Genomic DNA, 72,089 nt, shown 5'->3' with positions numbered 1-72,089 from the left:
TAGAGAGACCAAAGGAGCTTACAGAATTTTACGGTTGGTAATGCGAGAGAGTTGCATAGAATACCCACCCGAGATCCCTGTGGTGAGGTCGTTTGATGGAGAATGGAGTAAGTTGTCATGAATATATAGCTGTGGGGTTCCAAGTTGGGGAAGTAGCTTCAGCAATGTGAAACAAAGGGGAAGTCTAGCAGCGGTTTGAGTCTTAATTCTCATTCAACCAACGGATGTAATTTATATTATGTCTGCTGTAACTGCAGCATTTGACAGCATTTGACTTGAATGGATGGAAATAAGCGAACGAGTTGAATTGACTTTAATTTATATTATGTCTGCTGTAACTACAGGATTTGACTTGAATGGATGGAAATAAGCAAACGAATTGAATTGAATTTTGAAGGAATGTGTAATTGTTCAAGTAAAGCTTGAATTCGTAAAGTCATCTCTAGCGGCTTTGTAAATAACGAATCCAATTACAATTTCAAATGGCACATACATCATTTCGTGGTTTTGTCTTTGATTAATTTTTGTATAACTCCTCTTGCAAACCCATACATAAGCTCAGTGATCAGCGTTGACCGTTGACCGTCAAGAGGAGAAGGAAATGACTGGATGGTTAAAAGTGGTAAAAATTTTTTGTCTTATTAGTGTTTGAATCATGTTTTCGATGGTACAAATGGATTCAGCGCTTCTGCGGCACCCAAAATCTTGAAGTTTGACAATTGTAACCTAACCTAACATGTATTTACAAAAATCCCTACCAGATTTTATCAAAATCTTACTTACATAATATTTAAGTGTAAATAAATTTTCAAAATAATGTTATATCCGTTTGCAAATAAGTAAATCTTAAAAATTATATATATTTATTATCTTTTAATATTAATGGTTAAGAGTGGGCTTAATGGTTAAGAGTATGCGTTTCCTCCTAAGAGGTTATAAGCTCAAAACCAGAGGGTGTAGAGTATGTATACCTTCATAGACTTAGTAGTCAAATAGGTGTGGGGAGGTGGATCCTTTATCCCATAAGCAAGGGGGTCTCATACACAAATTTGGTGTCTGGCTTGGTGGTGACCTTAAAATTGGATAATAATAATAATAATTAATTTATATCATTATTATAAATAATATTTTTTCCAAATGAAAAAATCTTAATTTTATCTCAACTTTAAAAAAAAAAATTAAGTTTTATAGATGTTAATGGCATTCTTTAAGAGCAAACTTTTGACTTATGTGCTTAATAAAACTTAAAAATATAAAAGAAAATATGATAAATTAAGTGTTGTAGTAATCACTTCTCTTTCTTTCCTTTCTTCCTTTGAGCCTTCTGCCACCCCCCTTACTCCGCGTTGGTTGAAATCATTGCCTTTTTTGGGTGTTTTTTTTGCTTTGGGGCATGTGTCCTACAAATGTCTTGTTTAGTAGCATGAGAAACACCTAAATGTCATATTTTATGTTTCTTCTAAATGCAGTCAAGTAGACTTTTACTTAGATCCATTTCCACACATATTATAGCAAAATTAAATAACCATTTCTCCATTCTTTAAGATTCCATCATTCTAAATGGTCCCAAAGTGTTTCCAATATCCTCAAAAACCTTGTGTTTCCAAAAGGGAAGGGGAATATTTGGTAACCTCAACCATACTGACATTGTTGAGACCACTATTGTTGTGGAATCAAAATTTCGGAACGAATGGGTGATGAAAATCCCTGCACTTTGCCAAAACCAGGGCCCTTCCTTCAAAACTCTCTCCAAGTCATCTCGTGTATTGAACTCAAAAATGAAAAAAACTTTTGAGGATAGGTATATGTCACAATGGTTGGTCCAGGTTGAAAAAACCCATTGATGCAAAGCATCGGACTTGGGCCAAAACCTATTGAATATACAAATCACTACTCTGGATTGAAGAATAGAAAAAAGTTGATTTACTTCCATTAGGTTTACCTCCATGGTGGGCGCTTGTTATTGTTGTTATACAATGTACTGTCTAGGAGTGTATTGTGGTAGATCTGATTGATTAGAACCCTTAACTCATGTCACATCCTTGTAGGAGACTGAACCTCTTAGGTTCTTGTATCCCAAAGCACCCCCTTATAGCCTTAAATTCAACATAATGGTGGAATTTCTTGAAATGTTGTAATCCTATAACTGAAATAGATCTGGAAGTTGCTTCCCTTCATGAAGAAGACTTTATATATCTATAGGAAAACCCAACTAATTTTCTATATCCTACTTGAGATTCACCACATGATCCATACCTAAGACCCAAAAAAGGAATGACTTCCCATTAAGGGTCTTAACAAAAATTAAAAAATCCTCTTATTCCAATTCTTCCAACCCTCCACACAACCAAGATTAATAAGCATAGGGGGTTTTTTAAGTGGACCTGCACTATTCTAAGAGATGTTAGGGTTATGTAAGCATTGATCTAAACTTGCAACCCAAAAGGACCAGAGGAAGGCTTGATCCAATTTGATAACAATAATGTTCTAAAAAAAGGTGTACATAACATATCATGTGATATGCTCAACTAGACATCTTCATCGAAAGTCACCCCCTATAGAGCAAAATAAATCCCTTTAGGAAAGAAGTTGAGAGTTTAATAAATGAACCAAGTAATCCCCTTTGACCAACACTTCATATCCCACCACTTTACCATCTGAAGGTGTTGAAGAGTTGTGGGAGCTTTAGGACGATGGTAACCATACCACTCCTGGGATCACATAGACCAGTCGTCGACCTTTACCTTGAATGATATGGTGATTTCCTTCTATGTTCGGTAATAGTCATCAATTGCCTGACTCAATTATGTGGCTGCAGGCCACAAATGAAAATAACCCACAAGATCTTCCTATGCTTAAAACCCTAATACTCAGAGCTACCACCATTTTTCCTAGCATATACATGTGTGTGTGTGTGTATTCTCGGGACTTGGGCTTACTAATGAGGATTATGGACTGCTCAATTCCCATGAGGGTATTTAATCTATGAAATTTCCAAGGAGGAAACAGATTTAGTGCTCTTGTTACTGATCATATTAACAAGGTTCGAAAGGTCTATTATATCTATTGGATGACACACATAAGGCAAGCACCATGACCCAAACCTTCACCCTTTAGACTGAACTTCCTCCTAAAAAGTCAAGGGAAGAGTCCCATTTGATACCCCAATCAAATCCAAATAAGAGTAGTGCCTTAAATGGGGTCAAAAAGAGGTGGAAGAGTTAAATCCTCGGGTTGTCTTATTATTTTTGTGTATGATAATGCAATAGAAAACTAAAACAACAAATAAAACTACACAAAATAATGTGAAATATAACATGTAACCATCTAAATCTGATGTAGAGAAAAAATGCTTAACTGATTATGGTGCCATTTCTTGGTTTAGAAAGTTGGTTATGGATTTATGAACCAAATTAGGTTATTGTATTGTTACAATAGACTACAAAAATTGTACTAGATAGTAATGACCACGACCTATTTTTCTCTAAACAACCACCTAATGAGTGCGAAAACACTCCTTGATTATATAGCTAGGGATATGGGGGTTAGGAGATGAAATATAGACCCTTTAAGACCAAATTCAACCTATAACAACAAAAATGGTAACTTTCAAGTTGTGTTTTCTGTGGATTTGGCATCACATCCATTTAGATCAAGTGTCTAGAAAATTCCAATTATGAAATATACTTTAAATAAGACTAGAAATTAAATGTTTGACTCTAAAATAGTAAAATTAGCAACTAAAAGTAATGTATAGTGAGTAGACAATACTTTTAAATGATAACTTACTTGTGTGGGGATAGAAATCTTGATCTTTAATGAAAATGTTGTATGGTGAAACGAATAAATGGTTTAGATTTGCATTCAATTCACTAGATACAAAGTGAAAAATATGCCCAATGATAAATAAAAACCAATCTATCTAACCTTGATTTATATCTATTTTATTTATCAATTTTTTGAAGGTACAAACTTGCTATTATGATAAGGCAATGTGAAAAAAACAAGCTATAATAGTTATTCTAATGTGAAAAATAAAGGCTTTGATTTTTTTTTTAAATAGAGTAGTTGTTGCCGATTATACATTGCACCAAACCATGCATACTTCACTTATTGGGATGTGAAACATGTGCCCCCTTAAGTTGACGTTGTAATTGGTTAAAGATGTGGGTTTGGTCTGCTAGAGTCACCCCCACATGTGGCTTAACAAGCCTTTCTTGAACTTAGGCTTATACCATAGGTGAATGAATCAATATAAGATCATTTTTATATTTAAATGATCATTCATCAATCATTCATTAACTTCAAAATATTAAATGAATGTAAGCTCAAATCAGAGTATGCAAAGTTTAATGTGAAAACCCTTGTGGGAGAAAAGCACAAAAACTTATCTTTATAAGTGTCTATAGGTACCAACCTATTGTTACAAATCTAGTAGGCACTAACCTACTAGAGACAATAACCTCCTTAGCTGACCACCAAATCAACAAGATATTGTGTAGGCACCAACCTACTAGTCACCAATCTCCTTCGCTATGCTCAAACTTAGTGTGACAACCCCAATTGTATTTTTCTTATGAACTCCATGAAAAAACAATGTATGTATTTTGATGTTCAAATTAAAAAAAGGGTTGAGTGAGGGACACAGATTATAGAGACTAGGTGGTTTCTCTCTTGAGATATTCAATTACTCATTGCAAGAGAAATTGGATTGTTTTGGGATTGTTGACCAGATCACCCTCCAACATCTGGGCCCGACAATGACCTTGCGAACACACACTCAACACAAATCGATGACAAGACACCTCAAACCAACAAGACAACATGGTTAGCGTGATTGACCAACAGGTGCAGGCGATAAGTGCGACAATTGAGATAGATCGGTTAGAGACCACGACGACACTTGGACGACATGCATACAACTTCGTGTGTGAGTGCGACAGAGGCTTACATAGTGAATACAACTCCAACACAACCTTCAACATCACTAGAATGAGGTCGCAAGCATGACATAACAATCAGCATGTTGAAGACGACACTTGTTCAAACGAGTGTAAAGGAAGCAAGACATGTAGAGGAAACACATGAGATGACTTGTTGTGTTTGCGCACATGCATGTTACTAAGGATAGGATGATATGACAATGATAAGTAGTCCTGCAAACTCAACTAAGAGGTGTACTTCGGAAGGTTTTCTTTACTTACCATACTTACTCTCAAGATGATCATGCATCTGATGGAGTTTGCATGTGGTCCTGGATACTCTCAAGATGATCATGCATCCAATGGAGTTTGCATGTGGTCCTGATATTTTCCATTACTTGGTCTCTTGGTCCTTCTCCCGAACTCCTTGGGAGTGATCTCAGCATGTCACATTTTCTTGTAGTCACTAGGTGATGGATCAACGCTATTTCAGCGGGGAGTGATTGCTGCAGGAATGAGGCATTGGGAGGCCCATATGCACAGTTTCTGCATACAACTTGGACAACACTGTGCACTTTTGATGCTCAGGACACTGCTGTGGGATGGGGGTAGTGGGAGGACACCTCTGCGCAGTTTCTAAATGGAGGGCAGCTGGATTGCGCTACATATTTCTGGAGAGCAGTGTTGGCTACCTCACTGCTTTGTGCATTTCTAGAGAGCAGTGTTGGCTGAGGTCTCTGCGTGTTGTGGGGTTTCAACAGGCAAGGGAGGAAGTTTGATGGTTGCATAAGAAAAGTACAAAGTTCCGAGAAGCTAAATGAGGCTAGGTTTCTTGGGAAATGGCTAAGTGTGAGATTAGTGACACAAATGTAAATAGTGATAGGACTCGACTGTGATTACACACGAACACTTAGTGACACAACGTAGACCATCTAGAATGCATAAGACATACTTCGCTTGATGCAACAACCTTCGTGACAAGAGTGTGTGAAGTGAGTGTGAAACATGTCTATGTGATGACAACCACTCATGCACACATGCTTTCCCTTGAAGCAAAACAACATTCCCTTTGCACGACAAACAACAACCCCTATGCCCAAAGATGACACATGTTGCATAAATAAGAGAGCATGGACAACTCTTAATATCAAGGAGGAGAGATTGAAATCATTAGCTTACCAACGAGTCACCAAGGATGGTCAATCCCAGGATCCAACGTAGGCTCTGAAATTTGCATGCGAGCCATTTTGGAGGGTGGTTGTAGCCACTACAACATGACCCTCAAGAACCTTGGCAACATCTCAAATTATTGAACTCTACAACTGTAATATCAAAACAAAATTGCCAAATTTCTTCAAAATCATGCCGAAATTTCAGAAAAAATGTGGTTATTAAAATTAAATATTAAATTTGAATATATATTTACACTAAATTAAATATTGTACAATATTTTTTAAGATTATTAAACACATTATTAATATGTAAATCGTTTACATTTTAACTAAAAATGTGAGGATTTAATGTGTTGGTCCAATGTCACAATGTTCTGGTCCAATATGGTCAACAATGGTCCAATGTCACATTGTGCCAAAGATTGTCTCAATATGAAAATCAACCATGATAAACCATAGTCCAACGTCACATTGTGACAAAGATTGTCTGAGTATGAAAATCAACGATAGCAAACCTTGGTCAACCATATTTCTTTTAGGGTTTATAATATTTATCTTAGGGTTTTTATACCTTGGGTTTATAATATTTATCCCTTGGGTGTAATATTATTCCCTTAGGGTTATAATCCCTTGGGTTTTTAGTATTAATCCCTTGGATTTATTAATCTAAGGGTTCATATTCCTAGGGTATAATATTATTCATAGGGTTATAGTATTAATATTTGAGTGTGCTACAAATCCATTAGGTTTATAATCATTGTCAACCATGATCCAACGTCACTTTGGGACAAATATTCTCTCAATACGAAAACCAACCAATGTCGCATTGTGACAAGGATTATCTCAATATGTAAATCAACCATGGTTAACCATGGTCGCATTTGCGACAAAGTTTGTCTCGTATTCTGACATCACATTGTGACAACCATGGTCTTCCATTGCCAACCATGGTCCAACGTTACATTGTGACAAAAAATATCTCAATATAAAAATCAACCATTATCCAACATCGCATTATGCCAAAATTTATCTCAATATAAGATTATCTCACTTAAAAAAAGAAAAGAAAAAGACGTATTTCTTCTCTCACTTAATATAATATTCGCCATACTTTTTAGCGATTTATTGAAAGTTTAAGGAATCTTAGTTAATATAATATTTGCTTACTTTTAAGCGGTTCATTGAAAGTTTAAGAAATTCTACGAAGGAAAGAGTTAAAAACCACATAATACATGCTTCGGAACCTTATAAAACCTACTGCCACAGGCAGCCGAGGCACTCCATGTACCATACATTTCATTTCATGTTATGTTGCTTTTCTATTTGATAATAAAGAACACCTCCTCTTCCCCTAAACTAATTTTGAAGCTGACTTATTTGGTTGTGTGTGACATTGGGTATTTTGTATTCAAAATTTCACAATATTTATCGATACGAATTTACTATGATCCAACGTTATTGTAGCTCTATGAATCTGACCCGGCTTTATTGCTACTAACTCAGACTTTTACCAGGAGAGCATTGAAGGGATGAGTATAGTCACTTAAGTTGAATTGAATTTTGGTGGCGGTTAGACACAACACTTTGACAACCAAACTCCAAAGCTGCTTGGGATTCAAAAGGGGCATGCTCGCGGACCATAGACTCTGAGTTGCAAACTCTAATTGCCATAATTTCCCCGAGTTTTTTCCATGACGCTTGAAAAACAAAAAAAAAATACTTTTATCACTTTGGACTCGTTATGTTTTCTGTCTGCAAAGTGCCGTACTTGACTTTGATGACTTCAGTTTTGTGAAAAACAAAAGTGAAAAAGATGCCCACTGAGTTTACAAATTATATAATGTTTCTTTAGCTTTTTGTCAAAATACATAAACAATAAATTCAACTAAGAATATTCTACTTCATCTTCATTCATCTATTTTTCTATTCTACTTCATCTTCATTCATCTATTTTTTTTATTCAAGGTGAATAAAAAATTATTATTTTTAAGTGATATATATGTTTGCTGAGAAATAAGTTTTTAAAATTTTAATTTTATTATTAATAATTATTAGATAATAATAGAGATTTAACCCATAAAACATTTTAAAATATTTTTATTAATTATCATAAATTAAAGTTTTAAATTTATCTTAAAAATACTTATGTTTTTTTAGTTATTAATTAATGTGATTAAATAAAAAAAGTTATATGAACATGTGTCTTAAGTCATGTGTTTTTGGACCTGTGGTATTAGTAAACCATAGTATTGTAACAAAATCTATTTACAAATTAATAATTTCCATACCAAAATAGACATAAATCTCCATAACTAAAAAAATTGTTACACATTTTTTAAAACATATAATAATATAATATTAGTCTTTTTTATAATAATAATAATATAATTTAGATAATTTTTATGTTATTTTAATTTTGACAATGTGAGATATATTATAAGGTAAGTCATTTGATACCTATTATTGAATGTATAAATTTAATCCACATTAAAATTTAATATTAATGATCATTTTAAATAAAATTTGTTTTCGCCCAAAAAATTAACTCTCTTTTTTCTCTCATTTGTAGCAAATTTATTCCTCTTGGAGATTTGATCTACGAGGGAGAAATTCCACTTTATCCATAGATGCAATGATCATTTAAGTTTAGGCTTTGTTACTTGCCAAGCTAATTCATAATCCAATTTCTTGGAGATATAGGAAACATTTTTTTACTTCTATAATTGAATGATTCACTCAATAAAGCAAATTGATTTGGATATTTAACTCCTACTTGTCTTATACACATTGGATGAGATTCATCATCATAAATGTAATTGTTATGTGATTTAATTAATTGTTAATTAGTTGGATTTGAGAGATTTAATCCAACTAAAAATAGTTCCTATTTTAGTGTTCCATGCACATTGGATGAGATTTATCATCATAAATTAAATGTAATTGTTATGTGAGTTAATTAATTATTAATTAGTTGGATTTGAGAAATTTAATCCAACCAAAATAGCTCCTACTTTAATATTTAGTTGAGATATTTTCTCAAATAACTCATTGTATGATTAAGATAAAATTTCTATACTTCTTATATTTATATCTGATGTTTAATATAAAGCAAGTAAATTTTGGTGTGAAATTGTTTTTTCAAATTGATAATCGATGGATATCCTGTTGGAGATGTAGATTTAATTGGTGTGAGTCGCGCGTTTCGCGAAGCATATTGTGGTGTGTGATGTTAGCCCTCTCAAAGAAAAATGTGACTGAAGTGGCGCCCTGCGTGCATCATATTGTTCCGCCATTTCTGTTGAGCGGCCAGTTCGAGATTTTTTTGGGCCACGTGGAGGAATGAACCAGCCCACTGACTTATATCAAAGCATGTAATGCAAACTTCTTTGTGGTCCTACACAAAACCACGAGTTGCTAAGAGTGAGAGTCGTGTTCGTGATCTGTCTCGCTATGATCGCAGCTCTGGATTCCTCAAAGGTTAATCTGGAGGTTTCATTGGACAAGAGTTATTTGCTTGGATGTGAAATGCCAGCAGGATTGAGAATCAGAATATTTTGACTTGCATGCTCTTGATGGAAATCCCCTGCGTCTATTATGGGGCGACACCACGACCTTTTGGAGCTGCCTCGTCAACCATTCAAAGAAGCCATGGCAGATGCCTTGCAGACTCAAAGAAGCCATGGCAGTTGCAGACTCAAAGAAGCCATGGCAGATGCCTTGCAGACTCACATGTTTTGACGATATTTCACTGGTTTCTACGTTTGTCTCTTCGCAGCAAGTAAACACAACGTAATTCAAATGCAATCTAATATTCAACCGGGCTTGTGCAAATGAGATCTTTGTTCCGATGACCCACTCAAAAGGATTCGACTTCATCCCTCAAGTTTCATACTCGCTTCCACCTCGGGAATTATTGTTGGCATTGTGGCTCTATTGATGACTTCCATCTGATTGGATTAAAGACTGGTTCACTGCCAAGCTGGATGGTAGGTCGAATGAGAAGAGCAGGAGCGTTGGTCGAATTACATGGATGTTCTATTCTACATTATGCTATGTTGTTGTCAATGTGTTTTGTAAGGGGCAACCATATTAATTAGTAATAGATTTTGTATAAACCATGAGAAGTTTGTTTTGTAAAAATTTGTTTGTAAAAATTAATTATTGTGAATTTTAAATTTATATAAAGAGGTTATTTTGTAATAAGCTATTCCATATGCATTTTGTATTTAGATGATTTTTTTTTATACAACTAGCAAGTATAATGGTTGACATTTATGTATCTCCGTAAATGGGAGTTTGTTCATAGTAAATCAATTTTTATTCTAAATAAATGATTGATTGTGTCTGAAGCAACTATTTTAAGAGATCAAGTGGTGTAAAACTCAATATGGATGGTTGTCCAGCGAATTTGGTAGTGGTGGATCTAGGGAATGATCCCTCATTTGTTGAAGACATGGGAGTGATCTTCTCTTGAGGTTATGTTGAAATTTAGGACGATGTTCAATAATTGACTTCAAGATATCGGTAATTCAGGTGTCCCAGAGTGGAACTTGGCAATCGAGTTTTCCAACCACACCTTCATGAGGGTTATGAGACAACTTGATGGAGTTTGATCTATGCTATTTCGAAGATGTTTAAAGAAGCTAATGTAAACTTTGCAAACATGAATATCAAAGACAAACACTGGTTAAGGGAGAGATATGGAGATTTAACTCCTACTTGTCTTGTGCACATTGAATGAGATTCATCATCATAAATGTAATTGTTATGCCAGTTGATTAATTGTTAATTAGTTGGATTTGAGAGATTTAGTCCAACTAAAATATCTCTTACTTTGGTGTTTGGTTGAGATATTTTCGCAACTAGTTGATTGTATGATTAAGATAGAATTTATATCTTAAACTAACACTTGTTATATTTATATATGATGTTTATTAGAATTCAAGTAAGTTTTGGTGTGAAATTGTTTTTTTCAAATTAATATGCTTAATGAATTAATTTTAGGATTAGAATTTGTTTAACGGATATCCAATCAACCGAGCTGATGATCCAAGGAGATTGAAATTTGAGGGTTGATGTTGGAGGGGGAGACCCGGTTCTAGGGTTCAACAAAGGAAGTGATAGAGGTAAACAGGCAACCATGGAAGTGTAGGGAGGAGGGAGCTCCACTCCCTCCTACAGTAATGTAGTTTCAAACAGAGGAAGTGTAGGGAGAAAGAACAAGCCTCCACACTCCTTGGAGGACAAGACAAAAAATACTGAAACCCAAACGGCAGAAGGCAGCAATACCCATGCAGAGTAAGGGACCCACGAGGAAGACCGACAGGAGAAGATAGCAGAAGACAGAGGTCAGGGAACAGAGAATAGAACCAATATGGGGCCCTATAAACCCAAGACCAATACTAAACCACGAGTAATATTGAATGATCCAGCTCTGCAAGAGCATAGGGATCATGTGGCAAACTATGCTATAATATGCAAGTTTATGGGAATCTGGCCGACAGAGAAAGCGTTATACACTTGGATAAAATACAACTGGAAATCAAAAGGGGAGTTAAATATACATCTTGGATCCAAAGGTATTTTTACAGTGTTGTTTACGAATATGGAGGACAGAGATAGGATTTTTGAAGGAGGACCATACTTTTATGCAGTAGCTGGTCTATATATGCGGCCATGGATGATGAACTTTGTGCCGGAGCGAGAAACATTCACATCAATACCGGTATGGATAAGACTCTACTCCTTACCTTTAGATTATTGGATGCCAAAGTCTTTAAAAGATATAAGCAATAAATTAGGTCATTTTTAAAAGATTTCAGAGGCAACACTATGAGGTAAGTATACCTCCTATGCCCGTATATTTGTGGAGATGGTGTTGTTGGGAAAAGTATCTATTCAGAATGCCCCTATCCCACTCTAAGGTGTGATAGTGCCTTAGCAACAAACAAGGAAAACTACTTGAGTATTCTTCTTTATGAAATGTAAATGAAGAGGAAGGATGCAACTAACCTGTGTCTTTCGCTAGTTTGTTGATCCAATCACTCCTCTCTTCAATGGCTCCCAGCTCCTTGCTCCCTTACCGGCCCAGCTTTACCGAATTCCCGCAAGATCACAAGAGAGAGAAACTACACGAAGATATAGATATACATTCATGAAAAGCTCAGGATCAGATTAAGCTAAACATGCAAATATAACAAAACATCATTGATACACAGCATGTAGGAGAAACTCAAATAATTTTATTGATATGATAAGAAAGTCCAAGAGGAGATACAACCAAGTGAGTCCCGATCCGGCATCTACCTCCCAGCAAAGGAATCCCTTCCTCTCCTCCAACAAAGCATAAATCACCCAATGTACTAATCTCAATCTCAAACCAACAGCAATTCTCTGCAAAGTACAAAATTCCAGCCCCCTTGGATCTCTGGGATGAGGGATCCATATATAGATGTAAGCAGAGAGGATGAGTCAGCTTATGTTTTGACTTGTGGCTTCTCTCTGTCAGTTCTTGCTTCCACTTGGAGACTGAGAGCCTCTTACTCATCACTGGTCGAATTCAGTGAGGCAACTGTCATTGGAGAAGATTCTGGAAGCTTCCATTGTCTCTCCACCTCGTTGAATGACTCTGCCACTTGTCATTTTCTGCTCAGCGCACCTGGGTAGTGCATTTAGGTGCGTTGCAACGCACCTAGCTAGTGTACTGGGATGCTTTGCAACGCAGGCAGCTAGTAGAGCTTCTGAATTGATCCTGATTTGACTAGTTTTGAGCAGTTTCAGGTGGAGAACTTCTGGGAGAAGCTGTCATTGGTTGACCTTGTTCCTTTAGGGGCAGGAACAACACTTTTAGGGACTTTGGATCCCTTGGATTATGGATATTTCATGATCAAAGCTGTAAGGCACAAAAATATCTATAACAGTTGCCCCCTAAAGTATGAGGCCGTTTATCGGGTGAAATGCTTTATTAGGAGGATCCGAAGTTCATTCAATGTTGGGAGGAGACCTGTAATAAGATACAATACAATACATTATTTTCATACTGTTTTCATGATCTAGCTGAGGCGGGCATTCCCATGCTCAGCTTTATAAATTCATTTTTATGTACATAGGACAGACAATTGTCTGATGGTAGACTGATGATCCTGCTGAAATCATCATCCTTTTGGTAGGATGATTGTCTGTGCTGCAATGCTGTACATGTCAATGTCTTTATTTTTCTTGAATATATATAGTAGCCCAGATGGATGAAACTAGATCCGGGGTCTTCAATCTCGTCCGATCTTCACTCTAAGTACAAGTCGATCCATGTGAGAAATGTTTTGAAGTCGAACATGGAAAGACATCGCTTGATTACCAGTCAATGATGTAAAATGTTAACAAGCGCGAGAGGAATCACCGATAATGATGATGACCCTCAAGGTACTGCAGTACAATTCACGTGGTGTGAATAAAGGACTTGGCGTTGAACACCATGCAAAATCTTTCGGTCGAAGGTCATTAATGTATACCTGTCGCCGGAAGTGAGAAACTTGCCATTGAGGCATGCAAGCTTCAAAGTACTGAAGGGGGGTGTTCCTAGATCAACTTCTTGGATAATGAGCTGATGTCGACAAGAAGCGATCCGTCAAAGGAGGGCCTTAATGTATCCCACATCAGTGACACGGAACGGAGCAAATGATTTTGATGGAGGTGAAAACGATCTGATGATATATGGTTCAGGGTGGCGGTCATGAAAGAATGAAGTATAATGTATGGTAGTGGATGGGACACGGTTGACTTCTCTAGATGACTTCTCTTGAACATATCGACGACACTTATATGATGGATTGGTAGCATTTACCCCAAAGATGGATGGTATGGAGAGACCATGGTGATGTGACCGGTGAATGAAACAACCCAACCCGACTCAGGCACGGAGTGGAAGTGTCATGTTCAAGAGCGACTTGCTACCAATAAAGGTTCTTTGAGTTTCTTCCCAATTTTTCCCCAGTCATTGCTGACCAGTACCTCTTTATTTTTGTCAAGCTTGAGGAGGATAACATATGCTTGTTCTATAATTTGCCCTTCGGGCAAACCCATCGCTATGTTTTAACGAGCCTAACGATAGTGAAACTCGTTCTCGTCTAAAGACAAGTTTGTCGCTATTAATGTTTTTAACGAGTCTAACAACAAAGATAACTCGGTCCTTTTCATTTTTAGAGAGTCTGAAAAGGTACGTAAAGTTAACTCCGAAATTCCTTTTTCGTCATCTAATTCCTTAAGTCTGAAAAAGTATAAAACAATACAGAAGGGATGAAATTTCGATAGTTTTAACAAGCCGAACAAAACAAGCGCTCGATCTTTTTGTGCAATAATCCCTCAGGTCCAAAAAGATTAAAATCTAGAGGAGGGATAGCTCTTCCGGTCGCTTTAACGAGCTGGAAGGTCAAAACTCGGCAATCTTTTCATATTTTACGAGTCAGATGAAAAGAGCTTAAAGAAGACTCGTCTTTTGAGGAACAAGTGATAAAATGGGTAGCAGCTGATTCCAGGTAAGGGTTGGAATTTTCTAATCACGGTAGTGTCACAAGGATGGCTAGTGAAATCACTCTTCGCAGCTGTTCCTCAAAATGGGTAAACAATCATATGGGGGTGAATGATCGGCCAATGGAAAAGTGGAGGTGATGGTGCAAACACGACCAAGGCTTTAATGGCTGATAATGTTACATTCACGGTGGTTATTTACCGGAGGATAGTTCATTTTTTAACGAGCTTAAACGCGGGTTGAAACACTTGCTCGATCTTATGTTTATTTTTTAACGAGCATGAACTATGTGCTAAAACTGCTCGATAAGATGGTCTTGTTTTGATTTTTACCATAAATAGCTTTGCTTTTCAAAGATAGTACTGTATCTTCAATTGCTACATCAAACTAGTTAGAAATGGACAACATTTGCTTGGAAATGAGATTAAAATGCTAATATTTTACTTTGAACTACGTAAAAAGCAATTTAAAAAGTGTTTTTACCTCTCATTTTACCATTTCATTTGAACTTGGTTTGTTGGAGCTTTGGAGGTGCCTCTTCCCCCTTGATTTTCATCAGCTGATTTCGGGAGATTCTGTGGACGATTCTCGGCACCGTCTGGACCAGGTAGGAGCTAAACCTGAGCTCTTTCATTTCATGGTTTCTTTTCTGCATTTTGTGCTTCAGTTCCTGCTTTTCTAAGCCCCTGGGGTTTGATGGGTGCGTTCTGCCATCAACGCACCCTAGGCCTATCGAAACCTGCGCTGATTGTGGGTCATCATGAAGGTGACTTGACATTCAACGCACCCATAACACATGTGTAGGTGCGTTGGGCGCAGAAAGGAAAGATGTAGCACAGTTTTTAATGAAAATTTTCCCTGTTTCTCATCAAAATTAGGATTTAATCTCCTCTCTTGTTTGTTTTTGCAGAGATATTGGAGCAAAATGACCCTTACATGGCGAGAACGAGAACATGAAGAAGAGGACATGATTGCCCTACATGATCCTGTTACAGTGAACGCGCTGCGGAACTGTGGTTTGCTGAAGTTCTTCTGCATCTCTAGCATGAGACAGCAGATCAACCTACTGCAGTATTTGCTCGATGCTTGGGATCCTATCAACCAAGTTTTCCAGATTAGGGGAAAATCCATCCCCTTGACTGCAATAGACATTTACTTCTTGACTGGCTTGTCGCGGCGGGGTGCCCCCATTTCTTTGTCAGGTTTGGCCCGAGGGAGTGACTCTGTGAGAGATTATGTCCGCCAGTATTGCAGGGAAGGATCTCAGCCGAGTAAAGACGGCAAGATCATCATCTGAGATGTCACTGACAGGTCCCTTAGGTCTATTCTGTTTACTTTTGGTAGGATGGCCGGGAGTGCGTCTCTTCATGTAGTCAACAGATCCTATATGCAGCATGCCTTGGAATGCCTCCAACCGAAAATATTCAACTGGTGTGATGCAGTACTTCTTGTGATGAAGAGTCAGTTGACCAAGATAAAGGACGGGAGGCTGAAGAACTTTGGGTTCGGTTCTATTTTGACTGCCTTTGCCTTGGAGAAGATACCACTGATGCAGCCGCAGTATATTGCACTCGACATACCTCCTCCTACTGAACCACGTATGCAGAGATGGGTTGACCATATGTCTAGGCATGCTGGTCAGTCTCAGATTTCGTTTTCCGATACCTTCTTCAGGTGGTTTGATCGGCAGGAGATGGCTTATGCCGAGTATCCATATGCTGGCATGGACTTCCGGGGTGATCCAGATTTAGTACTACCGGATGGCGAGCAGTGGGGCGCTATTGGTAAAATCTTTGACCATATCACTGTTTACTGTTTTTATTTATAATGTCCTTGTGCTTTATTCTATCAAGACTTTAATCAAACTCATGTGTGCATGCAGATGTTGGTCCTGTTCGTCCAATAGTTCGCCTGAGAGTGCCGGCAGCTGCCCCAGCAGGAGAGGCCGCTGGGAGGGTTATCCTTCGTGACCTTGATGTGGCCGAGACTCTCACAGCTATGCAGGAGCAGGTTGAGAGCCTTACTCTCGGTATTCTAGATGTGAGGATCGATGAGCTACCTTTGCAGTTATAGCGGCATACTATTAGTGTGCCCAGACGATGGACTCGTCCCTTACGCATGATCGCACAGGCCGTGACTTGCTATCACGAGCATCATTAGACTAGGGTGCCCCCTAGCATTTTGAGTTTTTGGGTCATGTGACCGATTTTGTCTTCGTTACAGAACATTATATGTAAACCATAAATAGCTATATATATATTTTGATTTTCGGGTTTTATTCTGGTTGAGCTATATGATCCACATGTAAAACATTGATGATGTGTTTCTTTTTACAAATGTTGCAAATGTCTATCTAACACATAGTTTGCTAATGATTCAGTTAATGTGTTTAAGTTTCTGGAAATATGTTGGTATTGAATGAAATCAAATTGTCTTTCCAAAATCTTAACCCTTAGGAACATGCGATAAATAGCTGGGTTTCGGATGGAATATATACCATTGAGTTGTAGTATTACGAGTTGTGAGTCTAGCCTGACGATTAGTTGGCATATACCATGGGTGATGGCATCAGAGAGAAGTTCTATCAACGCGCTATACTCAACGATATTATTCGTTGATTGACCAATACATACACCTCTGAAACTTACTAACTCGCCGCTTGGATCAAAAATGGCCCAGCCTGCGGAGGACAGGTTCCGCGAACTACGACTCGCTCCGTCGGCATACCCAACACATGTCTCCAAAAGGTTTGACATCTGCAATGAATGCAAAAAGGTGGATTAGTCGACCAAAACGAACACTTTAGCGAAAACAAAATACAACAAAAGCATACTAGTCACTATTTAAGCATAGTAACGCTTGAGGTACAACCCATTACGAGGTTGCGCCAGTGGAATTCCGTCATAATCCATTAACTCGTAGGTTCCTTTTGCTAACACTCGTTTAACAATATAGAGGCCCATCCATAAAGAATTAAATTTACCTGCTCCCAATTTATCGGATTCTTGGTCGTAAAGCAAGACCAAGTCACCTTCTGAGAAGACACGGGGTTTGACATTTTTGTCGAACTGCACCTTGACTCATTTCTTATGGGCTTCGTTAGCCAAAGCGGCATCACGACGGGTTTCATCCAATTGGATTAATTCCAAGAAACGAGCCTCTTCTTCTGAAGTTCCGGGGAGAAGATCGATTGCGAGTTTAAGAGACGAGATTTCGCACTGGACTGGTAAGACTGCTTCCAGGCCATATACCAGTTGGAAGGGTGTGAACCCGGTCGCATTCCTTACCGATGTTCGGTAAGCCCACAAAGCTGAGTACAGGATTAGGTGCCACCTTCTTTTGTGAACTCCGATCATCCTTTGCAACATACGCTTCAAGACCTTGTTGATCGCTTCAACTTGTCCGTTGGCTTGCGGATAATACAGAGTAGAGCTGTTGTGAGACAATCCTAGCTTGGCAGCTAATTCAAGCATCATGTGATTGTGAAAATGCGATCCATGATCCGTGACTATAGCCTGTGGTATGCCAAATCTGGCGACTACATGATTGAAAAAGAAAAGGGCAGCTGTTTCACCAGTGTTATCTAATGTAGGCATCGCCTCGGCCCATTTGGTAAAATAGTCAACTGCGACTTTGATATACCCATGCCCCCCGGTCGAGGTGGGGTTACATGTCATGAAATCGATGCCCCATTTGGCGAATGGCCCAACAGCAACTATTGGCTATAGAGGTGCGGGTGGTCTTCTGGTTTTGCTATCAAAAATTTGACAAGCATGGCAACTTCTAACTGCAGTTATGCAATCCTTGAACATTGTTGGCCAGAAGTATCCTGCTCGTAAGATCTTTTGTGCTGTAGCATATCCAGATTGATGCCCCCCACACGCTCCTGAATGACACTCATTCAGGGCTTTTTCGGCCTCCTCATGGGTGAGGCACCTTCTCAGAACTGTATCGATACCACGACGGTAAAGTGTATCACCGACGATCATGTAGTCTTTTGCTTGGTATCGTATACGTTTCTGTTCCGAGTGAGAGGTGTTAGGCCTAAACTTTTGGGTTTGGAGATAAATTATTATATCTCCATACCACTCATTGCTTGTAGATATCAGAAACAGATTCTCATCCACGATTGATTCTTCGGATGTTTCATCGTTGGACGACGATGGGAGATCGCATAATAATTCTGCAAAAAACTAGAGCTTTCTTTGATTTGGATTTTACAAATTCCAGATCAAACTCTTGAAGGATTGCTATCCATTTGGAATATTTGCCCCCCAGCAACTGTCGCGACAATATATAAGTCATGGGGTTGCAATCAGACAAAATGGTAGTTTTCCGAAAGAGGACATAGTGTCAAAATTTTTTATCGCTTGAACAGCTGCAAGCGCTAGTTTTTCAACATAAGAATATTTACTTTCTGTATCATTTAAGTTTTTACTTAAATAATATATAGGGTGTTCAATTCCATCGACTTCTTGAACTAAAACCATTGCGATGGTCGTATCTGCTGCAGCCAGATACAGGTTAAAATCTCTTTGATAATCGGGGGCGTACATTAATGATGCTTTCATTAAGGAATCTTTTAAAGCATCAAAGGAAGCTTGCGCAACCTGATCCCAGACGAAGGGTACCTCCTTTTTCAAAAGACGTGTATAACCTTTAGCAAGTTCAGCGTAATTTCGAATGAACCTCCTCAGAAAGTTTGCTTTCCCTTGGAGTTTCTGAATCTGAAGAAAATTTGAAGGTGGAGGAAAATTTATGATTGCCTGTACCTTGCACGGGTCGAGTCGAATCCCATCCTTGGAGACTACAAAGCCAAGTAAATGACCAGAACTGACGCAAAATACACATTTGTGTGGATTGAGTCGTATCTTGTAGTGTCGGCAACGTAGAAATATCACTCTTAAATGCTGCGGATGATCAGTCCGCTTTCGCGAATGAGCCGGAAGGTCGTCGAGGTATGGTTGAACGATGTTTTTGATGTCATAGAAGGCATAATTCATTTCCCTCTGAAACGTCGCCCCTGCGTTCTTTAAACCAAAGGGTAATTTTCGATATGCGAATGTGCCCCTTGGACAAATGAATGTAGTCTTTGACTGGTCCTGTGGGCGGATATTTATTTGATTATACCCGGAAAATCCATCCATGAATGAAAAGATTTCGTATCCGGCGCATTCATCAATTATCTGGTCGATGAAGGGTGTAGGGTAGTTGTCTTTTGGACAAGCTTTATTTACATCCCTATAGTCGACACACACTCTAATTGTCCCTTGTTTCTTCATAACAGGGACAATATTTGATACCCAATCGGTTAGAGGAACCGGGTAGATGAAACCAGCATGGAGAAGTTTTTCAACTTCTGCCTTAATGGCAGCGACTTTCTTGGGGTGCACCTGCCTGAGCCGTTGTCGTACCGGTTTGACATCTGGATACATCTTAATTTCGTGTTCAACGATACTCGAGTCGATGCCTGGAATTTCACTATATGACCAAGCAAAGACATCTTTGAATTCGCGAAAAAGAGCGTTAAATATTTCCAGTTCTAAAGGAGAACAACATTTGCCAACATAAATATAGTCTCTTCAATGTTGGATAAGTTTCACTCGGAATCCACCATATTTACAGTATTTGAAAGGAATTCAAAAACTGAAGGATGATAAAGGTCATCTTGAGTATCCTCTTCATAATCTGGAAGAAGGGAACAATGGTGGCAATCATTCCACGGTGCCCCTTCAATCAACATTGATTGTAGAATTCCTTCGTTGGTTCCATGCACTCGCGACCAAGGATATAAAGGGGTACCATACTCTCTAGACCTATCTACCCAAACGCTTGATGAGCGTTGATTCGGGTTTGCCTCCCATGCTAGAAACATTGATTGCTATAATACTTCTATTGGGCTTGGGGGCAAAACCATTGCATGATCCATGTTGATATCGTTTTCTGAAATCTTTGTGGAAGATATCATATTGCAGGTTCCTATCGATGCTACTTCCGCCAGATTGATTGGAGGTGGAAGAGCGAAAGTTCCCATTAGTATAGGATCTTTTAGTAGGCTTACTCCGATATTCTGAAGCGAATGGGGGCTTCCATGGATCATTGGAATGCTTCCTGTAACTTGAGAACCATTAGGGAGGAAGTTTTGCTGATCGACGATTGTAATCCCTCCTTGGAAGGGGAATGCAATCTTTCTAAAATAGGTCGACACAACAGCTGCCATGGCATATATCCACGGTCTTCTTAGTAGGATGTTGTAATCAAGATTTCCATCGATGACTTCAACATCTATTTCTACTGTTTTTCCCCCTAGTTCAACTTTCATGTTATTTAGGATACCATATGGGGTATATGTCCTTCTGTCGAATGCTTTTAATGTCGTCGAAGATCGCGACAGGGTTGGAGATCCTAAAGTTTTCCAGCAACTCATCGACATAATACATGTAGATGCCCCCTCATCAATAATTGTTCGATGAACAATTTTGTTGAGGGCTTTCACTTGAGTAAGGAAAGCTAGTTGGGCTGGTAACTGAGGATTGTATCCTTTGTGGTCGAAGGATACAAGATTGGAATCCTTAGGATCAACCCCACCAATGGCTGATAACAAAGCCTGCCTTTGGGATGGGCAATTTTGTAGTACCTCAAGAGTCGACATAGCGGATGGCGATTGGGCCAAATCTTCCACTATGTTATAATGCTGCGCTGCTCTAGCGCGAGGATTAAACGTCGACTTGTGTACTACTCCCTTTGGCGGTTTTATTGTTAATTCAGGAATGATGGGTGGTACAACTTCTGTCGAAGTTGTTGTCGAACTACTTGGTTGATCTTTATCCTTGTTGTTCGACAGCTGCGGATTCCCGTAATCTTTGTTCCTTGTCGAAATCAAAGCATCATTTTGTTGCTTCGAAATTGACAACATTAGCACTTGGGACGGGGAAGCATTTCCACTTTCAACCAGATTTGTTCCTAGATTTGGAAACGGATCAGTTAACACAGCTGAGGTTTTCGAACTCTTAAAGAATCTTTTAAGCTCAGCTCTGTACAGACATTCTGCTGTCCCATGATCTTCATCACATATTTGACATGGACATTTTAGTTTCCTATTTCCAGGAGGGTTTGAAGAAGTTTTTTCAGGAGATGAGTCATCCTGTTTCTTCTTCTTCCCTTTGCCTTGTTTCTTATTGCTTCCTGGTTGTTTGGTTTCTTTGCCTTTATCTGCTGATACGACATTTACTTCCGAAGCAAGAATTTCGTCTTTTGCATTTTGATCTGAAATCTTACAGGCCTTCTTGGACGTAGCCTTTGTCGATTTCGCGTTTGTCGTGCCAATCACGCCATCGTCGGCATGAGAGTCATTGTTTGATTTAGGAGGAGGAGGAATTGAGAATTCCGGTCTAGGGGCGTCAGGTATTTTGTCGTAGAGTGTGCCAGACTGAGTATAGACCAAGTCTAGATATTGCGCGCGAGCGATAACTTGCTCTTCCGTTACGACCCCCCCCTTTGCCACATCTTCCGTTATGGCAGGAAGTAACGACTTGATAAACCATTCAGCTAATAGCTGATCGGGAACATACGTTTTTACCATCCTACGACGACGTCGCCACTCATGTATATGATCAGATATGTGAGTGGCCGTTGTCTGTTTGAATTTGGTTAGGATTTCCGTTCCCATTTCATACCTTATCGGTAATTGAAAATGGGTTAAAAAAGTCGTGGCTAAGGTACTGAAGTTGTCGAACGAAGCTCTAGGCAATTCAATATACCATTTTGCCACTGGACCTGTTAACGTCCTCTGAAAAAGGCGAAGCCTTATCGAATCATCGTTTAGGGTGTTTGACGAACACCATAGATGAAATGTCATCACGTGATTCGATGGATCTTCACCTGGATTTCCATTAAATTTAGGAATATCTGATGGAAGTTTATGAGGGATCGCTGGCCACCAAGGGGTGTAAGCAATTGGATCGTTTGTTAACCGGTGTAAATCAGGTAACTCTAAAGTTGCCACGAATGGTAACTGTTGATTCAGGTTAGGTGAAGCATACCCAAGATATGATGGAATTGTCTGAGAAATTGGCCTTTGCATACCAGCATAATGTAGTTGATGCTGGTATGACTGATATGGTTGGTGGACATGACCATTGTAAAGTGGTTGATTTTGACCATTTTGAATGTACGGCTGTCCACTGTTCGCAAAGATTTGCTGCTCAGACCCTTGGTATACTTGTTGTTGGTGTTGCACTAGCCACGGTTGTGAAGCCATGTTCTGTTGCACTATACTAACCGTTGGACCAAGGTGTGGGGTAATTGTACCCATTTGAACCTGTGTCGCCCCACCAGTCGGCGATTGTGGTTGAGTCACAGGGTTAAGGGGCTGTTGCATTACAACCTGAGAAATCTGAGGTTGACATACAACATGCAGCGTTTGAACTTGTGACACTGTCACAATAGCTGGTGTAGTCGGGATGTTCGACATAGGTACACATTGTTGCATAGAATACACAACTCTTGGTTGTTGAGGTAGTATAGGTACCCAACCACTTGATGTAATTCCAGTATATCCTGAATACTGTTGTGAACTCCCGTATGGATATCCTCCCGGAGGGGATAATGAAAGGGCATACTGCCCCCCATACGGTGGTAACCCGGAACTCAAGGGGATTGTCTGCCCTTGGGGACTGGATTGCCCAAATTGACCTCCAAATGGATCAATTTGTCGAGTCTCAACATAAGAGTTGCCGGATATTATTCCGGAGGAACAAACAGGAACAGACCATACTGTAGAAATAGTCCCTGGATGGACTCCTTCTAGCGGTTGTGAGCTAGTCGGGACAGACGGTACGCCGACAAACATTGTCGGAGTGACGGCAGGGAGTTCCGTTGTCGTTGTGTCAGCCGACACAGTCTTAGATGTTGACGGTTGTTCAGACATTTTGAGTCTATCCAAAAGATTACCTAGCGATTCTACAGGAACTTCCACTCGTGGTAGACTAACTTTTGATGTCGAAGGAAATAGAGTGACCCCGACTCCAAAATGTGTTGGAGTACTTGCTTGCGGATCTTCTACAATTTCCTCTATCGCAATCAAACCAGGTGGAAGGGGAAGACCGTCAGGTCCGTAAAATATTTCTGGTGCCGAAGAAGTGGTTGAATTGGCAGCGACAGATGTTTGAGGAGCAAGACTCTCCGAACCGGTTGCAGATGGAACTGGTTCAGTAATACAAGTGTTTGCTCTCAGACTAGGATCAGTATCACTGTCCCTCTGTGGCTGTTGAACTTCTTCTGTAGAGGCAGGGTTTCCAGAAATGTTTGGAGTAACCGGAATCTCGGATGTTGTTGGAACACTTGTTCTAACTTTAATAAGAGATTTGGAACCGGTTAAACGAGTTCGCTTTGTCCGTACTGTTTTCGATTCCGGAGACAAAGACGGTTGACTCGTAAGCCTCCGCGAACGACCGGGTTTCAATTGACTTTCTTCCACGATTGCGGATTACTTGATCAACTAAAATAAAAAAGGGGAAATGTGTTCCCGAATTAAATGAATTTTAGACGCTTTAGACACAACTTGCTTTTTCAATTTTAAAGAGTCGAGAAAAAGCAAAAGATGACTCTAGTCTCCTTCGATTTTTAATGAGCCTAAAGTGACAAGTGCTCAGATGGACCTTTTCTGTTAAGGAGTCTGAAAAGGAATGAAAGGGATTGCTCTGGAGTTCTAGGTAGAGGGTGTGCCAAACCTTTCGCAAAACCGCAGAATACTTTTTAAGGTACGGGCGGTCAATCTTCCCGAATGTTGTGTTCAGTGCATTGCGATCAGTAGGGTGGCCGACATGGCTTCCTATGGATAAAGGTTTTATGCCTATAGGGGTCTCCCAATATATGCTCGACGGTACGTGGGATCACAATCCGTACTGGCACTTATCGTCTCTGAGGAGGAATCACCCAACCATCAGTGAGGCCGATAGTCACCAGGTTTTACGACGCCGGAACACGTCTCTAGCCTAGACCTCTATGTTGTGCGTTAAGTTACAAAGCGTTGTTAAGTTCATTCAATTTATTTTAGGTTGATCTTTTTTAGAAGTTTGCCTTTTTGGATCACCACGAGATGTAGATACAATTCCTAAATGCAGTCTAAAGATGATAAGCAAGCTTTTATCTCTTTTCAACAATGAAAATCCTAGCTACAAGGGGAAAAGAAAGACATAATATTTTCTCAAAGAGCATAGAGCACACTGTAAATGCACTTTTCCTAAATCAAACCATACAAACTATCAATATGCAAATGCACAAATGCATGTATTTTTTTTCACTTTCTTAATATTGATGCCTAAAAATAAAGTTGTTGTACAAATTTGAATTCGATTTCAAGTGAAAACACAAACAAGTTTCTTTTTGAAATCAAAAAGACGATTACGACACTTTATGATTTTGAAGTAAACACTTGTTTCGACACTAGAAATTCACAAATTCAAACCAAAAGACAAAAGTAAAAGTGCAATCAACTGTCAACAACAAACAAACTTACTCCTAAGATCAAAACGACACTTACGACAGGTCTAGGTCTAAGGGCAATAGTATGACTAGTTTACTTTTGTAATGGGAAACTGCAAATGATCTAACAAATACACAAAAACAAATACAGTTTCTTTTATACAACTGAGGCGGAATTAGGGCAAAGAAAAGGGGTTTTCAGATAGGTACACACACTGATAACAGGCTGCAAAAAACAGAGATAAAACTGAACACAAGGATGCAAAGAACCACAGCTGCACAGGGCAAAGGCTGATCAGCGCACCTGTTTCACAGAGAAACTGAATTGTAGTGCAGGTAGCCTTCTCGGGACCTGCGTTGAAATGCAGAGTCTCTTCACAGAGCCTGCGCTGAAGCAGAAACGAGAATTGTCTCTGGGTTCTGGGTCACGGTTTGCAGTTTAATCTAAGGTTTTTGGTCGGATAAAAGCTATCAACAAGGTACAATTAGAAGGATGATTTAAAGGAGGACTAAGAGCTATCACAAAGGGCAGTTAGAGAATTTGTGGATCAGCTGTTCAGATCATAAACAGGCCCAGTGAATGGACTAGGGTAGCAGATCTCTACTTTGCATTTGTAAATGGCAAATGCATTTCGATTCGCCACTCCTAAGTTTATGAGAAGAACAACAATAGAAACACAAATAAACTAACTAGATACAATCCCCAGTGGAGTCGCCAATTTGTTGTTGGGAAAAGTATCTATTCAGAACGCCCCTATCCCACTCTAAGGTGTGATAGTGCCTTAGCAACAAACAAGGAAAACTACTTGACTATTCTTCTTTATGAAATGTAAATGAAGAGGAAGGATGCAACTAACCTGTGTCTTTCGCTAGTTTGTTGATCCAATCACTCCTCTCTTCAATGGCTCCCTGCTCCCTTACCGGCCCAGCTTTACCGAATTCCTGCAAGATCACAAGAGAGAGAAACTACACGAAGATATAGATATACATTCATAAAAAGCTCAGGATCAGATTAAGCTAAACATGCAAATATAACAAAACATCATTGATACACAGCATGTAGGAGAAACTCAAATAATTTTATTGATATGATAAGAAAGTCCAAGAGGAGATACAACCAAGTGAGTCCCGATCCGGCATCTACCTCCCAGCAAAGGAATCCCTTCCTCTCCTCCAACAAAGCATAAATCACCCAATGTACTAATCTCAATCTCAAACCAACAACAATTCTCTGCAAAGTACAAAATTCCAGCCCCCCTGGATCTCTGGGATGAGGGATCCATATATAGATGTAAGCAAAGAGGATGAGTCAACTTATGTTTTGACTTGTGGCTTCTCTCTGTCAGTTCTTGCTTCCACTTGGAGACTGAGAGCCTCTTACTCATCACTGGTCGAATTCAGTGAGGCAAGTGTCATTGGAGAAGATTCTGGAAGCTTCCATTGTCTCTTCACCTCGTTGAATGACTCTGCCACTTGTCATTTCCCACTCAGCGCACCTAGGTAGTGCATTTAGGTGCGTTGCAACGCACCTAGCTAGTGTACTGGGGTGCTTTGCAACGCAGGCAACTAGTAGAGCTTCTGAATTGATCCTAATTTGACTAGTTTTGAGCAGTTTCAGGTGGAGAACTTCTGGGAGAAGCTGTCATTGGTTGACCTTGTTCCTTTAGGGGCAGGAACAACACTTTTAGGGACTTTGGATCCCTTGGATTATGGACATTTCATGCTCAAAGCTGTAAGGCACAAAAATGTCTATAACACTCTTCTAGATGAGGTCATTCTAGAAGTCTATGATGAGGAATGGGTTTAGACAGTTGACTATGAGCATATCCCATTCAGATGTCGCAAATTTCATGAGCATGGACACCTATTGAGAGATTGTCCTCTTAGTAAAATAGAGAATTACCTAAACACTAGTAAAGAAAAAGACCATACAGATTTTACTAAAGTGGGAGGAAAAGGGAAAGGAGGGGGAAGGAAGATATAAAAGAATCCTAATGATAACAAAACAAGAAGTCACAATAGATTTGAGATCTTAGAAGAAAGAGAAGAAGATGAGGGCAATCAAAGGAAAATGGAGAATCAGACAGAAAGGGGGAAAGGAAAAGATACCAGCATCGAGTTCACTTAGGAAAATAATGAACACACAACAGACCCATTGAGTACCATGGAAACGGAAAAAGACCATTAAATGACTCAAAGTGAAAGTGGTACAGAGGACCAAGACGTACAGGAGATCCTGGAAAGGGAGAACCTAGAGCTAGAAAAGTTTCTAGAACGAGGAGAAAACCTGGGAATAAACTCCATACCACAGGAGGAAGTTGACAAGGTACAACAGATATTCCTTATTAAGTCACACCAAAACATTGTAGGAGTCAAAAGAGGATAGGACAACTAGGAAAACAAAGGGGTTTCCTCAATAGGATTAATAATGGGAAAATTGACAAAAAACCCAGGCAGGAAGAGAGGAAGAAAGAGACAGAAAGAATTGCTGTTAGAGTGTGGCAAACTCATGATTTATTTAGGAAGGATGAAAGACCTTTCTAGTTACTCCTTCAAATCCCCACCTCAATGAAGATCACAACCTGGAACATTAAAGGACTTGGGAGTAGAAGAAAACAGAGGAATCTAAGCAATAGGATCAAAGAGGAAAAACCTGACATAGTGTTTATACAGGAAACAAAATGCTTAGTGGAGAAGGTCAGAGAAAAACATAGCAACTAGCTAAATAGATATGAATATCTTGAAGTCAAGGCAAATAAATCTGCTGGTGGCATTCTCACTCTATGGGATCCTCAGAAATTTGGTATGCTTGATGCAGAGGCGTCCAGACACCACCTTTCTTTGATAATCCAACCTGTAGGTGATAGGCAGTGTTACATGATCACCAATGTCTATGGTCCTCAACCAATGGAGGACAAACTTCGATTCTTCACTACACTGGAGGATATAAAAAAGAGATATCAAGCTTTACCCTGGATTCTAGGGGGAGATTTTAACATGATAAAATCACTCACGGAGAATAAAGGGGGTACTAGAACACTTGGTATGGATTCAGTTGCCTTCCAGAACTTTCTCACCAATATGAAACTAGTAGATATGGACACTAGCAATGGTATTTTCACTTGGAATAACAAAAGAGGGGGCTCTACCCAAGTAGCCTCAAAATTAGACATATTTATTATCTCAGAGGAACTTCTACTCATGGGGAGTGGCCTAACAACGTTCATCCTTGCTTTTGGTGGTTTAGACCACTGGCCCATCCAATTGGAAGCTTCTCTAATTGGTAAACCAATGAATAGCCCCTTCAGGTTTGAGAACGTTTGGCTCACGCACTCAGATTTCCTCACGAATGTTGAAAAATGGTGGAAAGAAGAGTTACACTTGCAAGGTACAAAGATGCTCCTTCTACATCGTAGGCTCAAACACATTAAAGGCAGACTCAAAGAGTGGAATAAAAATGAATTTGGGAATATCTTCAAAGCTAAAGGAGAAGTGGAAAGGAAACTGAAGGAAATAAACCAAATTCTTATCACAGAAGGCTACACTGAGGAAAGGAAAGAGATAGCAGAGTCACTTCAGCATGAATGGGAAAACAAATGTCTACAAGAGGAAATATTCTGGGGATAGAAATCCAGAGTCCAATGGATTAAGGAAGGGGAGAGAAACACCAAATTATTTCACAGATCCACCATAGCTCACATAAACAAAAATAGAATTGTGAAACTTACAGATCATCATGGTGTAGAAAGAAACACTCATGAAGAGATGGAAGAGGTTCTAGTCCAGCATTTTTGGAGAATTGCAGAGGAAACTATAGCAGATAGATCATAGTTTACAGAAAAATTTACACACTACATTCCTAAACTGGTCTCCAAAGAAGATAATTACAATCTCAACAGACCAGTGACAGAGGAAGAGCTTGAGGAAGTCATCATAGAGATGCACAATGGGAAAGCTCCAGGCCCGGATGGCTTTAATGTGGACTTTTTCAAGACATGTCGAAGGATTGTAAAGCATGATATTCTCGAGGTAGTGGAAGACTCACGTACATATAAAAAAGTCTTGAGGGCGCTCAATGAATCTTTCATAGTCTTAACCCCCAAACAGGAAAAGGCCACCTCTCTGGACAGATTTAGACCTATAACATTATGCAATGTGGTGTACAAAATAATATCCAAAGTAATTGCCAACAGACTCAAACCACTCCTCCCAACCCTGGTGTCAGAGGAGCAAATGGGCTATGTGGAAGGAAGACAAATTCTTGATAACATAATTCAAGCACATGAAGTGGTTCATTCACTCATCACCAATAAGCAGGCAGGGATGATAATTCAGCTGGACATACCGAAAGCCTATGATAAGCTTAGCTAGACGTACATAAGAGCAGTTCTAAAATCATATGGCTTCGACTATAATTGGATTAAGTGGGTCATGGCTCTAATTACCACTGCTAGCTGTTCAATTCTTCTCAATGGCTCCCCCTCCAAAACCTTCAAGCCTACAAGAGGTCTCAGGCAAGGTGATCCTCTTTCCCTTTTCCTTTTCATTTTAATGATGGAAGGGTTAGGTAGAGAAATCAGTTCTGCTAAGTCGGAAGGAAGAATTCAATGTCTAAGACTCACTCAAGGTGGGGACACGGTGACACATCAGCAATTTGTGGATGATACCATGCTTCAAGGCACACCTATAGTCAAGGAAGCTAAAGCATTCAAGCTAATTTTGCATGAGTTTGCTATGGTAGCGGGTACTGAGGTAAGTCTTACTAAATCAAAGATTTTCTTTTTCAATACTGATATATCTATTCAAAGACATCTTTCTAGAATTTTGGGCTTTCAAAGAAATTCATTGCCCTCGAAGTATCTGGGAGTTACCCTCACTGATAAACCATTGCACAAGGACATCTGGGAGCCTGTTTTAAATAAATTGAAAGACAAAATCAGCAAGTGGACAAACAGAGCCCTAAACCTAGCAGGGAGGCTGATTCTCACTAAGGCTATCCTCCAAACCATCCCTATCTATATGTAATCAACCATTCCGACACCAACTGGGGTCAGTATTCAAATACGAAACATTCAAAGAGACTTTCTCTGGGGGAAAGGTGAAGAAAAGAAGAAATGGGCCCTGGTGGTGTGGGAAAGGGTATGCAAACCTAAATCCCATGGTGGCCAGGGTCTACATGACCCAGAAATTCTAAAGAGAGTTCGAGGAGCTAAAGTTTGGTGGAGATGGCTAAAGGAAATACAATACCCCTGGGCAAAACTATGGAGGCAAAAGTATGCAATGAATTGGAAGGATATGAGCCTCATAAGAATGACAGGACAAGTAAAAGATTCTCAAGTTTGGAACAGGGCTTGGGAGAACAGGGCCCTAGTACAAAAACATAGTTTCTGGGAGATCAGAAGCAGAAATTTGTCCTAGTTCTGGGAGGATAATTGGTAGCGGGAGGGCAATCTCAGCAGTGAGGATTTAGTGAGTATCCAAATAGATACCATTAGCAAAGGATTAAGGAGGGTAAGTGACTTTTTGGATCAATCAAGGAACAATGGAAAATGGAGAATATGGAAACTTCTAGTTTACAATGAGATGAGCATGCTGAATACTCAAGCTATAGCCCTTAAAGGTCTTTTGGAAAAAAAGCAAATCTTAACCTCAACCTCAGATGATCAATTAAGATGGGGAAAGAACAAGGTAGGTCTCTTTACCCTTAAAGAGGCCAAAAGAATAGCCACAGGGCTTAACCTTCCAAGCACTGACAAGACTTGGAAAGAAATCTGGGATAAACCTCATTGGATGAAGGTCAAACTGTTCAAGTGGCTGGTCCATTAGGGCAAGATTCTGACATGGGATAATATAAGAAAAGGAGGCTTTGTTGGCCCCTCAAGATGTCACTTGTGTGGATAGCAGGAAGAAACCACAAATCATGTCCTTAACAGATGCTCCTTCACTGCCACACTATGGAACTGGGTTGGAAATGTCTTTGAGCAGACTGACAGGCACGAAGATGACATCATTGCCACGTTGAAAAACTAGCGGATTTCTTTTTCGGATAATGATACAATAAACTCAACCTGGGCATTGACTCCAGGGTTCTTAATCTGGAATGTATGGAAGGAGCGCAACAACAGGATTTTCAATGACAAAATGGGCCCAGTGAGCAGCATCCTAAAGCTAATCCTTAAGAAACTCAAGGAGACTGTCCACATCCTAGGGGGTGTTTCTACAGAAAAACCCATAGGACACAGAGAGGCCAGAATCTTGGAAAAGTTGGAGCTTTAGGTTCATCTCCCTCAGTGTCCTCTGTAGATCAACAAGAATACCTCGGAAGGAAAGGCTTTCTGGCAACCCCCTTCTCTAGATTTTTTGAAATTTAACATAGATGGAGCCTCGAAAGGAAATCCTGGAGAAACAGGTTATGGAGGGGTCATGAGGGATGATGAGGGAAACATAGAGGTCATTTTCTATAGTTATCTAGGGAGGGAAACCAACATTATGGCTGAGCTCATGGCGATGGAGCTATGCTTGGAAATATTGCTCAAGCACAACATACATAATGTCATCATTGAGGCTGACTTGGAATTAGTAATTAATTCGGTCAAGTGGATAAGCGCAGGAGCAGCACCAAAGAAAATCTCAAGTCATTGGCGGCTTCTGCAAGTCTACCAAAGAATTCAATCATGCATAAGAATCCTAAGAAATCTTAGGTTTGTGCATGTTCGCAGGGAAGCCAACAAATTGGCGGATTAACTTGCCAATGAGGGGGTTAGAAGCAAGCTTACAAACATGTGCTGTTGGTGGGAAGAGGTAACAGATGCCAGAATGAGAGATGAATGCTTAGCGCAAGCCCTCAGTGACAGACAACAATATCAGAATATACAATGAGACAGTATTTCACTTCATGTCAATGAAGCATAAGTATTTCTCAGAGGATGAGCACTGTAAGTTCTCACAGGAAGCATGGACAGAGATAGTCATCGGGCCAGGGGATATCTGCCAAAAATGAAAAAGCTATGAGGAAATGGGCTACCGTGAAGAAGGACAATGGATGCCATCACAAATCCTAGGACATTCCATGCACGAGGTGACCCTTCTGGGCATGTCGTCCTCGCATAATACTTTGGAGGACAGAGGATTAGGAAACCGGAATCAAAAACTGCTTGAGAGAAACCACCTGCATCGGGTGCCCTTTGACCTAGAAGTGGTTTTCCCGGATGGTAAACGAGGCCTCTTAGCAAGCAACGCATGGAAGGGAAAGAAGAGAGAATACTGCCTTCACTGTGCGGTATTCCTCGGGCTTATGGGTGGCACGATATTGACTAGGGCCATAGTTTGTCGTGCAAGTTCGTGGGTCCGGAAGGTCAAAACTACTTATGGTTTACCACCTTTATCTGGCGCCCTCAAACCAAAAGATGGTTTTCATGAAAAGCCAGTGATGCCACTCAGAGAGAAACACGTGGCGGGGGACGGGAAAGGAAAACCACCCTCATCGCGCGGTATTTATCGTGCTTTTAAGCCGAGCGATATGGATACTAGGCGTTGGATCAGAAGGAGAAGATCGAAAGCTAGGGAGGGTCGAGCAGTTTAGGGGTTATTCCGTGGGCTAATGCTTTGCACGATTTGGTTTTAGATCATCGGATAGAAAGGAGATAGATCAACGATGGCTAACTTGGTGTCCACGTTCATGCTTAAGGTTTTGGAGCTATCTCGGTCTTGATTTTATTTTTTCAGGCATGTTGTGTTTTCTTCCCTCTTCCCTTGTGGAGGTTTGCGCCTCGGAGCACTTGTTGTAACCTTTGTAATTTATTTTCATGCCTAAGTCAATAGAAGGACCGTCTCTTGCCTAAGCAAAAAAAAAAAAAATTAATCTTAGGATTAATTTAAAGTTTGTATCTACATGGATAACCATCACACTCTTTGGTTGTGTCTCTCTGTTGGTCCTACTTATATTTTGGTAAATATGAATGCATGAAGATGGTCAAATGTGGCGATAATACTTAATTTTTTCCTATTTTATCAAGTTGAAGCCCTCAAAATTCATATAAGCATTGTGAATTTTGATTTGGAGTAAAAATACAATATGTGGAGAATTATGTTGTTGTCATAATGATATTTTTTGCAAAAAAATAGTGTTGTATAATCTCTCAATTTTCCATTAAATGCAATACTTGTCCTTGCAATTTGTCACACTTATTAAGAGGTATGTGTGTGTTCAAGTAGCATAACTTAATTTAAAATGTGTAATTTTTAAGATATATATATATATAAGCATGATTTACACATAGAGAACTAAGTTTTTCATATTAATTTTTTTTTTATGCAAAATTATATTCTTTATTATTTTTCTAAGATGGCAAAGTAATATTTCAATTGCATTTTGGAGACGCATGTGTTCACTTATTATTTTTTCAACACTTCAAATAAATAGAAAAATCAAGAGTAACATTTTGAAGAGAAATCATACTATTTTTTGAAATTTTTTGTTGTGCATTTTTTATGTTATTGATTTTTTATTCAGTCCCTTTGAAACTGTGCAAAAAAATTTCAAACATTATGTTTATAGAGGATTCTTTTACTAATCCAACATTATCAACTCTACCACTTAAAGACAAATTCTCCCCTAAATCCGCTAGGGTACAAAATGGGGTTGCAGAGAAATCTGCAGAATTTTAGGGCTTTAGGAGCTAGATAGTGTGCTTAAAATGCTTGATCCAGTTCTTAAATTCATAATTCAAATTGCTCGATGTTAAAGAAAATTTCATAAATTGTTAACCAACCATTTGATAAGTTACCAATGACCTACCCATATATATATATATATATATATATATATATAATCGTTTTGGATTTTAATTTAGTTAATATTTTATTTGACTATAATTAATTTTTAAAATGCATTACTACATTTACTTTAAAAAAATATTGAAACTATAAATTTATTTAAATTTAAAATAAAATTTCTTATTTTATTTAATAGAGGTTTACCATGAGCAATTATATTCATTAGGTTAATCTAAAGCTTATAAACAAAACATAAAGTTATAACTAACGTGTGTGCATATATATATATATATATATATATATATATATATTTAATTAACTAATAATAAAAAAGTGTTTTGGATTTTAATTTAGTTAATATTTTGTTTGAATATGATTAATTTTTAAAACATGTTGGAAATAATACTGAGAGGGGGGGTGAATCAATATTATCAAATTCCTTTCAATATATCTTCCAGATTTATACTTTAATTTATTCTTTAGATAATGATCATTAGTTTGTATGTCGGTACCATATGATAATGAGCAAGAACAAGAAAAACAGATAATCACACCAAAGAACACCAGATATAAGGTGGAAACCCAATGTGGGTGAAAACCACCTGCTGCAATATGTCTCTATCTTCTTTCAATTAGAAACTTCTTTTACAATGATTTTGTACTCGTGCAGTCCTTTACCAGTATGCAGGCTGCAACCTGCAGAGAGCTACAACCCTCTCTCGTTTTCCACTTTCTCCTGGAAGGGAGCTACAACCCCCTTTGCTCTTCTACTTCTTTAAGGACCACGATTCATTAATTTTTAGACTGGATCCAAGAACACCAAATAATCATCAAGTACATGTAAATCAACCAAACTCTTTATACAATCAACCAATGAATCACCCAACTTCTCAGAATGTTGTAAACAGAAAAGCAATACTAGTAATCTAAACCCAGAACTCTACAACAAATAGATAAAAGGCAGCCAACAAATACTTCAAGAAAAGTCCACAACTTCACCAATATAAACCTGTGGTATCCGCAGCTCTTCTGTGTCTAAACTGCGCAGATCCGCACCTGGTCCTCTTTTGCTCTACGTACCTCCGCAACTACTTCTTCCTCTGCGCTGCATACCTCCGCTCAGATCCGCACCTACACTGTCTGCCTGACAGCGTACCTTCGCACCTGGTCCTTCTGTTCCTCTGCGTACCTCCGCACTATGCCCTCTTCTGAGCTGCGTACCTTCGCACCAGTGCCTTTTGCTTCTCTGCATACCCCCACACCTACGCCTTCTGCTCTGCGTACCTCCGCACTTGAGCTGTGTATCGCCTGCGGACCTCCAAATAGAGCCAAATTAACAGTCCTCTAATGTACCATAGACTGTCAGATCCACAGATCCGATCACGCACCCAAGAGATCACGACCTGTTAACAGATCTGCCTTACACTTTTCAGATTTCACCTTGATATAGATCTAGCTTTTTAAACCCATTACCCAAAATTTCAGATCTTAAGATATTCAAATTTCACAAGTGACTAGCCAAGTGATCTCCTTTCCTTTTTATAGGCAAGCCCTTATTCAAACCATGGGACAAAACCATCGAAAACCAATACAAGGGATCCAAACCGGGGTTCAATAATTTAGATCCTATACCACGAACCAAAACCATAGGATCATGAACGATGGGCTAAATACCAAGGGCCAAACATAAGAATTCCCACGTGTGCGCGCTTCTCTGCATTGGAGTGAGTGAACTGGGGTCCGCACCTTCTGAACGGAGCACCTGCGGGTATGTCCGCACTACTTGGTCGGTGTATCTGCAGGTCCGTAGCTTCTCTTGGGATCACTTGCGGGTATCTCATTTTATATGATTTTGAGTGCCTGAACAGAGATCTGCCACTTGAGTGAGTTGCCATCAAGTACAACACTTGTGCCATAGTGCCAAACCAGAATCATAATGCCAACAATCTCCCCCTTTGGACTTGATGGCAACCTCAAGATCCTCAACATCATTCTCCCCCTTTGAAATCAAGGGCACAGGGTTATGCTCCCCCTGAGAACATGCTTAAGTCTTTGCTTTTCTAATCATGCTCCCCTTGACTATAGACCAGATCTGCAAAAGAAAAATTCTTCAAGAAGAACCATAATCCATCATACACCATCAATGATCTTGACAAAGGAGATAGAGACATATTAGCAGCAAAATTCAGATCAGCATCCATGTTCCCTTTCTGTACTTTCTCCTCCAAGATCTTCTACCATAATGCCAACAATGCATTATTAGAAGAATATATACTCCCCCTGAACCTGTTCCATTCGATCTTTGACCAATCCATAAACCAGCAAATGTACGCGTATACCCCATATGAAACTCGCGTACAACCAAAAATCTCTGAAACATATAAGATTCAACAACAAGATGATGCATCAACTACCCCGAGCTTTTTCCTGAGGTATTCAAACGTTTCCCTGGGCAGTGGTTTGGTGAGAATATCAGCAACTTGTTCCTTAGAAGGAACATACTCCAATTTGACCTTTTGTTTCAACACTTGTTCCCGGAGAAAGTGATACTTGATCGGTATGTGCTTGGTTTTTGAATGCATGACTGGGTTCTTCGAAATGTTGATTGCACTTGTATTATCGCATAAGATGGAGATAGGTGGTGTACAAGTGATTTGAAAGTCCTGCAAGGTCTGCATCATCCAAAGAAGTTGAGTGCAGCAAGATGCAACAACCACATATTCCGCTTCAGCTGTAGATAAAGCAATTGAACTTTGTTTCTTGTTGAACCAAGATACTAATCTGGAACCCATAAAGAATGCACCACCACTTGTGCTCTTTCTGTCATCCACGCTTCCAGCCCAATCTGCATCTGTATAAGCATGAAGAGTGAGATATGTATTTCTAGGATACCATAAGCCATAGTTTTGAGTTCCTTGAAGGTACTTGAAAATTATCTTCACTGCCTGAAGATGAGTTTCTTTTGGGTTTGCCTGAAATCTTCCAAGTATTCCCACTGCATGCATGATGTCTATTCGGGTACCTATCAAATAAAGTAGACTTCCAATCATAGATCTATAGGTTGGCTGATGCACTGCTGCTGATTCATCATTTGCACTGAGGCTGCATCCTGTAACAATGGGGGTACATACTAGTTTTGCATCTTCCATGCCATATTTCTTCAAAATCTGCTTGAGATATTTGGTTTGAGACAAAAAGATATCGTCTTCATTTTGTTGGATTTGCAAACCAAGAAAATATGTCAGTTCTCCAAGTAAAGACATTTCGAATTCTTTCTGCATCACCAAGGCAAAGCTTTGACTCGTAGCTTCTTCATTGATGCCAAAGATAATATCATCTACATACACAACAAGTATTAGCAATTTGTCATTTTCAATTTTTATATAAAGATTGCTATCTGCTGATCCTTTTGAAAAACCTTTTTGATGAAGATATTTTTCCAATCTGTAGTACCAAGCCCTTGGAGCCCGTTTAAGACCATAGAGAGCCTTTTTCAGTCTGCATACAAGATTTGGATCATTCCAAAGAATGAAACCATCTGGCTGCTCAATGTATACTTCTTCTTCTAAGTCTCCATTCAGAAAGGCTGATTTCACATCCGTTTGAAATACTTTGAACTTCTGAAAGTTTGAGAGAGAAAGGAACATTCGGATGGCATCAAGTCTTGCAACAAGAGAAAAAGTTTCTTCAAAGTCTATTCCTTCTTGTTGAGCATACCCTTTACAAACAAGTCTGGCCTTGTTTCTAATTACTTCCCCATTTTAGTTCAACTTATTTTTGAAGACCCATTTTGTCCCTATGACATTCTTATCTTTTGGTCTAGGAACCAACTCCCAAGTGTTGTTATTTTCGATCTGCTCAAGTTCTTTATCCATTGCCTTGACCCAACATTCATCTTTGCATGCCTCTCTTACATTTCGTGGTTCAGTGGAGGAGAGTAATGCCAAATAGCTTGAAGCTTCTGCAATTATTCTTCTTGTTTGTACGCCTGCCTCCTTTTGCCCCAAGATTTGAGATTCTGGATGATTCTTTTGAACATACCTGGATGGAGTCTTCTCTTCTATCGTTGTCTGTTCCTCTGGTGCCTCTTGAGGTTCTTCTTCATCTTCAGTATGATTTGGAGGGTAGTCTTCATCCTCTTCGATATTTTCATAATTTACTTGCCTAGGAATGTTTCCTTTTTCATCAACCACTACATCAATGCTGTCAACAATTCTTCCAAGTCTTTTATTGTAACACTTATATGCTTTGCTGTGGGGAGAATAACCAAGGAGAATGCCTTCATTTGCTCTAGGTTCAAGTTTTCCAAGCTGTTCATCATTATTCTTAATATAGCATTTGCTTCCAAAAATTTTGAAATGCTTTACCGAAGGAGTCTCACCATACCAGAGTTCATGAGGAGTTTGAGTGTTGTTCACTCGGACATTTGTTTTGTTGAGAATAACAACCGCAACAAATGCAGCTTCACCCCAGAAGGTTGTGGGAGTTCCAGATTCATCAAGCATAGCACGAGCCATTTGTTGAACCGTTCTGTTCATCCTTTCCACCACTCCATTTTGCTGAGGAGTCCTAGCTGTAGAGAATTCCCTTCTTATTCCATGTTGTTCACAGAAATAGAAAAATTCATTTGAGGTAAACTCCCCACCTCTGTCAAACCTGAGGCACTTATTTTTGTGATCTGATTCATTTTCAGCCAAGGCTTTGAAAGATTTGAATTTTTCGAATGCTTCGTCTTTGTGTTTCATAAGTCCTAACCAAACCATCCTGGAGAAGTCGTCAATGAATAATATAAAGTATTCTTCTCCTCGAGGTGACCTTGTCCTAAATGGACCACATACATCTATATGGACTAGTTCAAGAGGCCTGCTGGCTAATCCTTCCTTCTTAGGGAAGTTAGTTCTGGTTTGCTTACCAAACTGACATGATTTGCATATGGTGTTGTCTGGAATTTTGATATCTGGAAGACCACGAACTGCCTAGTATTTGCATGCTTTCCTTATTTGTGAAAAGCTTAGATGTCCCAACCTTCGGTGCCATAACCAGTGTTCATCATCCTTACTCAAATAGCATTGTTGTTGTCCTCCTTCAAATATGTATAAATTATTTGGAGTTATTCTGCCTTTGATCACTGTTTTTCCTGTATCAAGATCACGAACACTACATCCATTTGATCAAAATATTACCTCGGTTCCTTGATCACACATTTAACTGACACTCAGTAGATTATGCTTCAAGCCATCAACATACAAAACATTTCCAGCTTTGACCTTTTCTTTCAACTGAGCAGTGCCTCTTCCTTTTATGATTGCAGGGGTATCATTTCCAAAAGAAACTTTCTTTCCCTTTTCTAAAACACTATATGATTCTAGTTTTTCTTTATCACCTGTCATATGCTTCGAACATCGGCTGTCGATGTACCATTGATTTTCCTGTCCTTCTACATAAAAATCTATCCCACATCTTTCTGGTTGTGGTTCCTTTATTCTCCATGTTCTGGTACTTGAGGCTTGTTCCTTTGTCTGCCCAAACCTGCTCCTGCATTCAAAATCCTCATGACCAAAGTTATTACAAATAGAACATTCAATTTCATTTTCAAGGGCCGAAAAGTTGTTATAGGTCCTTTTTGTGACCCAGTCATACTTCTTTGTTTTTGAGCTTCTCTAGTCATGATTGTTTTATAGGCAACACATTGAGCTGCTTTGTGGCCAAAGTTATGGCAAGAGAAACATTGGCCATTGAAGAAACTTCTGCGATTATCAAATCTACCTGCCAAATGATTGTAGTTTCTATTGTCATCCATTCTTGAGGCAAATTGAGAAGATTTTACCTGTGGCTGGTTGTAGCTTTTGTTCATCCTTAAGGTGGATTGCCCCTAATTTACCGGGTAGTCCTTGTTTATTCTTGATGTAATCCATCCCTGTTTTACCTGGTGATCTCCATTTGGCTTTTGCTCATTCCTCCTTGCTGCATTGAGATAACTCTTAGAGGTGGATGCTTGAGATGCTTTTCCATTATACCCCATACCTGTCTTGATTAGTAGAGAATGCTGGACATTGATAATCTCATCCAAAGTTTCAGATCCTTTAACAAATTTAAGATTAAGAGCCTTTGTTTTCTCAATTTCTTTTCTAAGGCCAACAATTTCACATTCTAACTTCTCAAGAGATTTTTCTTTTTCATCAAGTTGGAATTGCAGAGTATCAATGATCACATTCTTTTCTTCTAAACATGTTTTGAGTCTAGAAATCTCTTCATAAAATCCATCCACATCTATAGCATCCATGTAATCATCATCTTCAAAAGCCATTAAAAGTTTATAGCTATTACCTCGTTCATCTTCATCACTATTTGAAAGACCATCACTATCTTCATGAGTGTAGTAACTTTTCTTAGTTACATTCTGTTTATTGTTCCATCTAGCAGGTTCCTTCCCTTTGTCAGTTTTATCCTTATAAGGACATTTGGCAGCATAGTGATTGACTCTCCCACAAGAAAAACATTTGAAAGGTAACTTACCTCTGAATCTTCCAGTACCCCGTTGAACATTTTTGACAAAATTTGATTCTTCTTCCTCTTCTGACGCATGTCCTAACTCATAATAGTCTCCTTTGCCTGAAGCTTTGAAAGCTACTTCTCTCCTGTCTGATGGTCCTCCTTTCCTCATTTCATAAGCAGTTAGAATCCCGTGTAGCTGTGAAATGGTAAGGTTTCGAAGATTCTCCTTTTCTTCTATTGCAGAAACTTTAGATTCAAACCTAGGGGACAAAGATCTTAGAACTTTTTCAACCACAACAACATCTTTTATTTCTTCACCCAAGTTTTTCATACAATTAACAATCTCATCTACACGAAGGAAATAGTTAGCCACACTTTCATCATTGTGCATTCTGAGACTTTCATACTGAATCCTAAGGGTTTGAAGTTTTGCTCGTTTTACCTGATCATCTCCTTCATAGCTTAGAATAATATTTCCCATATTTCTTTTGCAGATTTATACTACATAACCTTCACGAATTCTGATTGAGATAGACATCCTAGAAGAGTATTGACCACCTTTGCATTTGTTTCATATTTCTTCTTCTCAGCCGGATCTGTAGGAGTTGCTGATGAAAAAGCATACCCTGTGTCTATGATATCCCAGACTTCCGTACCAAGTGATTGAAGATAGGCAGTAAATCTTACCTTCCAATATATGAAGTTTGTCCCATCAAAAATTGGTGGCTTGATTGATGATTCCCTCTCGTAGCTTCTCATGGTGATAGATCTTCCTTCGAGCGATCAAGCTTCTTGAGAAGGACCTGCTGCGATACCAATTGTTGGAAATAATACTGAGAGGGGGGGTGAATCAGTATTATCAAATTTCTTTCAATATATCTTCGAGATTTATACTTTAATTTATTCTTTAGATATTGATCATTAGTTTGTATGTCAGTACCATATGATGATGAGAAAGAACAAGAAAAACAGATAATCACACCAAAGAACACCAGATATAAGGTGGAAACCCAATGTGGGTGAAAACCACCTGCTACAATATGTCTCTATCTTCTTTAAATTAGAAACTTCTTTTACAATGATTTTGTACTGGTGCAGTCCTTTACCAGTACGCAGGTTGCAACCTGCAGAGAGCTACAACCCTCTCTCGTTTTCTAGTTTCTCCTGGAAGGGAGCTACAACCCCCTTTGCTCTTCTACTTCTTTAAGGACCACATTTCATTAATTTTCAGACTGGATCCAAGAACATCAAATAATCATCAAGTACATGTGAATCAACCAAACTCCTTATACAATCAACCAATGAATCACCCAACTTCTCAGAATGCTGTAAACAGAAAAGCAATACCAGTAATCTAAACCCAGAACTCTGCAGCAAATAGATAAAAGGCAGCCAACAAATACTTCAAGAAAAGTCCGCAACTTCACCAATATAAACCTGCGGATATCCGCAGCTCTTCTGTGTCTAAACTGCGCAGATCCGCACCTGGTCCTCTTTTGCTCTGCGTACCTCCGCAACTACTCCTTCCTCTGCGCTGCGTACCTCTGCTCAGATCCGCACCTGCACTGTCTGCCTGACAGCGTACCTCTGCACCTGGTCCTTCTGTTCCTCTGCGTACCTCCGCACTGTGCCTTCTTCTGCGCTGCGTACCTTCGCACCAGTGCCTTCTGCTTCTCTGCGTACCCCTGCACCTATGCCTTCTGTTGTGCTGCGTACCTCTGCACTTGAGCTGTGGATCGCCTGCGGACCTCCAAATAGAGCCAAATTAACAGTCCTCCAATGTACCACAGACTGTCAGATCCACAGATCTGATCACGCACCCAAGAGATCACGACCTGTCAACAGATCTACCTTACACTTTTCAAATTTCACCTTGATATAGATCTACCTTTTTAAACCGATTACCCAAAATTTTAGATCTTAAGATATTCAAATTTCACAAGTGACTAGCCAAGTGATCTTCTTTCCTTTTTATAGGCAAGCCCTTATTCAAACCATGGGACAAAACCATCAAAAACCAATACAAGGGATCCAAATCGGGGTTCAATAATTTAGATCCTATAGCATGGACCAAAACCATAGGATCATGAACGACGGGCTAAATACCAAGGACCAAACATAAGAATTCCCATGTGTGCGCGCTTCTCTGCATTGGAGTGAGTTAATTGGGGTCCGCACCTTCTGAAGGGAGCACTTGCGGGTATGTCCGTACTCCTTGGTCGGCGTACCTGCGGGTCCGTAGCTTCTCTTAGGATCACCTGTGGGTATCTCATTTTCTATGATTTTGAGTGCCTGAACAGAGATCTGCCACTTGAGTGAATTGCCATCAAGTACAACACTTGTGCCATAGTGCCAAACCAGAATCATAATGCCAAAAAAACACATTACTATATTTATTTAAAATATAAATTTATTTAAATTTAAAATAAAAAATGAAAAATGAAAAATGAAATAAATTTTCTTATTTGATTTAATAGAGGTTTACCATGAGAAATTATATTTATTAGGTTAATCTAAAGCTTCTAATTTATTTATTTATTGGTTATAGTTTAAATGTTTTTTGTTTTGAAATTCTTTTGGGTATATTTCTAGTCATATTTGTTCAACATTTAAAATGCATTTTTAATAACAAAATATGAGTTTTATTTTTTTTCGTTTATTTCACTAAATTCATAAAAAAAACTTTAAAACCTACAATAATTAAAAGTTAAAGTTTTTACTATAGATAATTTCTATAATAAAGATGCTACTACTAGAGAGAACTTCTTAAAAAAAAAAAAAACCTAAATTATGGGTTTATGGGGTGGTTTTCAAGGGTTTTATTCATGGATTTTTGTGTTTTTCATGATGGTTTTCATGATTGTTTTTTGTAGTTTTTATATGGTAGGTTTTTATTTCAAATTAATTTATTTTATTTTGCAAATTTTTTTAATAAAAGAGACAAAAACGACAGGAAACCTACCTTTTCTTGAGCCTCTGGGTCATTGGCGAGGTTGATGGGTAGTTGGATTGAGTTCCTCCATCTCAGTCGAGCTTACAAATATTTCGGCGAACTCCTTTTTTTCTTGCAGTGTAAGCAAAAGGACTTGCGCAAGTCATAGGTGGGATTTTTAATAAGAAATAATGCTTGATCAAGCCTCTAACTCGGGCTAGAAAATGACTGAATCAAGGGTTTGTTTAAGCCCTGGATCAAGCTATTTTTAAGTGCCTAAAAAGCTCGATCAAGCACTTAAAAATTTCTCGATGGATCGCTTAAAATTGCTCGACCAAGGGTCATTTTTTACCAAAACACACTCTAGCTTTGCCAAAAAGTATAATCCAACTCCATACACTCACCCGTAAAATAAGAAGAAATAGTTTAATAAGCTCAAAGTAACATGGAGATGATAAATCAATTAATAAATAGCAACTTTGAAATTTTAAATATTTGTTTTAAATTTATTAATCTACATTTTTTATTAATTTATTGTATGAAATAATTACAATTAATTTTTAATAGAAAAATAACTATTTTCACTTTAATAATAATTAAAAATCATTAAATATATAAATGAACATACCCTCTTACCTACAAAAATCACTTTGCAATGATGTGAAGCTCTCCATCCAATTTCAACTTAGCAATTACAATGAATAAAGAATACCTATATATCTAAAAATTTCTTACTAGAAGCCCCTAGATCGATTTCTCAAAACTTCGATTATGTTTGTATAATGAAGAAAGAAAATTTGTGATGAATGATTTATTCAAACGTACAAAAATCAGGCAATGATTTGAGACTCTCCATCGAATGTCAACTTAGCAATTACAAAAATCACTTCGCAATGATTTGAGACTCTCCATCCAATATCAACTTAGCAATTACAATGAATAGAGTGCCTATATCCATAAGAATTTCTTACAAGAAGCCCCTATATCGATTTCTCAAAACTTACAATTATATTTGCATAACGAAGAAAGAAAATTTGTGATGAATGATTTTTTCAAATTAATAAAGTTTAGGAATTTTTTTAACATATCTTTTTTCAATTCTTTAAACAACAAAATAATAATAATGTATATCAATGAGATTTTATATATTAACATAGACAATTCAACACCGTGGATATTGTGCACTGTAATATCTATTATTACAAGAAACATGTATATTTACAAGACACTTCTTTATTAGGTTGATTTTCATTACAATATTTTGAGAAGATTCACATTTCTCCTTTTCAAATATAGTTTCTTAACTTATTTATCAAAATATGATCCCCATGTGTATAGTGATATTTTGAAATCCAGGTTAAGAATGATTACATAGATAATTGTTATATCATTCTTTTTAATTTTTAATTGTATAAAAAAATAACATGTCATGCTAGTACCATTTAAAACAATATATATATATATTATTTTTAAATTTAAATGTTGGAAATATTACTCTTTAAATTATTCTATATTAAATTTGTTTATCTATATATCTATAAGGAATTAAACCTACTAAATACTACTTAGCTAATATACCTTAACAAAATTTATTTTAAAATTTCAAAAATAACCTATCATTTGTTAAGCACCATTTCTATTACTTTATTTAGTTAAGCACTCTTTTTATTACTTTATTTAATTAAGCACTATTTCTATTATTGTTTTAATTATTATATAAATTATTGCAAATTTGTATTGAACAAAATCAAAATAAAAAAATAAATATTTAAAATTAATTAATTAAAAATATCATTTAAATTATAATATTTTAATATGCTATTCAAATTTGTTACCCTACTTTCATAAAATATGATAAATTATAAATTTGAATAATAATGATTAATAAATATTTATATTTATATTGAATACATAGGTTTAAATTATAAATTTATCATTTTATTAAAAAAATATATAATTTATATCTATATATATATAAATATAATTTAATTTTTTAATTGTGAAGTGATAAGTTTTTATTATTATTATTATTTTACTACTTAACTAATATACCTTAACAAAATTTATTTTAAAACTTGAAAAATAACCTATCATTTGTTAAACACCATTTCTATTACTTTATTTAGTTAACACTCTTTTTATTACTTTATTTAATTGAGCACTATTTCTATTATTTTTTTAACTATTATATAAATTAGTGCAAATTTCTATTTAACAAAATCAAAATAAAAAAAAAAATATTTAAAATTAATTAATTAAAAATATCATTTAAATTATAATATTTTAATATGCGATTCAAATTTGTTACCCTACTTTCATAAAATATGATAAATTATAAATTTGAATAATAATGATGATTAATAAATATTTATATTTATATTGAATACATAGGTTTAAATTATAAATTTATAATTTTATTTAAAAAAAAATATAATTTTTAAATATCTATAAATATTTTTAAAAAATTATATATATATATATAATAATTGAATTTTTTAATTGTGAAGTGGTAAGTTTTTATTATTATTATTATCTTATTTTTATATTGATTAATCTAAATTTAATTTAAAAATGAAAGAAAAGAAAAAAAATACTTATCTAAATAAGGAGAATTATTTGATAATAAAAAAAAGTTGATTGTAATTTTGATTACTTCTAATCCTCATTAAAATATTCTAAAAAAATTGGTAGAGGTTAAATCTCTATCATTCACCTCATAACTAGCACACTCATATATATACATTTAAAAAAACACGTAACAATATTTTTAATTATGGATATTTACCTCTACCTTAACATGGAGATTCTTAACTTGTAATAAGGATTTCTTACAATACCATTTGCCAATACCATGGCTCTTATCAATACCACCTGCCAATACCAAAAAATAATAACTCATTTCAAATGACATCTGTGGATCTGACATTCATTAGAAAATTTAATTAAAAAGATTGAAAAAAATATAACTATTTCTAAGAAAAAAATAAACCTTTGATTTTTGGACCAGGTAAATTTCGTGGCGTTTAGGTTTTCGGTTGTGTGATTTCTATAATACTGTAATAATAATAATCAGGTAAATTTCAGGAAGGTAAACTCAATATAATGCAAGGTGCTCAATAAAATTAGGAGTGAGGGGAAATATTGAGTAGAATGTAATATTTAAGGTGGGGTGTGACCTGAAATATTAGGTAAAATTTAATAATATTACATTTTAATTAGTATTTCTCCCACCCCTGGCCACTATTTATTGGGGGGAGGGGGGGGGTTATAAATATTGGGTAACATATAATATTGTAATATTATATTTTATGTAATCAATATATTTGTAGTAATTAAGTGAATAAAAACGTAATCAGGAATATTTTCCATGGATATTATTAACTTCTACGTAGGTATTTTTACAATACCATGGGCCAATACCCGCAAGAGAAAGATAGAGAGGGAGAGGAGGGAAGAAAATTATAATACCATGGGCTACTACCATGGTTTATCAATATCATGGGCCATCTAGACTTTTGATTATTATGTTATGGATCTAGGCTTTTAATTGTTACAATACCATGGGTCAATACCATGTCTTATCAATACCACATGCCCAAAAACAATAACTTATTTAAAAATAAAAATATTTTACAAATATTTTATTTTAATTTTATTTTATAACATTTTTTAATTAAATCTAAGAGAAAAAAGGTTATAATTACTTTTGAGGTATATCTAAACCCTCCATCCTCACGACTACTAACAATATTTTCATAGAGATTAAATGGAGGTTTTAATAAATTAAAAAATGAGAATACTTTTATATATACATATGTGAAATTTATATAATATAAATAATATTATAATGAACTAGGATAGATGCATCTTAACCAAGGATCCAAGCCAAGTGAGAAAGAAAAGTGATTAACAATGATAGAGGAAAGATAGTGTGTGATTATTTTAATTTTTTTATTATTGTATTTTCTGTAACATGATTAATCCAAAATATAGGTTTAATATTTTACAACCAATTATGCTTTTTATTAATTTAGATACTTTCTTAAATACAATACAATGGGATCATATTTAAGAAAGAGAGTGAGATGGAAGGGGGAATAGAGTGTGGGAGAGAGACAGAGAGGTGAGAGACACAGTGAGAGAGAGGAGGGGAAGAGAGGGAGGTAGAGAGATGGATTTGGAGGGGGAAAGAGAGGAACTGACAAGGGAGAGAGGAGATGAGGGAAGAGAGAGTAAATGAGAGGATAAAGATAGGGAAAGAAGGGGAAGAGAGAGACAGGGAGACATAGATATGGAGGGGGGAGAGAGGGGGAGAGAGAAGGAGAGAGGGAGGGAGAGAAGGAGACAGATAGTGACAGAGTTGAAGGATGGAGAGAGAGTGGGTGTATGATGGGGGTAGAGATGGAGGGAGGTGGGAGAGAAGGGGAGAGAGAGGAAGGAAAAATAGAGAGGACTTGAGGGAGAGGAGAGAGGGGGAGAAAGAGATGGAGTTCGAAGGGGAAGAAAGGCATAGAGAGAAAGGTGGAGAGGGAGTGGCAAGGGAGATATGGAGAGAGAGAGAATGTATGTTTTGGGGGTGAGAAGGAGAGATAATGGGATATAGAGATATAAATGGGGCAGGGGAGCGGGTAGAAGAGAGAGGCGAAGAGATGGAGGGAGGAAGGGGGTTGAGATAGAGAGACAAATAAGGAGAGAGGGAGGGAGGTATAAATATAGATGGCAGGGGGGAAGAGGAAAGAAGAGAAAGATAGGGAAATTTAGGGAGAGGCAGATAGAGTGAGACGAGGGAGAGAGGGAGGGAAAGAGAGAGAAGGAGATGGAGAGGTAGATAGACATAGAATGGAAGGTAGAGAGAGAGGGAAGAAGAAAGAGTCTCACAAGTTAGATCTAGAAAGTCATGAATATTTTAGATTTTCACTAAAATAGATGTATTGATTTCAATGTAGTTGTTGACTTCTAATCCTATTTGATCACATGCACTATATGCATTGATTTCAATGTAGATGTCGATTTATAATTCTATATAATACCTTACACTAGATGCATTGATTTCAATGTCAATGTTGATTTCTACTCCTATTTGATTGCTTGCACAGGATGCATTGGCTTCATTGTAGATATTGATTTCTAATCCCATTTGATCGCTTGCACTAGATGCATTGAATTTAATGTAGATGTTGATTTCTAATCATATTTAATACCTTACACTAGATGCATTGATTTCAGCATAGATGTTGATTTCTACTCATATTTGATTGCTTGAATTAGATGCATTGGTTTTAGTGTAGATATTGATTTCTACTCCTATTTGATTGCTTGCACAGGATGCATTGGTTTCATTGTAGATATTAATTTCTAATCCTATTTAATCGCTTGCACTAGATGCATTGATTTCAGCGTATATGTCAATTTCTAATCATATTTAATACCTTGCACTAGATGCATTGATTTCAATGTAGATGTTGATTTCTACTCATATTTGATTTCTTGCATTAGATGCATTGGTTTCAGTGTAGATATTGATGTCTAATCCTATTTGATTTATTGCACTAGATGCATTGATTTCAGTATAGATGTTGATTTCTAATCCTATTTGATTGTTTGCACTAGATGCAATGATTTTAGTGTAGATGTTGATTTCTGATTTGATGCAACAAGATGTATGATGTACATTAATTTGAAAGTAATTAGATTAATAGTGTGCATTGATTTCAGTGTAATCACATCTCTGCCTCCTCCATCTATATCTCTATCTCCCATTGTCCCTCCTTCTCTATCTCCCTATCTCAGCCACTAAACATACACACACTCTCTCGCCTTCTCTCTCTCTCTAACATTTTTCTCTCCATATATATATCCCTATATTTCCAAGTAGTAGTGATTGATGCTTAGAGATACTTGGGTGGAATGGTTATTATTTGAAATGATTAAGACATCAAGGTTACCAATATGTTTACCTCTTTTCGCATTATGACAATACAATTTTAGTTAATTGACATTGAGGACTACTACCATGTATCCAATGTCTATGACTCCAATATCGCAAATGGAAAACCTCTATTTCTCAATTCTATTTCTAGCACAAGTAATTTATACTCCCCATCTCCATGGATTGTTGGGAGTGACTTCAATATTATAAGTGTCTCGAGGAAAAGAAAGAATGAATCGAAATGTTTAACAAGATATTTTGTAAGCTATACCATTAAAGCCACAAAGTAGTCTCCATTAAAGTTGTCAAGAAATGAGTCTCCAACCCACACATGTGGATCAATGAGATGTAATACATGTGTGTGTGGTTACGAACTCAATACACCTCTATAATAACTCCACAAACTTATGTATTTCACTCTGTCACATAAATTGACAGTAGTGTGACATAAGTAAACCAAGAGTAGACACGAAAGCCTTAGGAAACAAACATTCCTTAGATCCTCAATTAGGTGCTTAAATGATGAAGTGAAAATGCAAGGAGAAAAGAAGAATTCATGATTTAACCATCACATACATGTGATCAAGTGTGACTAGGAGTGTATATATTCATATATTTTCCAAAGAGGGAGTGAATACATGAGTTACCATTTATTGGCCCTTATTTTTCTTTCTTTTTCATTTTCTTATATATAGGACTTAGGGAATAAGGTTTTCATAAGTTTGGCACAACTCATAGATATAAGATTTACATGAATTTTCACTTCAACCTTAGAGTTTAGACTTAGATAAATCAATATAGTGTATGTTTAATGATTTTGGCTTTCACTTTTTTATTGTATTTCATCACAAATACAAAAGGGGAAATATTTTGCCACAAATTTATGAATGCTTAATCATAAAGTCGTCATGTGATGAAAACAAATTAATGATGTTATTCTCTACGAAAATGATGGGTATTCTTGAGAAAATCTTATGCTTGTGGATGTTTCCTCCCTGGTTGAGAGGGAGTGAGGGTAGACACCATGTTATCCATGTGTCATGTACTATGGCTGGGATTAACAATCGTAAGCCTAGTAAAGGCACTAGTAGGGATAATGGTGGATTGGATAAACATCTGGGACCAATATTCTTTGAGAATTTGGACATTGACTAGGACTAATCGCCATAAGTCAAGTACATTAATCCAAGATAATAATAGTCATGAGGATTGACATTTTCTGGTGTCAAATATTATGATAGTGGATTAGGAAATGATCATGTGAGGACATACCTGGTAAACATCTTGGTGGGGTAAGTGCCTTGAAAGGCAGTGGTGTCCAAATTTATGCCTCCCAACATTGTGCTCTGATCTAATGGAGAGATAAACTTGTTAGTCAAGGCCTTACTATTTTGAAAATTTTGGCTATGATGATGTAAATCATCATTGATGCTTATCAATCTAGATCCCTTCTTATATGAATATTTCAACTTGAGAGTACTTTTTTGTCTCATTATGAGTACCTCGCTAGTTTAGAGGGAGGGTCATCATCTTCATTATTGCCATCATCACCACCATCAATGTGATCATTATTGTCATCATTTCATTATCATCATAATCACCATTCATGTCTTCTTCATGATCATCATCATCATCATGATTTTGTATATTGTCGTCAATTGTTCATAATTATAGGTATCATAAGAAATATCACCAACCTTAGGACACATGATATATGAAAGAAAAATAACCACTTTATTTTTTAGAAATGATTGATGATCATCAACATCACTACCATTATCATCGTCATTATAATTGTCATCATCCCCATCATCATAACTAATATAAGTTTTATCATAATTTTTGTCATCTTCATCATGAACATCATAATCATCATTCATGCCATTATTGTTCTTGATTATGACCAAGATGAAAATAATGATAATGATGATCAGATGATGATGACTTGGAAGATGACGCCAAAGATAATTATTATGATTTTTACCATGATAACATTTAAAAATTGGGAGGAATGGCCAAGGTCATTAGCATCATCATCATTGTCATTGTAACTCCCATCGTATTTATCACCATTGTCATTATCATAACAATCGCAATTCATGTCATCGTCATCATCTTCATTATCATCATCGTTATAATTATTGACATTGTCATCAGTTGTTCATAATTTTCAATGTCATAAGAAATATAATCAATGCAAAAGATATGATGTGTGTTGGAAAATGGATGCAAAAGTAAACAAAAAAATGGGGGTAAAAATAGACGTAAATTTGGATGAAGAGTGGACACAACATAAGTAGATGCAGAACAAGACAGAAAAATTGAACAAAAGTGGATGAAAAAGTAGATGCAATAGTTCATACAAACTTGAACACAAAATAGGACTCAAACATGGATGAAAAAGTGGAAGAAAACATGGGCACAATAGTAGGCATAAAACTTAGCATGAATTATGGTGAAACAAATGTGGATACTCCAATGAATGTAAAAAAAAAGGGACACAAACTTGAATGCAAAAAGGAGGAAAACTTGGATGAAAAAAGGGATGTAAACATGGGCCAAACATGGGTGCAATAGTGAACACAAAATTAGTTGCAAAACTAGACAAATCAAAAGTGGATGTAAAAGTAAATTCGAAATGGGATGCAAAAAACATAAACAATATTTGATGCAAACTTGGACACAAAAGAGGATGCAAATATGGATGCAATAGTGGAAGAAAATGTGGGTTGCAATGATAGGCATAAGATATGGCACAAATAATAGCACAAAAAAGGTGGATGTAATAATAGACACAAAAAAATATGCAAACTTAGATGCAAGACAAGATGCTATAAGGGATGTAAAAGTGGATGCAAACACGGGTGCAACATGAGAAACAAAATTGGATGCAAAATATGGATGAAATGGAAGTACATGCAAAAGAAGATACAAAATGAGATGCAAAACCCAACACAAAAGTGGATGCAAAAATAGATGAAATATTTTATGCAAAAGAGGATGTGAAGATGGATGCAAAATTGGAAGCAAACGTGGGTACAACAGTATGTGCAAAACATGGAACAAATTTTGTCACAACAAAAGTAGATGTAATGATAGATGCAAAAAAAGAAGCAAATGAAGATGAAAAATAGGATGCAAAAAGGGATGTAAAAGTGGGTGTAAACATGGGTGCAACAATGGATGTAAAATAGATTTTGCAACTTATTTGAAAGAGCAATTTTGTCCCAACAATTAGACTTGTAGCATAAAGAACATGGTTAATACATATGATTCGACCAAAAACTAGTTACTACCAAAATTCAACCAAAAAAAATATTACTGCATAAAAATAGAATTAAAAACAAAAAAAATAAAAACAAAAATTTCCCAAATTAAAAATAAATAAATGATAAACTTTTTTTTACCAAAATTTAGTGATTTTTTTAGTGCTAATACTAACATCACCATTACAACAAGATATTTTTTTAGTGCTAATACTGCCATTACAACAAGATATAAGAGGGATATAACGCAAAAAGTTTAATAATAATATGTATGTAGAAGATTGTCTTCAGACTGGTGAATTCATGATAATCAATGGGACTACAGTCAAAATAATTGGATGTTATTTACTTTTTTACATAGATTGTCAAAATAATTGCATAAATCGATTTTTTTTAACCAAAATTTAACAAAAACTTTGCTAGTGCTAACATTAGAACCACCATTACAACAAGATATCTTTCTAGTGTTGACAACACCATTATAGTAAGATACCTCAAGAGAGACAGAAAATTTAAAAAGTATGATAGTAATATGTATCTAGAAGATGGTAGCGAAACTAGTAATTGTTCATTCTCATTATCATAATCATTGTCATCATCATCACCATCATCCTTGTCATCGTTATTGCCATCATTACATTATCATCATAATCACCATTCATGCCATCATCATCAGCTCCATCATCATCCTCATTATGGACATTGTTTGCAATTGTTTATAATTATAGATGTTGTAAGAAATATCATCAACCCAAAAAATGTGATCAGTGCTAGAAAAGGGTTGTTTAGGACACATTGATATACGTAAGAGAAATAACAACTCTATTTTTGAGAGATGATCGATGATCATCATCATCAGCACCATTATCATCGTCATTGTCATTTTTATCATCCCCATCATCATCATTAATGTAATTTATATCAACATTGTTGTAATCATCATCATCATTCATGCCATTATTGTTTTTGATGATGACCTAGATGAAAATGATGATGATGACACCAAAGATAATGCTTATGGTTATGACAATGACAACATCTAAAATTGGGAAGATTTGCCAAGGTCATTAGCGTCGTCATCATCATAATCATTGCCATCATCATCATTAATGTCATTGTAACCACTATCGTCTTTATCATCATAATCACAATTCATGTCATCGCCATCATCTTCATTTTCATCATTGTCAATATTATTGACATTGTCATCAATTGTTCATAATTGTCAATGCCATAAGGAATATCATCAATGCAGAAAATATGATGAGTGTTGGAAAAGGGATGCAAAAGCGAACATAGAAATGGGGGCAACAATATAAGTAAAATTGGATGAAAAGTGGATACAACATAAGTAGATGCACAACAACATGAAAAACCTAACACAAAAGTGGATGCAAAAGTACATGCAGTTGTCAATGCAAACTTGGATGCAAACATGAAGGCAAAAGTGGAAGCAAACATGGGTCCAATGGTAGGTGTAAAACTTGGCACAAACTGTGGTGAAACAAATGTGGATGCAACAACGGACACAAAAGTAGATGCAAAAATGGATGAAACAAAAGTGGATACAATAGGGGATGCAAAAACATACACAATATCTGATGCAAACTTGAACACAAAAGAGGATGCAAATGTGGATGCAAACGTGGAAGCAAATGTGGTTGCAATGGTAGGCGCAAGATATGGTGCAACAAAAGTGGATGTAACAATAGACAAAAAATATGCAAAATAAGATGCAAAAATGGATGTAAAAGTGGAAGCAAACATTGATGCAACAGGCAAAACAAAATTGGATGAAAAAAATGGATACAATGGAAGTAGATGCAAAAGTAGATACAAAACGAGATGCAAAACCCAATGCATAAACCTGACACAAAAGTGGATGCAAAAATAGATGCAATATTTGATGCAAAAGAGGATGTGAACATGGATGCAAAATTGGAAGAAAACGTGGATACAATAGTGAGTGCAAAACATGGTGCAAATTATCGCATAACAAAAGTGGATGTAATGATAGATGAAAAAAAAGAATCAATGTATGATGCAAATGAAGATGTAAAAAGGGATGCAAAAAGTGAAATTTAAAATGGGTGTAACAGTGGATGAAAAATTGTATGCAAAAGTCGATGCAATAGAAGTCGATGCAAAAGTAGATGCAAAACGAGACACAAAACCCGATGCAAATCCTGGTCCAAAATTGGATACAAAAAGGGATGCAAAAATAGATGTAGTAGTTGATGAAAACCTAGATGCAAATGAGGATGCAAACGTGGATGCAAAATTATAATCAAAAGTGGGTGCAAAAGGAGGTGCCAAACTAGGCGCCAATTGTGGCACAAAAATATTAGATGCAATAGTGGGTACAATAATAGATGCAAAAGAGGATGTAAATATGGATGCCAAACAAGATGGAAAAGTGGATGCAACAAAAGTAGATGCAAAATTATATGCAAAACTAGACACAAAACTCGATGTAAAACGTGGCGCAAAAGTGATGCACAAATGGATGAAAAAATGGATGCAAAAAATGATTTAAAAAAGGATGCAAAAGTCGATGCAAAAGTTGATGCAAGTGTAGGTGCAAAAAGTGGATGCAAATGAGGATGCAAAAGTATGTCAAACAAAAATAGATGCCAAAATTGATGCAAAACCTGGAACAAAACCTGGTGCAAAGGATGACACAAAACTTGGCATAAAATTTGGTGCAAAACGTGGTGCAAAACCTATTGCAATACCTGGTGCTAAACTTGGTGTAAGATTTTGTGCAAAACTTGATGCAAATTTTGTGTCAAGTTTTGCACCATATTTGATAAATGGATGCAAATAGCACCAAAAATGGGCTCTAGATGCAAAAAAAGAAGTAAAAAGGGACGCTAATCGCTGGTTTTGTTGTAGTGCCCTCACTCCCTCGCTCTCTCCTCCCCTTCTCTCTCTCTCTAACATTTTTCTCTCCATATATATATCTCTTCTTCCCTCGTATTTGCCTCTATCTTCTTCCCTATCCCCCCCCCATCTATATCTTTATCTCCCTTGTCTCTCCTTCTCACCCCCAAAACACATACACACTCTCTCTTAAATGTAAGCACATAAAAAATATTCAACCATAAATACAATACTTGAATTTTCATCCTAAATAAAATGTTTCCTTACCCCAAAATGTTTGCTTCTTGAAACTATAAACTATTTATAATTGGGTACATTCTTATTATTCCCATTTTCCATCATTCAGCATTGTTAATTACTTTCTATTTCTAATTGGCTACATTCTTATTATTCCCATTTCCCATCATTCAACATTGTTAATTACTTTGCATTCAAATGCAATAATAGAAAATAAATACCATTGAAAATTATTTGGGGTTTTAACACTCCATAAGTCACAATCATTGACTTTGGAGAAAAATACTTTTAATATTGGAGAGCAATAGAGAAAAGGTATGTTGTTTACTACAGTGGCTTGAGTTAAATATTTGAATGGTCTATGATTCCAACTACTCTCTATTTTAAGTTCCAAGTTGTTTTAATTAGGGGGAGTTTGCCTCATTCTCTATACTATTACATTCCTTAAACTTAATTATTTAACTTATTAAACTTTTATAATATATATATATATATATATATATATATATATAATTCCATATCATATCAATGATTTAAGTTTTTATTTATATGGTTTTAATAGTAAATAGGTCTATTAATAGGTTAGTGATCTTGGTAGTTAATACTTACATCGCTTTATATAATAATAAATATAACAAGAAACTAATTTACATAATAACTAACTAACTAACTAACTAACTATATATATATATATATATATATATATATATATATATATATATATATATATATATATATATATATATATGATTTAAGTTTTTAATTTTTGCGCCAAGAGGTGCTCTATAGCCCAATATATGAGTGTAATGACCCCAGATGATGTAAATGTGAAATTTTACCATGGTAAAAGACAGTATGACAGTTGTTGTTTTATGTTTAAAAAAACAAAATTGTGACAAACTATTTTATTAAAGTAATTTAAATATTTTCTGGAAATGCTGGCAGCCTCTAGGAGGTGGATTTAAAAGAAAGAGATCAGTTGTAATAACTGATTGAAACTACCCTCCCAAACAGGAAAAGTCCTGGCTGTAGGGAGGAAGTTCTGTGCTGTTGGGACAGACAGAAGAGATCTTTTCCAAGGAAAAGAAAAAGGAAAAATACAAAGGAAAACTGGTTAAGTCTGGTAGGGACCAGATAACCAGGCACAAGGTGCACAGATCTTGTTGCGGGCTTGAGGCCTACAAGATGGCTCAGGGGGAGAATTCCATCTGAGAGATGGATCTCACGGCTGGGTGGAAGAGCAGACTCGAAGCACAGGTGACTTTCTTGAGTATCTATTTATGACTCTGGTGAAACAGGTACGGTTTCAAACCTCAGAGTCATTTTGAATTAAATGAGAAACCTACAGTGAACTCACAGTAGTTAAATAAGAACTGTGCTTCATTTCTTAGAAACTGTCATATTATTCATATAACTGCATAACCGTAGTATTAAATTAAAAGACAGGTTATCAGTTGATAGACCTGACCTGAATATAGTCACGCGGTTAATAAAGCTACAGAGGTGTAGTTTAATTAAAAGACCGCTTATGGATAGGGAAACATGGCACGAAACAGTCAGAGAGACAGAGGTATTTTAAGTAAAGAAGAAGCCAATACCGAGACAAACAGTCCCGAATACCTTGAACATAATTAAACCATACATATAATGTGCCAACAAGAACGAGCCTGGAAACCCCAGAGCTTGGGAAGAAATCACGGCTGTAGCCGGATTATAAACTCAGTGATAGGAAAGAGAAGAATCTACTGTGATTTATACGAAAACTGTTGAAATGGGAGATTAAACATACTAATCCAGACAAGAAAAATCTATTCTACAGCTGTATGAGACAGAGAGAGAGCCATTCTGTACCCGGTTATAAACAACGTTTATCAAACCACAGCGTTTGTCGATAAAATAATAGAGGAACTAGTTTAATGAGAAACGATAAAGGAAGAAACGAGATATCCGCACAAGGACCCTATGCATACTACCTCAGGGAGGAAAAACAAAACTCAAAACATATGTATATTCCAACATTTGTAAAATAAAGGAAGCAGTAAGGTATTGTCAACATAACTAACCGAGAGCATTCATAGCAAAAGCTAGTAAAGACGAGAAACACATGAATATATCAGAACGAATTATTCGAAACCATAGTATATCTTGAATAAATTTAGGAGTCCTGCCGTCGCTGAGATGCGCAGCGTATCCATAGTCAAAGGCGGAATCAACGATAATAAGCAATCAACCATGCATCGAATTAATGTTGCTAAGCACACAAGTATATTAATCAGTGATTCAAAGCGTAAGCCATCCTGAGGGCTCGAACAGGGCAACATGTTCATATATCTTTCAACAAAAATAATACCAGACACTGTAACTCTGGGGAGGGAACAAGTGCATATACAATGATAAATGGAGGCAACTTTAAATAAAAGGAACCTGAATCCGTTAGCCCAGATCTGTGCATTACGGCCAGATCCGATGCCTTATGTCTTATAACAGATATAGCAAGCCAAAGTCCAGGAATGTCGCAAGGGAAGCAATACAAAAAAAATGAATCTGTAAATACATGTATTAGAACTCATGAGTTCCGCCGGGGACAACAACTCATCAGGCGGGTCATTGACTCAAACCAGACATTAAAACATAAAGGTAAACCGTGAGGGTCCTCCTCGGAGAATGCCTCAGCAAACCAAAGCAAAGAACCAGCATACCAACGACGGTCTGTAACAAAACACAATGAGAATAGCTCAGGAACGAGGAGCTCTGAGCTCTCGCATGCAGGGGAAAAGCAAATATTAGATGAGAGCTTACCTGTAACCGCCGAGAGGGCTGAACCGTCGAGACTAGTCACCTCGACACCATCGAAGGGGTCTGAATAATCCCATCTGCATTCGCTACCAGCGAAAAGGAACAAATTAACATGAGTCGCTACATTTAACAATAGAATAGTAAGCGTTAACCAGTAAATTCGGAACAGAGGGTATTTACCTGTGTAGGCCTGGTGCTGGGCACCTCACGGCTTCTGGTGAGGTTGCAGGTTGTGAAAATGACCCTGGTGGAATCGAACCAGCGTCTAAACGCCGAGGCGGAGCCGGAAGAGCAGTGCGAGCAAATAAACCTTGAGCTTGCTCCAAAGGGTTATGTAATAACTTAAAACCCTCGAACTCATCCCCGCCCTTCATTCCCAGGATGAGATCTCGTCCGTTCAAACAAAGCGGGAAAATGAAGCGGGAAGGCCGAGAAACCCGAACCCGAGGTGTCACATGGCCGGATGGGCAAGCCATGCCACCTGCCCTGTTGTGGACCGAGGTCATTTAAGCAACGGATGAGTTGGCGCCTGCAAGGGCTGCGGCCGGACCACCAAACCCCGCGCCTATTTAATATACGCTGTATGCTGGGGTGGGTTAATAATTAGGTTCAGCTGTAAGCCAAAAGTGCTTCATAAAACAAGTTACGGCATAAACTTAATACCATGGTGCATATGTATACCATATTGCAAAGTAATCAAGTGTTAGACTAATAAATTTATTATTACGAAGGATGCATGGCATAAGTGTTGGACTATGCGGCATATAGTTTAAACATGCGGCAATGCACAAGGTATAAGCATATAGTATAGCGAAATTTATGTGTATGGTATACATTTAAGTACTCAAATTTTTTATTTATGCATATATGAACAGGGGTGTGACAAATTGGTATCAGAGCCCAGTTTCAACACTGTGGCCTCAAGCATGACATGTTTCACTGTGCAGAAGCATACACCATGCATACATATGAAAGCTAATAAATTACTTAACTGTTGTTCTGTCTATTTAGGGGTGAGATACAGAATTATAACAGCAAAAAGTTAAGCCAGAAAAGGTAACGAAATGCAAGGAGCCGGCAGCAACCCTCGGGAGAACCCAGAGCTGTGGGTACAGTTGGGTGAGGAAACACGAAGTACCAATCTTGCAATACTGGAAACTGTTCAGGAGTTGAAAAATGAGATGGCACGATTGCGAGAAGACAACGCGCGTTTGACGGTAGAACAAGAAAGAATTCTGAAGAGTTTGTCGGACAGGCAAAACCCACCTTTATCTAACCCCAGCGCGGAACAGCAGAGGATGACAGAAGAACAAGACTATCAGATTGCACCTGAAAATTCAGAAGGCAAAGAGGATCATTCTGATAATGTACCAGAGCAGCAAACTTCAAAACGTCAGAGGATGGAGCTACAGGGGGAATTTCGAAAAATTAAACCCCCACATTTCGATGGAGAACAGGAAGAAGCAGCTGAAGCATGGTTAATAAATATGAACAAATATTTTCAGTTGTATGAGTATGATCATAACTTGAAGGCGAGACTGGCTATTTTCCAGTTACAAGGTAAGGCAACCTTGTGGTGGGAGGAAATCAAGATTGTCAAGGGGGTAAGTGAACGGACCATTACATGGGAGAAATTTCAGAAATACTTCAAAGAAAGGTACCTGACTGAGCGCTTCTACGATGAAAAGGCGAGAGAATTCCATGATTTAAGACTGGGGCAGCAGACTATGGACGAGTTCATTAATCGCTTTACCTCTCTGCTACGTTATGTACCTTATATCAAGGAGGAAAAAGCCAAGGTCCAAAGGTTTGTGAGCAGCTTACCTTCATATATAAGAGAGAGGATTGAGTTTGACAATCCTAGGACCATGGATGAGGCTATTCGTAAAGCAAGGATCTGCTACCAGCAGAATAAACAGAAGGGGGATACTTCAAATAAAAGATGGAATGAAAAAAGAAGTAGTCGGATGGTTGGAAGCAGCAAGGGAGGTCGCAGCAATGGAAGTAAGGGAGCTGGTAAAGGATTAAACAGTAGATCTGTAGCAAAGAGTGTGCCCCGAGCTAGGCCAATAAGTGAATCTAGAGTAAGTGAGCAGCATGTTAGGCCAGAAGGTGAAGGGATGACCAGACCTCCAGTTCAATGCTGGGGCTGTGGAGGACCTCACTATGTTAAAAACTGCCCACAGCGAAAGGGGACGGACCAGATATCCCAAATTCATGAAGCATCGACTGTTGGGGACGTGGCACGTAGTGTACCCAGAATTAATGCAGCCTTGGAGGACCGCCAAGCGGAATACCAGCCGACTATGGTTGAATTTGAAGGTAAAATTTCAAACCTTTCTATAGCTGTTCTTATTGATCCAGGAGCTACTTTAAGTTATATTAGCCCAAAGATAGTAGAACAGTGTAAGTTACAATCTGAAAAATTCAGAAATCCGTGGTTGGTCCAATTAGCTACAGGAGCCAAGAGACGGGTCTTGGCCAAAATAAATAATTGCTCTTTAACCATAGCAGGGCAGCCAATAGTGGCAGACTTAAACATACTACCCTTGGGTTCATATGACATCCTGATTGGGATGGATTGGCTGGAGAAGCACTGGTCCTTAGTGAATTGCAAGACAAAAACCATTTACTATAAAAATGACCGTGGAGAGCAACAGGAACTACAAGGAATCAAGCATCCCGTACAGATTCGACCCATTACAGCATCTCAGTTAGCTAAATGCATCAGAAAGAAATGTCAAATTTACGCTATTCAGGTGGGTTACGCAAATCAGAAAGATAAAACTGCTATGCTGGGTAACATTCCGGTGGTACAAGAATTTGCAGATGTTTTTCCCGAGGAGGTACCGGGATTACCACCTAAAAGAGATGTGGAATTCACCATTGAATTGATTCCGGGGGCAGCACCCATGTCACGGGCACCATACCGAATGAGTGTACCAGAACTAACAGAATTAAAAATGCAACTGCAGGAGCTGCTAGACAAAAATTACATCCGTCCCAGTGTATCACCCTGGGGAGCCCCAGTGTTATTTGTCAAAAAGAAAGATGGAACTTTTCGGATGTGTATTGATTATCGTCAGCTGAATAAGCTCACGATCAAAAATAAATATCCTTTGCCCCGGATTGACGAACTTTTTGATCAAGTGAAGGGGGCAACGGTATTCTCTAAGATCGATCTGCGATCTGGTTATCATCAGATTAGAATTAAAGAGGAGGATATCGCTAAGACAGCTTTCAGAACGCGGTATGGACATTACGAGTTCGTGGTGCTACCTTTTGGTCTGACCAATGCACCTGCTACCTTCATGTGTTTGATGAACAGTGTGTTTCATAAGTTCTTAGATAAATTTGTGTTGATATTCATAGACGATATTCTGATTTACTCCCGATCGAGGAAGGAGCATGAGGAACACCTTAGAGTGGTGTTGCAAACTTTGCGAGAACATCAGTTATATGCAAAGTTTAGTAAGTGTGATTTCTTTAAGGAGGAGATACAATACTTAGGCCATGTAATCACAAAGGAAGGGATTGCAGTAGACCCTGAAAAAATCAGAACTATAATGGAGTGGCCCATACCAAAGGACGTGGCAGATATTAGGTCCTTTATGGGGCTAGCAGGTTATTATAGAAGGTTTGTGGAAGGCTTTTCAAGGGTAGCATACCCTATCACCTCCTTACAAAAGAAGGGAAAGGTATTTAAGTGGACCTCAGAATGTCAGCGGAGCTTTGAACAGCTTAAGCACTTACTCACCACCGCGCCTATTTTGAGTATAGCTGATCCTAATAAGGATTACGTGGTCTGTACTGACGCGAGTAAAGAAGGTGTGGGAGGAGTGCTGATGCAAGAAGGAAGAGTAATTGCATATGAATCAAGGAAACTAAAGGAACATGAGCAGAAATATTCTGCTTACGACTTGGAGCTGGCAGCTGTTATCCATGCACTGAAAATGTGGCGACATTACCTTTTGGGAAGAAAATTTCTGCTATTGACAGACCACCATAGCTTAACAAACTATTTCAGCCAACCCACCTTAAATACGAGACAAGCTCGTTGGGCAGACTTCTTAAGTGGGTTTGATTTTGAAATTAAGCATTTAAAGGGGAAGGAGAACCGAGTAGCTGATGCATTGAGTCGAAAGGTACAATGCGTGTGCAAGATTTCGGTCAGTAAATGGCAGAGTACCCTACTTGAAAGGATAAAAATAGCGGCTGATCAAGATGTTGTTTACCAGCAAATTAAACAGCAGGTACAACAACTTTCTGGTAAGGAAACACAACAGGGATATGAGCTAGATGATGCCGGAATGCTGTATTTTAATAAAAGGTTGTATGTACCCAATGAAGATAGTCTTAGGAAACTGATCCTAGACGAATTTCATATCAGCCATTACACCGGGCACCCAGGATACCAGAAAATGGTCACCGCACTTCGGAAGGAATACTATTGGCCAAAAATGAAGAAGGAGGTAGCTGAATATCTAGCGCGATGCCTAGAATGTCAACAGATTAAGGCGGAGCATTTGCATCCAGCAGGGCTGCTACAACCCTTACCCATTCCGGAATGGAAATGGGAAACTATTTCCATGGACTTTATAACCGGGCTACCTCGAACGAAGAAAAATAATGATTCCATTATGGTGGTAGTGGATAAGTTAAGTAAGGCAGCACACTTCATACCGGTACAATCCACGTATAAAGCTGTGCAAATTGCTCATATTTTCATGCAAAATGTGTTCAAGTTGCATGGACTTCCGAAGGTAATAATCTCGGATCGTGATGTTAAGTTCACATCAACTTTTTGGAGGACATTGTTTGCTGAACTGGGAACACAACTGAACTTTAGCACAACCTATCATCCTCAGACCGATGGTCAAACGGAACGGGTGAACCAGGTAGTGGAGGACATGCTGAGAGCATGTGTTATGATGAAACCAACCCAATGGGAGGAATACCTCCACCTGGTTGAATTCGCGTATAATAATGGGTATCATACGTCAACACAACTGAGTCCCTTTGAGGTTCTGTATGGGCGAAAGTGCCGCACACCCTCAAGTTGGGGTGGACCTGAGGATAGGTTAAGATTTGGCCCGGATATGCTCAAAGAAATGGAAGACATGGTGAAAAAGGTGCGTAACAACTTAAAGGCTGCTCAGGATAGACAAAAAAGTTTTGCAGACCGAAAGAGAAGGTTCAAAGAATTCCAGGTCGGAGACCATGTTTTTGTAAGAATCCAAACCAGAAGGAGTACCTTGCAGTGGAGTGGGTGTGCCAAACTTGCACCTCGCTATTTTGGACCTTTTCAAATCTTGGCAAGAGTGGGGCCAGTAGCTTATCAACTCGCCCTACCAAGCCATATTAAGATCCACAATGTTTTTCACGTCTCCGTATTAAAACAATACGTCTACGATCCTAAACATGTGATTCAATGGCAGAATGTTCGGGTAAGAATTAATCTGGTCATTCTAGATAAGCTTTGTTCTTAAACAAGGAAATAACTAAATCTGTTGCTGTTTGTAGGTCGAGCCGGAAGGCGAGGTTCTAGTCGAACCACTGACCATTCTCGACCGGAGAGAAGTGCAGCTGCGGAAACGGGTTATTTTCCAAGCTAAAGTGCAGTGGCAGCACTATGGGCCTGAAGAGGCCACTTGGGAGGATGAGGAACTCCTTAAAGAAGCTTACCCGAATTTGTTTGAGGGAAACAGACATCGGGACGATGTCTAATCACAGGAGGGGGAGATGTAATGACCCCAGACGATGTAAATGTGAAATTTTACTATGGTAAAAGACAGTATGACAGTTGTTGTTTTATGTTTAAAAAAACAAAACTGTGACAAACTATTTTATTAAAGTAATTTAAATATTTTCTGGAAATGCTGGCAGCCTCTAGGAGGTGGATTTAAAAGAAAGAGATCAGTTGTAATAACTGATTGAAACTACCCTCCCAAACAGGAAAAGTCCTGGCTGTAGGGAGGAAGTTCTATGCTGTTGGGACAGACAGAAGAGATCTTTTCCAAGGAAAAGAAAAAGGAAAAATACAAAGGAAAACTGGTTAAGTCTGGTAGGGACCAGATAACCAGGCACAAGGTGCACAGATCTTGTTGAGGGCTTGAGGCCTGCAAGATGGCTCGGGGGGAGAATTCCGTCTGAGAGATGGATCTCACGGCTGGGTGGAAGAGCAGACTCGAAGCACAGGTGACTTGCTTGAGTATCTATTTATGACTCTGGTGAAACAGGTACGGTTTCAAACCTCAGAGTCATTTTGAATTAAATGAGAAACCTACAGTGAACTCACAGTAGTTAAATAAGAACTGTGCTTCATTTCTTAGAAACTGTCATATTATTCATATAACTGCATAACCGTAGTATTAAATTAAAAGACAGGTTATCAGTTGATAGACCTGACCTAAATATAGTCACGCGGTTAATAAAGCTACAGAGGTGTAGTTTAATTGAAAGACCGCTTATGGATAGGGAAACATGGCACGAAACAGTCAGAGAGACAGAGGTATTTTAAGTAAAGAAGAAGCCAATACCGAGACAAACAGTCCCGAATACCTTGAACATAATTAAACCATACATATAATGTGCCAACAAGAACGAGCCTGGAAACCCCAGAGCTTGGGAAGAAATCACGGCTGTAGCCGGATTATAAACTCAGTGATAGGAAAGAGAAGAATCTACTGTGATTTATAAGAAAACTGTTGAAATGCGAGATTAAACATACTAATCCAGACAAGAAAAATCTATTCTACAGCTGTATGAGACAGAGAGAGAGCCATTCTGTAACCGGTTATAAACAGCGTTTATCAAACCACAGCGTTTGCCGATAAAATAACAGAGGAACTAGTTTAATGAGAAACGATAAAGGAAGAAACGAGATATCCGAACAAGGACCCTGTGCATACTACCTCAGGGAGGAAAAACAAAACTCAAAACATATGTATATTCCAACATTTGTAAAATAAAGGAAGCAGTAAGGTATTGTCAACATAACTAACCGAGAGCATTCATAGCAAAAGCTAGTAAAGACGAGAAACGCATGAATATATCAGAACGAATTATTCGAAACCATAGTATATCTTGAATAAATTTAGGAGTCCTGTCGTCGCTGAGACGCACAGCGTATCCATAGTCAAAGGCGGAATCAACGATAATAAGCAATCAACCATGCATCGAATTAATGTTGCTAAGCACACAAGTATATTAATCAATGATTCAAAGCGTAAGCCATCCTGAGGGCTCGAACAGGGCAACATGTTCATATATCTTTCAACAAAAATAATACCAGATAGTGTAACTCTGGGAAGGGAACAAGTGCATATACAATGATAAATGGAGGCAACTTTAAATAAAAGGAACCTGAATCCGTTAGCCCAGATCTGTGCATTACGGCCAGATCCGATGCCTTATGTCTTATAACAGATATAGCAAGCCAAAGTCCGGGAATGCCGCAAGGGCAGCAATACAAACAAAATGAATCCGTAAATACATGTATTAGAACTCATGAGTTCCGCCGGGGACAACAACTCATCAGGCGGGTCATTGACTCAAACCAGACATTAAAACATAAAGGTAAACCGTGAGGGTCCTCCTCGGAGAATGCCTCAGCAAACCAAAGCAAAGAACCAGCATACCAACGACGGTCTGTAACAAAACACAATGAGAATAGCTCAGGAACGAGGAGCTCTGAGCTCTCGCATGCAGGGGAAAAGCAAATATTAGATGAGAGCTTACCTGTAACCGCCGAGAGGGCTGAACCGTCGAGACTAGTCACCTCGACACCATCGAAGGGGTCTGAATAATCCCATCTGCATTCGCTACCAGCGAAAAGGAACAAATTAACATGAGTCGCTACATTTAACAATAGAATAGTAAGCGTTAACCAGTAAATTCGGAACAGAGGGTATTTACCTGTGTAGGCCTGGTGCTGGGAACCTCATGGCTTCTGGTGAGGTTGCAGGTTGTGAAAATGACCCTGGTGGAATCGAACCAGCGTCTAAACACCGAGGTGGAGCCGGAAGAGCAGTGCGAGCAAATAAACCTTGAGCTTGCTCCAAAGGGTTATGTAATAACTTAAAACCCTCGAACTCATCCCCGCCCTTCATTCCCAGGATGAGATCTCGTCCGTTCAAACAAAGCGGGAAAATGAAGTGGGAAGGCCGAGAAACCCGAACCCAAGGTGTCACATGGCCGGATGGGCAAGCCATGCCACCTGCCCTGTTGTGGTCCGAGGTCATTTAAGCAACGGATGAGTTGGCGCCTGCAAGGGCTGCGACCGAACCACCAAACGCCGCGCCTATTTAATATACGCTGTATGCTGAGGTGGGTTAATAATTAGGTTCAGCTGTAAGCCAAAAGTTCTTCATAAAACAAGTTACGGCATAAACGTAATACCATGGTGCATATGTATACCATATTGCAAAGTAATCAAGTGTTAGACTAATAAATTTATTATTACGAAGGATGCATGGCATAAGTGTTGGACTATGCGGCATATAGTCTAAACATGCGGCAATGCACAAGGTATAAGCATATAGTATAGCGAAATTTATGTGTATGGTATACATTTAAGTACTCAAATTTTCGATTTATGCATATATGAACAGGGGTGTGACAATGAGGGAGATGTTGTCGCTTAATGTTACATTAAAATTATTAAAAAATATGTAACCTTACATTAAAAAATATTAAAAAATATATATATGTGTCGGCTAAGATATATTGTATATGTTGAAGATATGTGTAAGCTTACTTTAAAAACATTAACTAAATAAGAAAATATGTGGCTAATATTAACAAACTCAATTTTGAAAATGATATATATACAATTTAAAAAGAGATTGATTAGCTTATTCAAAACATTAACTAAATAAGAAAATATGTGGCTAATATTAACAAACTCAATTTTGAAAATGATATATATACAATTTAAAAAGAGATTGATTAGCTTATTCATCAAATAACAAAGAAAATTAGGTAAAGGAAGCACATGATTCAATTGGGCATATCCTGTAATAATAACCAGGTAAATTTCGTGGCATTAGGTTTTCTGTTGTGTGATTTTTGTAATAATAATAACTTGGTAAATTTCAAGTTTTCGTTGTAGGAAGGTCAACTCAATATAATGGAAGGTGCTCAATAAAATTAGTAGGAGTGAGGGGAAAAATTGAGTCGAATGTAATATTTAGGGTGGGGTGTGACCTGAAATATTACGTAAAATTTAATGATATTACATTTTAATTAGTATTTCTCCCCACCCATGGGGGTGGTTATAAATATTGGGTAACATATAATATTGTAATATTATATTTTATGTAATCAATATATTGGTAACAATTAATATAGATGTGTCCATCTATAAATTTAATTAATAAGTGGATAAAAACTTAATATCTACAATATGACAAGAGTATTAATCATGAAAATTTACCATGGATATTATTAACTTCTAAGTAGGTTTCTTTACAATACCACGGGCCCATACCCACAAGAGAAAGCTAGAGAGGGAGAGGAGGGAAGAGAATTATAATACCATGGGGTACTACCATGGTTTATGGATCTATGCTTTTAATTGTTATAATACCATGGGTCAATACCATGTCTTATCAATACCACATCCCCAAAAACAATAAATTATTTAAAAATAAAAATATTTTAATTTAATTTAATTTTATAGCATTTTTTAATTAAATCTAAGAGAAAAACGGTTATAATTATTTTTTAGGTATATCTAAACCCTCCATCGTCACGACTACTAACAATATTTTCATAGAGATTAAATGGAGGTTTTAATAAATTAAAAAGTGAGAATACTTTTATATATGCATATGTGAAATTTTTATAATATAAATAATATTATAGTGAACTAGGATAGATGCATGTTAACCAAGGATCAAAGCCAAGTGAGAAAGCAAAGTGATTAACAATGTTAGAGGAAAGATACTGGGTGACTCTTTTAATTTTTTTATTATTGGATTTTCTTTAACATGATTGATCCAAAATATAGGTTTAATATTTTACAACCAATTATGTTTTTTAATTAATTTAGATACTTTCTTAAATACAATACAATGGGATCATATTTAAGAAAGAGAGTGAGATGGAAGGGGGAATAGCATGTGGGAGAGAGACACAGTGAGAGAGAGAAAGGAAGAGAGAGAGGAGGGGGAGAGAGGAAAGAAGAGAGATAGAGAAGGTTAAGGAGAGGAAGATAGAGAAGGAGAGGGGGAGGTAGATAGACACAGAATGGAAGGTAGAGAGAGAGGGAAGAAGAAAGAGTCTCATAGAGACAAATATAGACATAGAAGTTAGATCTAGAAAGTCATGAATATTTTAGATTTTCACTAAAATAGATGTATTGATTTCAATTTAGTTGTTGATTTCTAATTCTATTTGATCACATGCACTATATGCATTGATTTCAATGTAGATGTTGATTTATAATTCTATTTAATACTTTACACTAGATGCATTGATTTCAATGTCGATGTTGGTTTCGACTCCTATTTGATTGCTTACACACGATGCATTGGTTTCAGTGTAGATATTGATTTCTAATCCTATTTGATCGCTTGCACTAGATGCTTTTATTTCAGTGTAGATGTCGATTTCTAGTCATATTTAATACCTTACACTACATGCATTGATTTCAGCTTAGATGTTGATTTCTACTCATATTTGATTGTTTTCATTAGATGCATTGGTTTCAATGTAGATATTGATTTCTACTCCTATTTGATTTCTTGCACATGATGCATTGGTTTCAGTGTAGATATTGATTTCTAATCCTATTTAATCGCTTGCACTAGATGCATTGATTTTAGTGTAGATGTTAATTTCTATTCATATTTAATACCTTACATTAGATGCATTAATTTCAATGTAGATGTTGATTTCTACTCATATTTGATTGCTTGCATTAGATGCATTGGTTTCAGTGTAGATATTCATTTCTAATACTATTTGATTTCTTGCATTAGATGCATTGATTTCAGTATCGCTATTGATTTCTAATTCTATTTGATTGTTTGCACTAGATGGATTGATTTTAGTGTAGATGTTGATTTCTAATTTGATGCAACAAGATGTATGATGTAGATTAATTTCAAAGTAATTAGATTAATAGTGTGCATTGATTTCCGTGTAAGCACTTCTCTACCTCCTCCATCTATATCTCTATCTCCCATTGTATCTCCTTCTCTATCTCTCTATTGTAGCCCCTAAAAATACACACTCTCTCTATATATCTATCTATCTCTGCCTCCCTACCTCCCTTTCCCTTCCCTCTCCCCCCCTTTATATATCTCTATCTCCCCTTGTCTCTCCTTCTCACCCCAAAAGCACACACACTCTCTCTCAATGTAAGCACATAAAAATAATTCAACCATAAATACAATACTTGAATTTTCATCCTAAATAAAATGTTTTCTTACCCAAATGTTTGCTTCTTGAAACTAAACTATTTATAATTGGGTACATTCTTATTATTCCCATTTTCCATCATTCAACATTGTTAATTACTTTGCATTCAAATGAAGTAATATAAAATAACTACCGTTGAAAATTATTTGGGGTTTAACACCCCATAAGTCACAATGATTGATTTTGGAGAAAAATACTATTAATATTGGAAAGAAATAGAGACAATATGTTGTTTACTACAGTAGCTCGAGTTAAATATTTGAATGGTCTATGATTCGATATGATCGATATGAGAAAATGGAAAAACTAATAGGAGTGACAATAAGAACAGTAGAAGAAAATAGTTTCAGATTGATTGTAATGAAGATTGTTTGTAATTGGAAAATAGTTTCAGATTGATTGCAATGAAGATTTGTTTGTAATTGACTATATTCATAGTATTCACATTTTCTATCTATCAAAATTGTTACATTGACACTTTGCACTCAAAATTTGCATTTCATCATTTTTCATCATTCAAGTTACTAAGAGTCTCTCTCATCTCATCTCAACAAACTGAAGTAACTAAGAAAATTTTAAATTAAATTGACTAAATTAATCTTAGACATATTTAGCATATTTAAAATGATCAAAATAATTAGATGTTCAGCAAATTTTGTATGACTGCACACGACTGAAACCAACCTAGATCCATCTTAACACCAAATCTATTAAGTGCTAAGAGGGATCAAATCTCTCGAGGTGCAAACATTTCTTCAAGTTTTGCACTAAAAAAATAGGTTTTCACCTCGAGAGATTTGATCCCTCTCGGCGCTTAATACATCCAGTGTTAAGATGGATCTAGGTTGGTATATCTATATATATATATATATATATATATATATATATATATATATATATATATATATATATATATTTCCATATTATGATTTAAGTTTTTATTTAGATGGTTTTAATTATCAAACATTTTTTATATAGTTTTTATATTTAATTCATATTAGATTAATGATTAATGTTTTTATTTAGTGATCTTGGTAGTTATTTCAAACAATTATTTTTTGGTAATAAATTTAACAAAACCAACTTACGGAAGATAGAACCAAATATTTCATATAGGTAGGATGAGCGACTCTGCACTCTAGGGTTTCGATTTCTTCTGCAACGACATGTCTCCCCAGTGCACTGCAGGCCTGGTAATCACTGACGGCAGCACGACTTTTGCATTCTGTGCAATACAGGGAAGACCCTCATGAATCCCCCGCAGGGGGAGGGCGATGTACCTCCCCCATTGGACAATGAAAAGCGGAAAAAAAACATTGCAAACAACAAATCAGAGGATCAAGGTGGGAACAGAACGGATCTGAACCCACAACAGGAAAACTAGAACAATACAGAATGATCCAAGATAAGTACTACAACATGCAAACCAGTGGCCACGGAACGTCCGAAGGTCTTTTTTCCCAGCCACAAAATCAATGCTCAGATACAGTTTATGAGGGATCATGCTCTGATTGGCAAGTTCATAGGACTCTGGCCAATGGAGAAAGTGCTACGTGGATGGATCACAGTGAAATGGAACCCAAAAGGACATATTACCTTGCAGCTAGGGCCAAAAGGATTCTTTACAGCCATTTTTAATTGTCTGGAAGATAGGAATAGGGTTCTGGATGGACGACCCTATTTCTTCAATGCAGCAGGCTTGTTTCTCAGAGGATGGGTGGAGCGCTTCAATCCTGATAAGGAGGATCTCAGTTGGGATCCTGTCTGGATCCGACTGTACTTGTTACCTGTAGAGTATTGGGAGGAAACTTCGCTACAAGAAATTGGGAATGCTTTGGGCGAATTTATAAAAGTTGCTGAGGAAACAAAAATCCGGAGATACACCTCCTATGCTCATATCTATGTATACATGAACCTCAATAAGGCCCTTCCGGACACGGTAAGTTTATTCCATGAAGATATTGAATGGGTTCAGTTGATTGATTATGAACATGTGCCGTTTAGATGTCGAAGATGCCATGCCTTAGGTCATTTATTCCGGGACTTTCCGTTAACTCAAAAACCCCCATCACCCGCCAATCCAGATCTGCCTGAAGCTGATGGATTCACCAAAGTAGCCAGTCGTAGAAGAAGCCACAGAAAACCAGCGCCGAATTCCAAAGGGCCACAACCCAGTTCCTCCAAGCCCTCAACTAGCAACAACTTTGAAGCTCTAGCTCGACAAAATGAGCCTAATCCTGAATCCC

This window comes from Pinus tabuliformis, chromosome 8 (assembly GCF_031772625.1).
Source record: "Pinus tabuliformis cultivar Carrire ecotype Pingquan chromosome 8, CPIR1, whole genome shotgun sequence".
Lineage (NCBI taxonomy): Eukaryota > Viridiplantae > Streptophyta > Pinopsida > Pinales > Pinaceae > Pinus > Pinus tabuliformis.
The sequence above is the reverse complement of the archived record's forward strand: the minus strand, read 5'-3'. Positions refer to the sequence as shown.